The following is a 72,089-nucleotide window of genomic DNA, read 5'->3' as shown; positions in this document are numbered from 1 at the left end:
AATATATATTACAATGTACAGTATACCTATAGTTACAACTCATACAGTAAGCAGTTAATACATACAGTTACATACAGTTACATACAGTTACATGCCATTACATACAGTTTCAGTTACAGGCCAGCGATACAATTACCATTCCCTCCAATGCATCTTATGTCTCTCTCTCTCTCTCTGTAAATAGATACAGGAACAGATCTGCCAGCAAGTCCATCATCGTCTCAGAGACCAAAAAGCAACTAACTTCCTGTGTGGTCAGCAATGTGTTATCTAGTTTCTGGGGGAGGGATTCATGATGAGTCTCTAGTCTCTTTGTATATGCTGATTAGGTTCAGCCTTGAAGACATCCAAAGGGGCTGGCCTGGAGCTTCCTGTCCACTGTCCTAATAAGAGTGATTTTTTAGCTTTCATACATGTAATCATAACTATTTGTTGCAATGTCCCACAACTTCACAACAAGCATCAAATGAATCTACACATTAATCTGGTTGCTTTAATAGTAAACATGACCGGTCTATCTGGTTTTGTTCAAACAATACACATACATGACATTACTTCAATATATATAATTCTAAATCATCATGATGTCTGGCGCTTGATACCACCACAATTATGTACTGCATGAAATAAGTGTCGAATCCATCTCCGTGGCATGTCCGTGTAAATGCGTGTGTTACCATATATGGCTGTGCTCGCTGCATGTATTTGCAAGTATAGCGACTTATATGTGTGTAGTTTGTATGTTCTCTTTATGTAATATTTTTGACTTCGACACATGGCATGCGTGGGGCGGGCCGCAGTGGCTGTATGACATCACACGCAGCCGCTGCGGGCCAGGGAGCAACGAGTAGCTCACGGACAGCACGCTAAAGCTGCGCCGCTGGCCGGGAGCTACTCCTAAAGTGCAAAAGCATTGCCGCTGTGCGATGCTTTTGCACTTCTGCGGGGGGGCCGGCACTGACATGTGGGGCGGGATAGCCCTGTGCTGGGCATCCCCCCGCATGTCTATTGTCATGATCGTAGCCCTGCAAATTTTTTCCATCAACAGTTTTTATTGAAAACAAGTTTTCTTTTTGCAAGGGGAAGGGGTACAGAAAGAAAGAAGGAAGGGGCGGGGGGTACAAAGAACCAAGGGAACGGGATGTAAACATGCAAATATCAAAATTGTCAGAAGTCAAATATAACAATCCAATATAGATACAATAGGAAAAATACAAAGTCAACTTGGAAAAATATACAGATAAAGATAAACATGGGTCAAACATGAAAACATATCAATAAACAGATAATCAATAATAGACACAGGGCTAGTAAGGCACAGCCGATGCACAGAGCGGAAGTATAAGCCGAGTCAGTTAGGGGGAAGGCGAAACACCCCCACCAGCAGTGATGTAGTCATGCCATGCTCTCCATTTCACCATTGGGGAGGAGGCCGCAGAAGAGTAAGGCATGAACTCCGTTTCCATAGAAAAATGGAATTGAATTTTGTTGGTGACTAGTGATAGAGGAGGGGGAGAAGCTTGTTTCCAACTTTGGGCCAATGCAGCCCTGGCAGCTATACAAATATGCCCCACCAGATATCTCTGATGAGGTGGTATCTCAGCAGGAAAAATGTGGAGCAGGGCCATGGCCGGAGAGGGGGTGAGGGACAGGTGTAAGACCGAATTAATCAAAGCAAATATCTCGCTCCAGAAATGTCGAAGGGAAGGACAGGACCAGAAAATATGGAAAATATGGCCTATTTCCCCACAGTTACGCCAGCAGTATTTGGAACAAGACTGCCAGAATGAGTGTAGCCTATCTGGTGTTAAATATAGTCTATTAAGGAGTTTGATATGCATCTCCGTGTGATTCAAGCACTTGGACATTCGGTAAGAAGAAATAAAAATTTGTTCCCATTGGGCTTCAGATAGGGGAAGATCCAAGTCTTGTTCCCATTTCAGCTACGCATTAGACTTAGTAGTAGTAAGCAAGCTGATAAGCGTCCTGTACCAAAATGAGATGTCCCCTCTAGAGTCACACAGAGATACACGTGTTAAGACGACCTGGGATAACGGGTTCGGGGGAGCCACCTGTCTAGGCAAACCTTTGTACCAGTGGTGAATTTGGAAATAATGCAATAATTCTCCACTGGGGAGATTATATCGAGACTGGAGTTGAGAAAACGATAGCATAACATTACCATCCATAAGGTCCCCCAAGACAGTCAAACCACAAACAAACAGGTAGAGAGATTTAAATTAGGGATTAATTTAGCTATGGATCGTAGTGAGATAGTAGAATATGGAAATTGATGTCCAGGCAGGCGAGTCACCAATTTATCCCAGATTTGTAAAGATATACTAGTGGCGGGGAGGAGGGACAATAAGCGGGGTCTAGAGTTTGGGTGTATCTTAAAAAGGTCTTCTAAGTGAAGGTCCAAACTCCCAGTTTGTTCAAGAGATACCCATCCCACTACAGGCGCCCCACTCAACCAGTATTTAAACTGGGCCAGCACACATGCCTCCTGGTAAAGGACCAGGTCGGGCATATCTAGCCCCCCCTTTCTACGAGGGAGAATCATTTTGGATCGAGCCAATCGGGGTGGCAGTGCCTTCCAGACATAGCGTAGCATTATAGCACGACATCTATCAAGGTACGTTTTAGGGAAAAGAAAAGGTATGGTTCGGTATAAGTACATGAGTTTAGGTAAGAGAGTCATTTTGAAGGAGCCCTGCAAATTTTGACAAGTCACACAGATATAAAAAGAAAACCTTGAGCACACAGTAAGCAAAATGCAGGATTGGTGTAGGCATTTTGGGTTACAACTTCCAAGGGTTGTGTATTCCACCCTCACAAGGTACCAGATGAGGCGCACTGCGTAGAATTATCCTGGGTGGAATAGTCTACCCCTAGAAGAGATGACACAAAATCTGGAGATTTTAATGTCTTAATGCTCAGAGTAGGGTCCCAACAAAACCACCATGTATTTTTCATCCCATCCACAAGCGTACCAGATGATGCAGCCAGGTTGGGCGCACTAACAAAGGTTACACTGTAGGAGATGAGCCATACAAGGTCCCAAATGCATACATGGGAAAAGTGACACTTGTGTAGTAGTAGTAGTAGTAGTAGTATAGCATACCGTGTATGGAAAGATCCACATGAAGAACATCCTGCCCTCGTAGGAACCATCTGCGGCCACTATCTAGGGTGCACTGCGTAGTTAACACTGGCAGGGTGTGCAGAAAGTGGAGGTACACATTACAGGAACAGCACACAGTGGGGTGGAAGAGAGAATGAAAAAAAAAACACATGGTAAGAAAACATTTGCAGGTAAAGAATGGAAGGGGAAATATTATGGATAACATTATTTTGATAAAATTATAAATTTTGATAACATTATAAATGTCCAGGTCTCATGGGAGCAGAACGGTGGGTATAAGAATGTGGGTAGTACTGATGGAAATGTTACTGCTGTGCCTGCTCCTGGTGCTCTCCCCCATAGCTCCCTGTTTATGTTGAGGATTAGGCCTGGGGAGAGGTGGTAAGCCTGGTCCTAGAGTTCTCATTACTGAGGTGTGGAGAGGCCACATAATGACTTTGAGCTTTGTGGTTGTGACGCAGTCCTTCTGTAGTAATGTTGGTTTGCCTTCTGTTTTCCTTCGATTTAACGCAGGTATAACGCTGGTATTGATTGTTAGCTGCCCCTTTATAACTAGCCACTTCATATACTAGGCACTGTAACGTCCTAAATACTTGTGTGTGGTAGTTACTTCAGCCATATCAGTATATAAGCGCAGTGATATTTTAACTTTAAACAAAATAATCAGCCATTTCCCAAGTTTCTAAGCAGAGCTACAAAACCACTTGAGATAGGACATTCAGATGTGTGTGACCCAATGGAAGTAAAGCCAGTAAGTGGATTCCGGTGCTGCAAGTATGGCAGTACGGGGCGGTACTGCGTACCGGTAAACAATTGGCAGACGGTATGCAGTACCGCTGGGCCGCCACCCTGTAGCCACTGTGTCGGGGAGAGGAGAGCGCAGCATTTAGCTCTCCTCTCCTGCCCCTTTCCTGCCCAGTCAGTCAGGTATCTCTTCACTTCCTTTGTTGGCAGTGGCATCGTGTATCACAATTAAATGCCGGTTCATGAACCATTCAGAGCTCACGGACCGGCAGCCAATCTGGAGCCGCCACACCACTAGCTCTGATTGGCTCACGAACCGGCGTTTGATTGTGATACACGCCGCTGCAACCGAAGGAAGAGAAGAGAAACCGGACTGACTGGGCAGGAGAGAAGAGCTGCATGCTGCGCTCTCCTCTCCCCGACACAGTAACACTGCAAAACCGGCCCCAGGCAGCAGCAACGGTGAGTTGCACTGCTGGGGAAAAGATGTGTATCTGGCACTATTGGAGGGCATATGTGTATCTGGCACTACACTACTGGGGGCATGTGTGTATCTGGCACCATAGGGGCATATGTGTATCTGGCACTGTGGGGGCATATCTGGCACCGGGAGGGCATATGTGTCTCTCGCACTGTGGGGGCATATCTGGCACTGTGGGGGTATATGTGTATCTGGCATTGCACTACTGGAAGCATATGTGTATCTGGCACTATTGGGGGCATATGTGTATCTGGCACTGCACTATTGGGGGCATATGTGTATCTGGCACTGCAGTATTGGGGTCATATGTGTATCACGCACACACACCCTTCATATGTGTATCATGTCCCCATTTTTTGGTGCACATGAGCCTAAGGCACACAGAACCACTAAGAATTTTTTTTCTACTTGCACCACTGGTGGATACAGATACTTTCTGACATGTATAGAAGATTTACAAGATTGACACACGTGTACTTCATAACAGAGAAATCTGAAGTACAGTAGCAAAGAAAATTGCAGACTGCAAAAGACTTGTAGAAAGCCAAACAGGCTGCAGACTCAAGGTTCTGAGAACTGATAATGGTGGAGAATATCTCAGAGAGGTGGAAGAAAGCTTGACAAAATATGGAACAGAGCATCAGTTCACCATTGCCTACACCCCTGGGCATAGCAGTGTTAGTGAATGAACAAACCATACAGTAATGGAGAAAACAAGGTGTTTGCTGAAGGATGCAAAACTAGAAACAAATTTTAGGGTGGAAAAGACATAACACCTATCAAAACCTGGTCAAAGAGTAAATCAAGTGTGAAACTTCTAAGAACATCTGGAAGTACTTCTAATGTCTATATACCAAAAGAGAGAAGTTGGATTCAAAATCAATAAAGTGCATTATGCTTGGCTATTGTCATCTAAGTAAAGGCTATAGTTTCTAAAATCCAAGTACAAGAAAACTAGTTAAGTCAAAGGTCTTTGTATTTAAAAAAAAAAAAAAACATTTACAGAACAGCTGGACTTTGACATGCAGGGCAAATATGTGTCACTGTACATGCCAGTAGCTGAAGAAAAATCTGAACCAGAGACTACCAGTGTGAAAGTTCAACCACATTCTTTAGAATGTAAGCTCTCACAAGCAGGGCCCTCTTCCCTCATGTGCTTATCCTTTTCTTACTTTAATAATCCTCAACTGCCCAAATCCCACAGCTTTTTGGCCACCTTGAAACTTATCTCTATGTCTTCTACTGGTGTAGTTATGCTTAGTTACCCTGTACTTGTCATATATTGTCTTCAACTGTAAGTCACTGTTTTCCTGTTTTGATAATGTGCATATGTACTCTGTAATTGGACGCTGCAGAACCCTTGTGGCGCCATATAAAGGATAATAATAATAATAATAATAATAATAATCATAATAATAATAATAATAACCAAGATAATCTGCTAGATCAAATATCAGCAATCCAACCAAAAGATATGATGAGAAATTTGCAAACATTCTGTGTACCTCAAAAATCTAAGAGCCAAAGTTAAAGACTAATTTGTGTGAATTGAAGTCTTAAGTAGGAAAAGAGTCTTTGAAAGATTCAGGAGTCAAGACTATAAAAGACATCAAGTTTCATGCATACTTACCTACATTTTATTTCTCCTCTCTGGAGACGCTGCAGGTGTCTTCGGGGGGCGGGGCCGGACTGTGTCATCACTAAGCTCCGCCCCCGCATTGGGAAATGTTACGATTCGCGGGTCCGCAGGAAGGGGGCGGGGCTAAAATGACGCGATTTGCAGCATTTTAACCCCTTCTCCACCCGACGGACCCGCGAATGCGGGAGGTTATCTCTCCATCCTGGTCGCATCATTAGGGTGCGAGCAGGATGCGGGAGACCTGCCCACTCTTCCGGGGGTGCGGGGGGCTACTCCAAAAAACGGGAGCCTCCCGCAGCTTCCGGAAGAGTAGGTAAGTATGGTTTCATGGCCGTCGTGTGTGTGGAGAGAAGCAGGAAGGAGAGCTGCAGAGAGCAGCATGGCAGTGAAGCAGGACCCGGTGTGTGTGTGAAGAGCTGTGTGCGGAAGTCCGGAGGCACGCTGCGCTGGGAGAGACTGGCCACTGAGAGAAGACTGTCACCCTGCAAAGCAGCAGTGAGAAGTGACCGGCACGAGCTGGCAACAGCAGCAGATCATACAGGTACCCTACCTCACCCCAGACAGCCCCCACCTATGGGCACCCAGGCCAACAGTGATCACTCAGCCAACTTTCAACATCACAGTCCCCTTGGGAAAGATTACAGAAGGACTCTATGTACAAGGAGAGGGACACGTGTTATTTATTTGGGCCTGCCAGACACTTTACCAAAGAGCCTTAAGGGATAGGGTTGTGTGAAACCCCCTGCTTCCCTTTACCACTTTAATTGCAAGGAAAACATGGTATGTGCCATTTATCCCTTGCCTGCTCAAACTGCAGCACTATGTGTGTGCCAGGATTGTGTCATTTGCTCTGCATCCCCCTGTATGCTGACATCAGTTCAACTCCACAGCGCCCTCTATTAGAAGCTCATTGCTACACTGTGCCATTACTTACTCCACAGCGCCCTCTATTAGAAGCTCAATGCTACACTGTGCTATTACCGACTCTACAGCACCCTCTGTTGGAAACCTGTGCTATACATTACAAGTAGCTGCTCTACAGCACCACCCATTGGATTACAAATACTGTGCACAGTGCGAACCTACTCTACAGCACCCCCTATAGGACAAGAGTATATGGAACAGTTTATTTCCAGTATGGACTGAACTTAAGCGACACAGCGCCACGCTGTGGACATTTTAAAGATTATGTCAGTTTTATGTTCACATTAACAGTATTTCTCTAACGTCCTAGTGGATGCTGGGGACTCCGTAAGGACCATGGGGAATAGACTGGCTCCGCAGGAGACATGGGCACTTTAAGAAAGAATTTGGATTCTGGTGTGCTCTGGCTCCTCCCTCTATGTCCCTCCTCCAGACCTCAGTTAGAATCTGTGCCCGGACGAGCTGGGTGCTATTTAGTGAGCTCTCCTGAGCTTGCTATAAGAAAGTATTTTGTTAGGTTTTTTATTTTCAGGGAGATCTGCTGGCAACAGGCTCCCTGCATCGTGGGACTGAGGGCAGAGAAGCAGCCCTACTCTCTGAAGATAGGTCCTGCTTCTTAGGCTACTGGACACCATTAGCTCCAGAGGGATCGTACACAGGATCTCACCCTTTGTCGTCCGATCCCGGAACCGCGCCGCCGTCCCCCCTCGCAGAGCCGGAAGACAGAAGCAAGAAGACTTCGAAATCGGCGGCAGAAGACTCCATTCTTCACTGAGGTAGCGCAGAGCACTGCAGCTGTGCGCCATTGCTCCCACACTACACCCACATACTCCGGTCACTGTAGGGTGCAGGGTGCGGGGGGGGGGGGGCGCCCTGGGCAGCAATTAAGGACCTCTTGGCAAAAGTTACACATATATACAGTTGGGCACTGTATATATGTATGAGCCCCCGCCATAATAGTGTACAGTGATAAAGCTAAATATTTATCGTATATAATACCCTTTATGAGGTCTAAGAACACTGTACGCTATTTATGTATGAAGTACCGTAAGGGTACACTAGTTGCGTAACAATCGCTTTGCCGTGATCGAGACGCTCAAGCGTCACGTTCACTCACGGCCAAGAGATCACAGGCAGGCACGTTATTGGCTGTTAACTAAAGTAATGATTCGCTATAGCGTAGCGAACACTCGGGACCACGAGGAGATCACCAGCGGAGCTGACGCTCACTATATTAAACCTTTGTATCTAAACCATAAACAGTGTATTGTGCAGTAAAACCTTAGTGTAATGTTAGAGAGTAAATGCAACACAGTATAACCTTATTACCTTAAAAGCTGTTCGAGCGTCACCGACGCTCTGAGAATACTTAATACTATAAGAAACACACAGATACCGTGCTCAGGGTCCAACGCCTAAAATATATATTTTGAATGCTATACTTGCAAAAGAGTTAAACACAATACAAGTCATACACTACAATATAACATAGACTACCTAACCAGATAACTACACAGGAAATACAATACAATACAATTTAAGGGAAAATGAGTGAGAAAGAGAAGGAGAGAGAGAGAGAGAAATTGAGAGAGATTGGCCCACAATAACAAGAAGATCAATATAGTTGCGGAGAAACACTTACGCACAAGGGGAAACGATCGCATGCGCCTCGATATCCAGCTCCTGATTATCAGCAATGAGAACCGTTGAAGAGAGAGTGAACTGGATATGGTCGGCCTGCCTATTTATGCCCCACACACAATGCAATTCAATGGTCCCTACAATCTTATTGTTCATTGGACACAGGAATTCGGCTTCGCATTATAACAAAAGGTCATAGGTTGATTCATACAGGTGGGCTGTGACTATTTCCAACAGCTCAGGTGGGAGGGAAACTGGGTTTCCCGCCGCATGGGTAATAAAGTGCAAATAAAGTAAATGTTCATAAACTTCTTATGTCCATAACTATTCGCACGAGCGATTGATCTGCTTCAAACCAGCACCGGAATATTTCTAATTAAATATTCTTCCGATGGATACTAAACACCACTGTATTACTCCTGTCTGACCCTTCGTATCAAACAAAGAGGGATTTCTCTGTTCATGAACATTCTATATTAACCAAACTTGCAGAATCTATCAAAGGGACCATGATCTACAAAATACATTATATAGTGAAAATATGTAATGATTGAGTCGCACGCTACGATCGCATAAACTCTACCGTAAATACGCATACCATGCGCCTGCGGGTGCCCGCGACTGTGAGTATGCGCACGTACGGGAGAGCGTACGCATGCGCAGCACGGACCTGTGTGAGGTGCAAATATGGTAGTGTGCATAGAGATATTTTTCTGACTTTGACAGTCCACCCTTTGGCAGTCAACAATAACTGCCACTTCCTGAAAACATTTCAAAAGGAGAAAAATATATGTTAGGGGTTAATACATTTACATGGTTGGGTAAGGGAGGAGAGGAGATGGTAGGAAAAGGGTATGACCTAGTGAGATAGCAGAAGCATGTGTGTATGAATCCGTGCTTGGGGGTCATGTATCATCGTGCCGTACGTGTTTTAAATCAAGCTTCGAGGTATTGCGAAGTATACATGTGAATTCCTTCTTATCCCGTGGTACGGGTCTGTGGATGGGCTGTCAAACTTTACCGAGCTCTTTTTGGCTTTGGTTGTAACAAAATGGGGGAGCACATTTTAGTTGATGATACATGAATGGGGGAGATATGTGATTGCTGATATCTGTGCCTGTATTCCCTATCGACTATGTGTGTCATTACCTGAGGGTTGTAGAAATGAAGAAAAGACATAATTACGGTAAATGCGGTGGTATTCTATGTCAGGTAAATGTACAGTCGTCGATTGAGGTCTTGTTTGGTGTCTGTTGAATGCAGTCTTCTTTGTGCTTTTGCCCATAAGGTGCGAGCAAAAGCTGTCAATGTCCATAGATTTACAAAAGTGTTGGGCTAGCGTAATTTTAAAATTTCTAGGGAAACTGGGGATCCATGGCATAGTTCATCAAAAATCTGTGTATCAGGTTGTCAAACTTCTTCTTTAATCCCTCTGTTGTCTGTATATCGGCTCATCAAATTCCTCGTCCAAGTGGGTCTTGTTACCTTGGAGAAAACGGAAAAACAGGTGACAGAAATGGACCATAGAAATCGCATTTTCATCACATCATTGTTTCTACATTTGGGTCATAAATCAAGTCCAGGTTAATTACAGTTTCCTCACTCCTTAAACTCATTACCCTAGTACGATGATTGCACTTCATTAAAGCCTGACCGCATCTAAATATCAATCCAATCGATATGACAACACCTAAGATACATAGGAGAAACTTCCCAACATCCATTATGACTCCTTGAGCCCAGTCTCCTAAACCAGAAAACCAATTTCGCGGGTTCAACCATGACACCCAACCGGTCAGCTCATTACCTACAGCAGCAAGAGTGAGATTGTGTCTCCTGCGAAATTCCCACTTCAATTGGAGAATATCGTCCATCTTTTGGTCTATGACCTCGACCGGATCCTCGGTGCTATTCGTAATATATGTGCAACATTTCACGCCGTATTGTGTTGCCAGTGTGACACAATATCCGCCTGTCACTGCTGTGAGGTAATTGAGAACCATTCTATGCTGTACCAGTTCTGTTTTGTAAGCCTGAAGTTCTCTTCCAGTATACCTAAATGTGTCATCATACATTTCAGTGATATTATCTAACAAATTGGCGAGCGCAGAAATGTATTTATAATTCAGCACTCCTCTAGCGGTGCGGGTGAAATCTAACGCGATTAAGAATTGAATCCCGGTGGATTCACTTATCAGATCAGAGGCCGGATGCTCTGTCTTCTCTATCAGGTGCCTTTTAACAACGTGCTCGTAATGGGTGTGAGTATAAGGAGCTTGGGCACCACGGTGTATGTCTTTCATTTTGTCATGTGATACAGTCATTACTTCAGGCAGTACTTTTCCAATATAACACAATCCTTCAGAGTTTGGGGCAAGCCACTTGTACGCCTTTCTCCCGCATATGAAATATGCATCATCGGGGAGAACATATGGGACGGAGTAGGACATAACCATATTACACACCTTCCATGTGAAATCTCCTAACCCTAATTCTTCCATCTGCTTAGTACACGTATCAGGTTGTACGATATGTGCCCAGTATCCTGGTGATACCTCTCCAACTCTAGTAATCTTATTTCCTAAGGTATACCTATACCGGAAAGATTTTCCTCTACTGGCTATGTGGCGTACAAGCTCTGTATCTGTAGGCATTCTATCTGCTCTATGCGAAAAGGTCATGGTGTGGTTACTTCATGACACTTCCCAATTTCCCGGCTTTCGGGGATTGGAGATGTTGAAACATAATAGGGACCTATCCACATGGTATTGGTGGAGCTTCAAACTAGGAGGACTGGAGATATTAAACCTCCTGTCCACCGGTCTCCCACCATTTAACTCAAGTACCTCCTCTATCGTTAAAGGAAATGGTACTAGCCCTGATTTGCTATGACCCTGAGGTACTTGAGAGCATACCCAACAATCCGTTTTGTTTAACACATTACCCACTAAGGAGTGATAGTCACTCAATGGATGCCGGTCCATATGGATATTAAAACTGGTTTGGCATTTCTTAATGCACCCATCCTCAATGACATTGTTACAGAGCCTACAGATACAGTTTTCTTCAGCTAACAATCCTTCACAATTCCTTCTATGGTCAATGCTATCGGATCGTTTTCTGATACTCGCCTTTGCTTGTTGATTATGTTGTTCTCGGAAAACTACGCCTCCATCTTTATCATCAGAACCCATTCCAGAACCTCTCTCGACCTCCATGGTACTCTCGCCGGAACAGACTGCTCTGGTCAACATCATGGTCAACAGGAAAATCCGGATCACAGTCTCTTGGGGCAAGTCCATCTTATAGGAGGAGACGAAGAAAAATGAGAGGGGGAAAAAAATAATTGAGGGAGATGGGATGGGAAATTGGAGAAAAACAATAAAAGGGAACAGGGGATCGACAACTGCTTTTGGTCTTGTGATTTTCAATGCTCAGGTGCCGCCTCAGTCCTCCTGGAACAGACACTCTAGTGATACAACCTCTACCGTCTGTTCCTTATCACAGGACTTCTCTGGATCAACGACCTTCTTACAGTGGGACGAATGAACCCAAGTCTCTCTCTCAGCAACCTTCAATGCTGTAGTGCTAGTCAATAAGACCTGGTATGGTCCTTCCCATCTGTCAATAAGGCAACCTGAGCGTAGAAAATTCCGTATCATTACATAATCCCCAGGTTCAATGTCATGACAATTACTATCTGGTAAATCAGGAATCACTAACTTCAGATTATCATTTTGATTCCTCAACTGTTTACTCATGTTAATCAAGTATTTTACAGTTACTTCATTGTTACACTTCAAATCATCCTGAGGGTTAATCATAACATGCGGTTGTCGACCAAACAAGATTTCAAAGGGAGACAGATTAAGAGGGGACCTGGGAGTGGTTCTGATGCTGTACAGTACAATGGGTAAAGCTTCTGGCCATGTCAATCCTGTCTCTGCCATCACTTTACTCAGTTTATTTTTAATAGTACTGTTCACTCTTTCCACTTTCGCACTCGCCTGTGGACGGTATGGAGTGTGCAGCTTGCTATCAATTCCCATCAATTTACACATTCCTTGAAAGACATCACCTGTAAAATGGGTACCCCTATCACTTTCGATAATTCTAGGGATACCATATCTACATACAAATTCCTGCACAATTTTCTTCGCAGTAAACATAGCGGTATTTGTGGCCGCTGGAAATGCTTCGACCCAATTTGAGAAAACATCTATACAAACAAGTACATATTTCAAATTTCGACAAGGGGGTAATTGAATGAAGTCAATCTGTATTACCTGGAAAGGGCCGCCGGCAGGTGGGATATGGGATGGTTCTGTAGGTATTGCCTTTCCAATATTCTTTCTCAAACAGGTAAGGCATGACATGGCTCTTTTACTCGCATGAGAGGAGAATCCTGGGGCGCACCAATATGCTCTTACCAACTTGCACATCCCTTCCTTGCCTAGATGAGTCAGCCTGTGAGCTGCTTCAGCCAAACATGGAAGATATGCTCTGGGGGCCACTGGTTTACCATGTCCATCCGTCCAGAGTCCTGAGGACTCCTGGCCATATCCCTTTGCCTTCCAGACTGCCTTTTCCTGTGTGGAACACAAATTTTGCATCTCACACAACTTCTGTGTGTTGATGGTATTAAATACCATCAGTTGTGTGGTGTCTGTCTGTCTGGGGGTAGCAGCTGCTAACTTAGCTGCTTCGTCTGCTCGGCTGTTACCAAGCGATACTGGGTCTTGGCTATATGTATGTGCTTTACATTTGATAACAGCCACTCTGTCGGGTTCCTGTATCGCTGTTAGAAGCCTTTTTATGTGAGCTGCATGCGCTACCGGTGTACCAGCTGCCGTCATGAAATTTCTGAGGCGCCATAGGGCTCCGAAATCATGGACTACCCCGAATGCGTATCTAGAATCGGTGTAGATATTGGCTGATTTGCCCTTAGCCAATTCACATGCTCTGGTTAGGGCGACCAGTTCAGCAACCTGGGCTGAGTGAGGTGGGCCTAGCGGTTCCGCTTCTATGGTGCCTTGGTCATCTACGACTGCGTATCCAGTACACAAGTCTCCCGAGTCTGACTGTCTATGACAACTACCGTCCGTGTAGAACGTAAGTTCTGCATCTTCCAGTGGGTTGTCACTGATGTCAGGCCTTGCGGTAAAATTTTGGGTCAAATATTCTATACAATCATGAGTGTCTTCCTTTGTATTAAATCCTCCTTCCCCAGTACTCTCATCCTCCACCCTTTGGGTCTGTCCAGACACACTTGGGAGATATGTTGCAGGATTTAATGCACTGCATCTCCTTATGGTGATGTTTACGGGGGCCATTAGTGCCAATTCCCATCTTGTAAACCGCGCTGATGAGACGTGCCTGGTTTGGGCAGAATTTAACAAGGCTGACACTGCATGCGGTGTATGAATTGTGAGGTTGTGACCTAGCACGACGTCTTCGCTTTTCGTTACTAGCAATGCTATCGCAGCAACGCTTCGCAAGCATGTGGGGAGGGATCGCGCTACCGTGTCTAGCTGAGCGCTGTAATATGCTACTGGCCTGCTGGCATCACCGTGCTTTTGGGTTAGTACGCCTGCCGCGCAACCAGCACTTTCTGTTCCGTATAGTTCAAAGGGTTTCCCATAGTCCGGCATACCTAATGCTGGTGCCTGCGTTAGGCACTGTTTAAGTCTCTCAAATGCTGCCTCAGACTCGTCTGTATGCGAAATCCGATCAGGTTTGTTTGAGGAGACCATTTCCTGCAAAGGTAACGCTAAAATGGAAAACCCTGGGATCCAATTACGGCAATACCCACACATTCCTAAAAATGTTCTGATTTGTTGCTGGGTTTGTGGCAGAGTCATGTCTCTAATTGCTTGAATTCTATCGGCGGTCAGGTGTCTCAGTCCTTGTGTTAAACAGTGTCCCAAATATTTTACCTTAGTTTGGCATAATTGCAACTTGTCTTTGGAAACCTTGTGTCCTGTGTCTGAAAGATGAAACAGGAGCTGTTTCGTATCCTTCAGGGATGCCTCCAATGAATCAGAACACAGTAGTAGATCATCCACGTACTGTATTAATACTGATCCACTCACTGGTTGGAAAGACTGTAAACAATCATGCAAAGCCTGAGAAAATATACTTGGGCTATCTATGAATCCTTGTGGTAATCGAGTCCATGTGTATTGGACTCCTCTGTATGTAAATGCGAACAAATATTGACTGTCAGGGTGCAGAGGTACCGAAAAGAAAGCGGAGCAGAGGTCAATAACAGTGAAGAATTTCGCAGTGGGAGGGATTTGCATTAGGATGACAGCTGGATTTGGCACTACGGGGAACTGACTCTCAACTATTTTGTTAATCCCCCTTAGATCCTGCACTAGCCGGTAACCCCTCCCCCCACTCTTTTTCACAGGGAAGATGGGACTATTAGCAGTGCTGGATGTTCTTACCAGAATGCCCTGTTGTAGCAAGCGCTCTATTACTGGGTAAACTCCTAACTCCACCTCTGGCTTCAGAGGGTACTGTGGGATTTTTGGAGCTATCCTACCATCTTTTACTTGTACAACTACCGGAGCTACGTTTGCCATTAATCCAGTGTCCTGTCCATCTTTAGTCCAAAGTGACTCTGGTATCTGAGATGTCATTTCTTCTACTTGGGAGGGAGTCCTATTTGTCATAGTGGTATGTGACATTAATTTTGACGGGGAGTCTAACATGTCTCGTACTTCCTGAGCGTGATTCTCAGGTATGTCCAAGAATACACCTTCAGGAGTACAATAAATGACGCACCCCATTTTACACAGTAAGTCTCTTCCCAGGAGATTGGTCGGTGCCGATGCAGCCAGCAAAAAGGAATGCTTGGTATGTAAAGGCCCTATTGTAATCTCTGCTGGTTTGCTAACAGGGTAATGCTGGACTACTCCTGTTACTCCCACGGCTGGAATTGTCCTACCAGTGGTCCTCATGCCCACTGTCGAATTTATCACTGATTTGGCCGCCCCTGTGTCTACAAGAAAGTTTAATGATTTACCAGCTACATTGATTGCAATTTCTGGTTCACTTCCAAGACTTGCAATCAATTTTACTGGCTGCAGATTACAGGTATGGCCACACCCCTATTGGGTATGGTGACCTCCCTGAATCCCGCTGGCAGCAACTACTTGTGAGGGAGTTAGCTGGGAACTACCAGAGGTTTGCCAATCTCTGTTTGGGGGGTATCTTTTTGTTTCCCCTGCATGTGGCTCATAACTCCGTTTCTGCGGACCTTGCTCCCAATGTCGTGTGTCGTGTCGTTGTCTAGGGGGTTGGTATGAGTTTCGTACATTCTTTACTCTACAATCTCGTGCCATGTGTCCCTGTTTATGACAAGAATAACAAGTAACCACACTTGACTTACCCACAGGGTTTGGTGATACAAACAAAGACTGCCTTGTGGTCAGGGCCTGTATACTTACGGCCATTAACTTATCACTTTGTTGTTCCCTGTGTCTGGTGATGTTCCTATCGTGATCAATAGCAGCCTCTCTCAAAGTAGCCACAGACAGACCTCGCCAACATGGTTGTGTGGTCTGTACCCTAGTCTTCAATGACTCTTTTAAACCATCCATCAGTACCGATACTGCTACTTCTCGATGGTTTATGTTTGTTTTAATGTCCTCTATGCCTGTGTATTTTGCCATTTCTGATAATGCTCTGTGAAAATACTCTGCAGCTGTCTCTGACTCCTTCTGTTTAATGGAGAATATCTTGTTCCATCTGACTACCGCTGGGAAATATTCTTTTAACTGTAAGTTTATTCTTTTTACATTGTCTTTGTTGTACACATCTGTAAGAGGTACATCCTGATCTAATCCGCAATCAGCTAAAAATTGAGTTGCGTCAACATTGGAGAGTAAACATGCTCTCAGCAATATCTGCCAGTCTTTATTGTTGGGCTCTACAGTGTTACCTAAGTCTCTGATGTATTTTTGACTGGCAACTAAATCTTTTCTAGGGTCAGGGAATTCAGACACGATGGTCCTTAATTCCATTCGGGAAAATGGGGTGTACATGGCAATGTTCCTCACAGGGGTGACTCCTGATGTGTCAGTTTTCCCATTTGGAACAGCTATTACCCTAACAGGATTAACTCTAACAACATCACTCTGTGTGGGTTCTACAGCCTGTGGTGAAATGGCTTCAGCATAGTGTATGGTGCCGTACTTACCTGTAGACACGACCTCACCTATCCCTCCGCTAGGGGCCTTTGTTACTAATCTCGTGGGTGGAGCTGTGCCTACTGTGGTCTCTGCTATGGTGGCTGCTAGAGAGAGCGCTGAAATTGTTGCCGATTCGTCTTCTTGATCACACTCCTGAGGAAAGTTCAAAACAGGGTACAACTTGCACGGGTTAATACTTGCGTTGGTTAATTGGTTAACATTATCTTTAACATTTATACAGTTGCTAAGTGTTTGTGTGTTACACCTTAGTGCGTCATTCTCCGCAACCAATTTCTCTCCTGATATGTATGGCGGCGGTGGGGCCGTGGCTATCAGTTTTCTGATTGAGCCAGATCCCGCCGCCTGAGCCAATCCTCTCTGTATGTCACCTTCCTGCTGCCACAACTGCAAACAATCGTAATGTTTGATTCGTCTCTTTGTTGATTTAATGAGACATATCCTTCTCCTTAAATTCGTTAACACTTCTGTGCTGAAGCTACCTACTCTTGGGAATTTCTCCCCGTCATGTACTGTCATTCTCTCCCATTCATCACATAAAGCTTCTGTGTGACTTCCGTATTTCTCACACATTACATACCTTGCCGACCCAATTGGTCGGTTCACTGAATCAACCCGAACCGAGGTTGATCGCCCCCTACCTGAACAAGTGGCCCCCATAGTTCGAAGGTGTTGCTTTATTTAACCAACCCTTACGCAAACCAAATGTCCAAAATAGGCTGACGGTGGCGGTTTACCGAGTACCCCACTCACTCGCCCACGCCGACCAATACGACCTGATCACACCGATATGGTGCTGGCGTACTCGACCTAGGGCCCCTGCGACCTGAACCTCTATTTACTGGAACCTGTGAGGGTGCTCCGAAGAACACTTACTCTTTCCAGTAACTATTGGTTGCTGGATAGTTCCTGAGTGAGCAGCAAACTTCCCTTAAAATAAAAAAAATTACACAAATCACGTTAGAATGTACAAATAGCGTTTATGACCTTCGTACACAAATAGTACCGGTCAGGTTTACTAATGCACACAATTACGTGCGGTACAATCGTTTAGTACACAAGCAACTAATCTTATGTACTGAGCGACCAGTGGAATCGAAAATTTCGGCTGCGAATTCCTTCAGCCAGAGCTTATATGGCCTATATGGGTGTTGCACCAACCCTTTCTTGGTGTTGTGCCTGTGGACTGTATAGCAGACTTCCTTGTCTGCTGTACCTGAACCTGTTGGTCTGCTATGACCTCCTGGTCTGTTACAGTATGACCTCCTGGTCTGCTACACTCTAATGCTCAAATTGTATATTTAACCAGGGATGCCTCCCTAGCCACCATGTACGTCACTTACACGCATGTACCTCACGAGTACTCGACTTTTCTTGTGGTTCAACCTTAAAAATTGTAAAAACAAACACTCACTCACCGCATATACACTTTTGTTTCTATTTCTATTTCTGCGCAGAAATGTCTCTTTAGACCAGATGTGTTACAAATTAGGAGAAGGATCTATTAATTTAAATTTGGAATTAAAAAAAAATTTTGTGCGATTTATCGCCTGGCGTTATTTACCGCGTGGCGCTACTTATCGCGTTGAGAGGAGAGAAAAAAAACTTGTGATTTGAGTTACGTGGGCGTACCCGTACGCTCCGTTGCGTAATATACGCTGCGTGCGTCGGCCCTTGGATTGCGTACGCAAGTCTCAGTCTTTTGTTAGAGACACGTGTACGCAAAGCAAAGATCCACCGTAACACAATTTATACGTTTATCAACTATAGAACTGGCAAACAGGAGAGTGACATACGAAAATACACCAATGAAAAGGAAATGCAGATATATATGTGTGCGTGCGTGTGTACGCAAGACAGAAAAATAAACAGTTTTAAAAAGACACTATTGTTTTGTTCTTACCTCCGGTTCCCGGATTCCTTCAGCACCCTTTACTAAGAGAAGCAGACGCTTATCCAAACAGCACTACGAGGAATATGCTCTCCCGCCCTTTGCTGCTGGATAATGTCTGCTGAAATTACCTAGTGTAGATATGTGAAGGACAGGGCGAGCCGCCAATTGATAAAGCTAAATATTTATCGAATATAATACCCTTTATGAGGTCTAAGAACACTGTACGCTATTTATGTATGAAGTACCGTAAGGGTACGCTAGTTGCGTAACAATCGCTTTGCCGTGATCGAGACGCTCAAGCGTCACGTTCACTCACGGCCAAGAGATCACAGGCAGGCACGTTATTGGCTGTTAACTAAAGTAATGATTCGCTATAGCGTAGCGAACGCTCGGGACCACGAGGAGATCACCAGCGGAGCTGACGCTCACTATATTAAACCTTTGTATCTAAACCATAAACAGTGTATTGTGCAGTAAAACCTTAGTGTAATGTTAGAGAGTAAATGCAACACAGTATAACCTTATTACCTTAAAAGCTGTTCGAGCGTCACCGACGCTCTGAGAATACTTAATACTATAAGAAACACACAGATACCGTGCTCAGGGTCCAACGCCTAAAATATATATTTTGAATGCTATACTTGCAAAAGAGTTAAACACAATACAAGTCATACACTACAATATAACATAGACTACCTAACCAGATAACTACACAGGAAATACAATACAATACAATTTAAGGGAAAATGAGTGAGAAAGAGAAGGAGAGAGAGAGAGAGAAATTGAGAGAGATTGGCCCACAATAACAAGAAGATCAATATAGTTGCGGAGAAACACTTACGCACAAGGGGAAACGATCGCATGCGCCTCAATATCCAGCTCCCGATTATCAGCAATGAGAACCGTTGAAGAGAGAGTGAACTGGATATGGTCGGCCTGCCTATTTATGCCCCACACACAATGCAATTCAATGGTCCCTACAATCTTATTGTTCATTGGACACAGGAATTCGGCTTCGCATTATAACAAAAGGTCATAGGTTGATTCATACAGGTGGGCTGTGACTATTTCCAACAGCTCAGGTGGGAGGGAAACTGGGTTTCCCGCCGCATGGGTAATAAAGTGCAAATAAAGTAAATGTTCATAAACTTCTTATGTCCATAACTATTCGCACGAGCGATTGATCTGCTTCAAACCAGCACCGGAATATTTCTAATTAAATATTCTTCCGATGGATACTAAACACCACTGTATTACTCCTGTCTGACCCTTCGTATCAAACAAAGAGGGATTTCTCTGTTCATGAACATTCTATATTAACCAAACTTGCAGAATCTATCAAAGGGACCATGATCTACAAAATACATTATATAGTGAAAATATGTAATGATTGAGTCGCACGCTACGATCGCATAAACTCTACCGTAAATACGCATACCATGCGCCTGCGGGTGCCCGCGACTGTGAGTATGCGCACGTACGGGAGAGCGTACGCATGCGCAGCACGGACCTGTGTGAGGTGCAAATATGGTAGTGTGCATAGAGATATTTTTCTGACTTTGACAACAGAAACGCGGGACAGAAGTCCGCCATCGAGGGGGTGGGGCTTCTTCCTCAGCACTCACCAGCGCCATTTTCTCTCCACAGCTCCGCTGAGAGGAAGCTCCACAGGCTCTCCCCTGCAGATTCACGGTAGAAGAGGGTAAAAAGAGAGGGGGGGCACATAAATTTGGTGCAAAAACATATTATACAGCAGCTACTGGGTTAACACTAAGTTACTGTGTACTTCCTGGGACATATAGCGCTGGGGTGTGTGCTGGCATACTCTCTCTCTCTCTGTCTCTCCAAAGGGCCTTGTGGGGGAACTGTCTTCAAAAAAGAGCATCCCCTGTGTGTTTGTGGTGTGTCGGTACGCTTGTGTCGACATGTTTGACGAGGAAGGCTATGTGGAAGCAGAGCGGGAGCAAATGAATGTGGGGTCTCCGCCAACGGCGCCGACCCCTGATTGGATGGATATGTGGAAGGTTTTAAATGATAATGTTAATTCCTTGCATAAAAGGTTGGATAAAGCTGAAACCTTAGGACAGTCAGGGTCTCAACCCATGCCTGATCCGATGTCGCAGAGGCCGTCAGGGTCTCAGAAGCGCCCACTATCCCAAATCGTTGACACAGATACCGACATGGATTCTAACTCCAGTGTCGATTACGATGATGCAAAGTTACAGCCAAAATTGGCTAATGCCATCCGTTATATGATTATAGCAATGAAGGATGTGTTGCACATCACAGAGGAAACCCCAGTCCCTGACAAGAGGGTTCATATGTATGGGGAAAAAAGGCAGGAGTTGACCTTTCCCCCTTCACATGAGCTAAATGAGTTATGTGAAAAGGTTTGGGAATCTCCAGATAAAAAACTGCAGATTTCCAAGAGGATGCTTATGGCGTATCCCTTCCCGCCAACGGACAGGTTACGCTGGGAATCCTCCCCTAGGGTGGACAAAGCTCTAACATGCTTATCCAAGAGGGTAGCCCTGCCGCCACAGGATACGGCCACCCTAAAAGATGCTGCGGATAGAAAGCAAGAGGGTACCCTGAAGTCCATTTATACACATTCAGGTACCTTACTAAGGCCGGCAATTGCGTCGGCCTGGGTGTGTAGTGCTGTAGCAGCATGGCCGGATACCTTGTCTGAGGAACTTGATACCTTAGACAAGGATACTATATTAATGACCCTGGGGCATATAAAAGACGCTGTCCTATATATGAGAGATGCTCAAAGAGACATTAGCCTACTGGGCTCTAGAATAAATGCAATGTCGATTTCTGCCAGAAGGGTCCTGTGGACTCGGCAATGGACAGGCGATGCCGACTCAAAAAGGCACATGGAGGTTTTACCTTACAAGGGTGAGGAACTGTTTGGGGAGGGTCTCTCGGACTTGGTCTCCACAGCTACTGCTGGAAAGTCAAATTTTTTGCCATATGTTCCCTCACAACCTAAGAAAGCACCGTATTACCAAATGCAGTCCTTTCGATCACAAAAAGGCAAGAAAGTCCGAGGTGCGTCCTTTCTTGCCAGAGGCAGGTGCAGAGGAAGGAAGCTGCACAACACAGCTAGTTCCCAGGAACAGAAGTCCTCCACGGCTTCCACTAAATCCACCGCATGACGCTGGGGCTCCACAGGCGGAGCTAGGCCCGGTGGGGGTGCGTCTCCGAAATTTCAGCCACAAGTGGGTTCACTCCCAGGTGGATCCCTGGGCAATAGAGATTGTGTCTCAGGGATACAAGCTGGAATTCGAAGAGATGCCCCCTCACCGATACTTTAAATCGGCCCTGCCAGCTTCCCCATTAGAGAGGAAAGTAGTGTTAGCTTCAATTCACAAATTGTATCTTCAGCAGGTGGTGGTCAAGGTTCCCCTCCTTCAACAAGGGAAGGGTTATTATTCGACCATGTTTGTGGTACAGAAACCGGACGGTTCGGTCAGACCCATATTAAATTTAAAATCTCTGAACATATACCTGAAAAGGTTCAAGTTCAAGATGGAATCGCTCAGAGCGGTCATTGCAAGCCTGGAAGAGGGGGATTTTATGGTGTCTCTGGACATAAAGGATGCATACCTTCATGTCCCCATTTATCCACCTCATCAGGCGTACCTCAGATTTGTGGTACAGGATTGTCATTACCAATTTCAGACGTTGCCGTTTGGTCTCTCCACGGCACCGAGAATATTTACCAAGGTGATGGCAGAAATTATGGTACTCCTGCGGAAGCAAGGGGTCACAATTATCCCATACTTGGACGATCTCCTCATAAAAGCGAGGTCAAGAGAGCAGTTACTGATCAGCGTAGCACACTCTCTGGAAGTGTTAGAACAGCACGGCTGGATTCTGAATATTCCAAAGTCGCAGTTGATTCCTACGACTCGTCTGCCCTTCCTGGGCATGATTCTGGACACAGACCAGAAGAGGGTTTATCTCCCGATGGAGAAGGCTCAGGAACTCATGAAAATAGAAAGAGTGCGCTGTCAAGAAGCTGCTGGTGTAGGGGGTGGTAATTCCCCAAGAAAGTATATACAATAAAAATGGTGGTCACCAGTGCTAGGTTGTATGAAGTATGTATATAGTGATGTATGTAGTATGTAATTTTTAATTAGTATATCACTATATACATACTTCATACAACCTAGCGCTGGTGACCACCATTTTTATCAGGAACTCATGACACTGGTCAGAGACCTATTAAAACCAAAAAAGGTGTCGGTGCATCACTGCACACGAGTCCTGGGAAAGATGGTGGCATCATACGAGGCCATTCCCTTCGGCAGGTTCCATGCGAGGACCTTTCAATGGGATCTCCTGGACAAGTGGTCCGGATCACATCTTCAGATGCATCGGTTAATCACCCTATCCCCCAGTGCCAGGGTGTCTCTCCTGTGGTGGCTGCAGAGTGCTCACCTTCTGGAGGGCCGCAGATTCGGCATTCAGGACTGGGTCCTGGTGACCACGGATGCAAGCCTCCGGGGGTGGGGGGCAGTCACGCAGGGAAGAAATTTCCAAGGCCTGTGGTCAAGTCAGGAGACTTGCCTTCACATCAACATCCTGGAACTAAGGGCCATATACAACGCCCTACGTCAAGCGGAGTCCCTACTTCGCGACCAACCGGTTCTGATTAGTCAGACAACATAACCGCAGTGGCTCATGTAAACCGCCAAGGCGGCACAAGGAGCAGAGTGGCGATGGCGGAAGCCACCAGGATTCTTCGCTGGGCGGAGAATCACGTAAGTGCACTGTCAGCAGTGTTCATCCCGGGAGTCGACACCTGGGAATCAAACTTCCTCAGCAGACACGACCTCCACCCGGGAGAGTGGGGCCTTCATCAAGAAGTCTTCACACAGATTACAAATCGGTGGGAACTACCACAGATAGACATGATGGCGTCACGCCTCAACAAAAAACTACAGAGCTATTGCGCCAGGTCAAGGGACCCTCAGGCAGTAGCTGTAGACGCCCTGGTGACACCGTGGGTGTTCCAGTCGGTCTATGTATTTCCTCCTCTTCCTCTCATACCCAAGGTACTGAGGATAATAAGAAAAAGAAGAGTAAGAACAATTCTCATTGTTCCAGATTGGCCACGAAGGACTTGGTATCCAGATCTGCAAGAATTGCTCACAGAGGATCCGTGGCCTCTTCCTGTAAGACAGGACCTGTTGCTACAGGGACCCTGTCTCTTCCAAGACTTACCGCGGCTGCGTTTGACGGCATGGCGGTTGAACGCCGGATCCTAGCAGAAAAGGGTATTACGGAGGAGGTCATTCCTACGCTGATACAGGCTAGGAGGGACTTAACAGCTAAACATTATCACCGGATATGGCGAAAATATGTTTCTTGGTGTGAGGCCAGCAATGCTCCTACTGAGGAGTTTCAGCTGGGCCGTTTCCTTCACTTCCTTCAGTCAGGAGTAGATTTGGGCCTGAAGTTAGGCTCAATTAAGGTACAGATTTCGTCCCTTTCCATTTTCTTTCAAAAGGAGTTGGCTTCTCTGCCAGAAGTTCAGACGTTTGTGAAAGGAGTGCTGCATATTCAGCCTCCTTTTGTGCCTCCAGTGGCACCTTGGGATTTTAACGTGGTGTTGAGTTTCCTGAAATCACACTGGTTTGAACCACTTAATACAGTGGAGTTGAAATATCTCATGTGGAAGGTGGTCATGCTATTAGCCTTGGCTTCGGCTAAGCGCGTTTCAGAATTAGCGGCTTTGTCTCATAAAAGCCCATATCTGATTTTCCATATGGATAGAGCGGAATTGAGGACACGTCCCCAATTTCTGCCAAAAGTGGTCTCATCCTTTCATATGAACCAACCTATCGTGGTGCCTGTGGCTACTCGTGACTTGGAGGATTCCGAGTTACTAGATGTGGTCAGGGCTTTAAAAGTTTATGAAGCCAGAACGGCTAGAGTCAGGAAAATGGAGTCACTGTTTATCCTGTATGCGTCCAACAAGCTTGGTGCTCCTGCTTCAAAGCAGACTATTGCTCACTGGATCTGTAACATGATTCAGCAGGCTCATTCTGTGGCTGGATTGCCGCAGCCAAACTCAGTGAAAGCCCATTCCACTAGGAAGGTGGGCTCTTCTTGGGCAGCTGCCCGAGGGGTCTCGGCATTACAGCTATGCCGAGCTGCTACTTGGTCAGGTGCAAATACGTTTGCAAGGTTCTGCAAGTTTGATACCCTGGCTGAGGAGGACCTATCGTTTGCTCAATCGGTGCTGCAGAGTCATCCGCACTCTCCCGCCCGTTTGGGAGCTTTGGTATAATCCCCATGGTCCTTACAGAGTCCCCAGCATCCACTAGGACGTTAGAGAAAATAAGATTTTACTTACCGGTAAATCTATTTCTCGTAGTCCGTAGTGGATGCTGGGCGCCAGTCCCAAGTGCGGACTTTTTCTGCAATGCTTGTATATAGTTATTGCTTAAATAAGGGTTATATTATAGTTGCATCAGGGTTTATCTGATGCTCTGTTATTGTTCATAATGTTAACTGGGTAAAGTTATCACAAGTTATACGGTGTGATTGGTGTGGTTGGTATGAGTCTTACCCTGGATTCCCAAAATCCTTTCCTTGTACTGTCAGCTCTTCCAGGCACAGTTTCTTTAACTGAGGTCTGGAGGAGGGACATAGAGGGAGGAGCCAGAGCACACCAGAATCCAAATTCTTTCTTAAAGTGCCCATGTCTCCTGCGGAGCCCGTCTATTCCCCATGGTCCTTACGGAGTCCCCAGCATCCACTACGGACTACGAGAAATAGATTTACCGGTAAGTAAAATCTTATTTTGATGGTGATGATTACATTAAATGTTTTGCTGTTGCACGTGACTTATGCAAATAGCTGATGCTAAGGTGTATATGCTCCTTGCATATGTGACTGAAGCTTGCCGTTTATTGAATGCCTTATTATTGAGATTTGTTGTGCTGGTATTTACTGGATGTGTTTCACTTAAATCACAATTGGCCTTTTAGCGGTGACCCACTAAAAGGCGAGAGGGAGGAAGCCAGATTCTGGGCAGGTAGGGGATGGGGGTTACAGATGCTAGGCAGAGATGGAGTGCAGCCAGATTCTGTCCAGAGAGAGGTGGGGGTCAGATGGTGGGCAGAGAGATGGGTGGCAGATGGTGGACGGAGAGAGGGAGCGGGCAGATGGTGGGCAATGAGAGGGGGAGACAGCTGATGGGCAATGAGAGCGGGAGGCGACTGGTGGGCAATGAGAAAGGGGAGACAGCTGGTGGGCAAAGAGAGGGGGAGACAGATGGTGGGCAGCGAGATGGGTAGGCAGATGGTGGGCAGCGAGATGGGAGGCAAATGATGGGCACAGATAGGCAGATAGTGGGCAGAGAGAGAGGGACAGATGGTGGGCAGAGAGAGGGGAGGCAGATGGTGGGCAGAGAGAGGCAGATGGTGGGCAGAGAGAGAGGGGGGACAGATGGTGGACAGAGAGAGGGGAGGCAGATGGTGGGCAGAGAGAGGCAAATGGTGGGCAGAGAGAGGGGTGGCAGATGGTGGGCAAAGAAAGGGGAGATGGCTGGTGAGCAAAGAGAAGGGGAAGATGGCTGGTGGACAATGAGTGAGGGGAGACAGCTGGTGGCAAAGAGAGATGAGGGGCAGAGAGGGGGGGCAGTCATGTGCTGGAGAGATAGAAATAGGAGACAGATTCTGGGCAAATGGTGGGGCAGCCAGATGCTGGGCAGAAAGTGGGAGGGGGCAGATGCTGTGCAGCAAGAGGGAGGAAGCCAGATTCTGGGCAGAGAGAGGGGGACACAGATGCTAGGTAGAGAGGGGAGGGGGGTTACAGATGCTAGGCAGAGATGGAGTCCAGCCAGATTCTGTCCAGTAGAGAGGTGGGGGTCAGATGGTGGGCAGAGAGATGGGTGGCAGATGGTGGACGGAGAGAGGGAGCGGGCAGATGGTGGGCAATGAGAGGGGTAGACAGCTGGTGAGCAATGAGAGAGGGGGAGACAGCTGGTGGGCAGTGAGAGGGGGAGACATCTGGTGGGCAGCGAGAGGGGGAGGCAGATGGTGGGCACAGATAGGCAGATGGTGGGCAGAGAGAGGGGGACAGATGGTGGGCATAGAGAGGGGAGGCAGATGGTGGGCAGAGAGAGGGGAGGCAGATGGTGGGCAGAGAGAGGCAGATGGTGGGCATAGAGAGGGAAGGCAGATGGTGAGCAGAGAGAGGGGAGGCAGATGGTGGGCAGAGAGAGGCAGATGGTGGGCAGAGAGAGGGGAGGACAGATGGTGGGCAGACAGAGGGGAGGCAGATGTTGGGCAAAGAAAGGGGGAGATAGCTGGTGGGCAAAGAGAAGGAGACGGCTGGTGGGCAGTGAGAGATGGGAGACAGCTGGTGACAAAGAGAGGGGAGATAATGGTGGGCAGCGAGAGGGAGAGACAGATGGTGGGCAGCGAGAGGGGGATGCAGATGGTGAGCAGCAAGAGGGGAGGCAGATGGTGGGCAGAGTGGGGAGGCAGATGGGGGGCAGAGAGAAGGGGACAGATGGTGGGCAGAGAGAGGGGAGGCTGATGGTGGGCAGAGAGGCAGATTGTGGGCAAAGAGAGGGGAGGCCGATGGTGGGCAGATGGTGGACGAAGAGAGGGGAGGCAGATGGTGGGCAGAGAGAGGGGAGGCACATGGTGGGCAGAGAGGCAGATGGTGGGCAGAGAGAGGGGTGGCAGATGGTGGGCAAAGAGAGGGGGAGATGGCTGGTGGGCAAAGAGAGGGGGAGACAGCTGGTGGGCCATGAGAGAGTAGATGGCTGGTGGGCAATGAGAGAGGGGAGACAGCTGGTGGGCAAAGAGAGGGGGAGACAGATGGTGGGCAGCAAGAGGAGAAGACAGATGGTGGGCAGTGAGAGGAGGCAGACGGTGGACAGAGAGTGGGGAGGCAGATGGTGGGCAGAGAGAGGGGAGGCAGATGGTGGGTAGAGAGAGAGGGAGGCAGATGGTGGACAGAGGGGGGTAGATGGTGGGTAGAGGGGAGGCAGATGGTGGGCAGAGAGAGAGGGAGGCAGATGGTGGACAGAGGGGGGTAGATGGTGGGTAGAGGGGGGGGTCAGATGGTGGGCAGAGCGAGGGGGAAGCAGATGGTGAGCAGAGAAAGGGGCGACAGATGGTGAGCAGAGAGAGGGGGACAGATGGTGGGCAGAGAGAGGGGAGGCAGATGGTGGGCAGAGAGAGGCAGATGGTGGGCAGAGAGCGGTGGCAGATGGTGGGCAAAGAGAGGGAGAGAAGGCTGGTGGACAAAGAGAGAGGGGAGACGGCTGGTGGGCATAAGAGAGGGGAGACAGATGGTGGACAAAGAGAGGGGGAGACAGATGGTGAGCAATGAGAGAGGGGGAGACAGCTGGTGGGCAGTGAGAGGGGGAGACATCTGGTGGGCAGCGAGAGGGGGAGGCAGATGGTGGGCACAGATAGGCAGATGGTGGGCAGAGAGAGGGGGACAGATGGTGGGCATAGAGAGGGGAGGCAGATGGTGGGCAGAGAGAGGGGAGGCAGATGGTGGGCAGAGAGAGGCAGATGGTGGGCATAGAGAGGGAAGGCAGATGGTGAGCAGAGAGAGGGGAGGCAGATGGTGGGCAGAGAGAGGCAGATGGTGGGCAGAGAGAGGGGAGGACAGATGGTGGGCAGACAGAGGGGAGGCAGATGTTGGGCAAAGAAAGGGGGAGATAGCTGGTGGGCAAAGAGAAGGAGACGGCTGGTGGGCAGTGAGAGATGGGAGACAGCTGGTGACAAAGAGAGGGGAGATAATGGTGGGCAGCGAGAGGGAGAGACAGATGGTGGGCAGCGAGAGGGGGATGCAGATGGTGAGCAGCAAGAGGGGAGGCAGATGGTGGGCAGAGTGGGGAGGCAGATGGGGGGCAGAGAGAAGGGGACAGATGGTGGGCAGAGAGAGGGGAGGCTGATGGTGGGCAGAGAGGCAGATTGTGGGCAAAGAGAGGGGAGGCCGATGGTGGGCAGATGGTGGACGAAGAGAGGGGAGGCAGATGGTGGGCAGAGAGAGGGGAGGCACATGGTGGGCAGAGAGGCAGATGGTGGGCAGAGAGAGGGGTGGCAGATGGTGGGCAAAGAGAGGGGGAGATGGCTGGTGGGCAAAGAGAGGGGGAGACAGCTGGTGGGCCATGAGAGAGTAGATGGCTGGTGGGCAATGAGAGAGGGGAGACAGCTGGTGGGCAAAGAGAGGGGGAGACAGATGGTGGGCAGCAAGAGGAGAAGACAGATGGTGGGCAGTGAGAGGAGGCAGATGGTGGACAGAGAGTGGGGAGGCAGATGGTGGGCAGAGAGAGGGGAGGCAGATGGTGGGTAGAGAGAGAGGGAGGAAGATGGTGGACAGAGGGGGGTAGATGGTGGGTAGAGGGGAGGCAGATGGTGGGCAGAGAGAGAGGGAGGCAGATGGTGGACAGAGGGGGGTAGATGGTGGGTAGAGGGGGGGTCAGATGGTGGGCAGAGCGAGGGGGAAGCAGATGGTGAGCAGAGAAAGGGGCGACAGATGGTGAGCAGAGAGAGGGGGACAGATGGTGGGCAGAGAGAGGGGAGGCAGATGGTGGGCAGAGAGAGGCAGGTGGTGGGCAGAGAGCGGTGGCAGATGGTGGGCAAAGAGAGGGAGAGAAGGCTGGTGGACAAAGAGAGAGGGGAGACGGCTGGTGGGCATAAGAGAGGGGAGACAGATGGTGGACAAAGAGAGGGGGAGACAGATGGTGAGCAGCGAGAGGAGGAGGCAGATAGTGGGCAAAGAGAGGGGGAGGCAGATGGTGGGCAGCGAGAGGGGGAGGCAGATGGTGGGCAGAGGGGGGGCAGATGGTGGGCAGAGAGGGGGAAGCAGATGGGCAGAGAGAGGAGAGGCAGATGGGCAGAGAGAGGGGAGGCAGATGGTGGGCACAGAATATACAATACACAAAGTGGAAAGCTGCTCAATCAGATTGTAATGTCACTCAGGTGCTAAAAGGGGAGGGGTAATTCTGTGTAGGAAAAAAAAACTGTGGCCCTCATTCCGAGTCGTTCGCTCGGTATTTTTCATCGCATCGCAATGAAAATCCGCTTAGTACGCATGCGCAATAATCGCACTGCGACTGCTCCAAGTTATTTTGCTATGAAGATAGTATTTTTACTCACGGCTTTTTCTTCGCTCCGGCGTTCGTAGTGTGATTGACAGGAAATGGGTGTTACTGGGCGGAAACACTGCGTTTTATGGGCGTGTGGATAAAAACGCTACCGTTTCCGGAAAAAACGCGGGAGTGGCTGGAGAAACGAAGGAGTGTCTGGGCGAACGCTGGGTGTGTTTATGACGTCAAACCAGGAACGTCAAGCACTGAACTGATCGCAGATGCCGAGTAAGTCTGAAGCTACTCTGAAACTGCTAAGTAGTTTGTAATCGCAATATTGCGAATACATCGTTCGCAATTTTAAGAAGCTAAGATTCACTCCCAGTAGGCGGCGGCTTAGCGTGTGTAACTCTGCTAAAATCGCCTTGCGAGCGAACAACTCGGAATGAGGGCCTGTGTTCCCTAATGCACACCGAGTGAATAATATTACTACATAATAATAGTCAGATAATACGGAGATCTTAGTTGCGTATATCTGCAGATATAGGGTTAAGCCCCCAGGCCGATCGACAAGGCTTCTCCGTCACTGGGGGTCCCTAATACTAGGTATGGGCCTGGGGTGCAGGACCCCACGATGTCGACACAGGTCGGCCACCCCAGGTCAGCACACAGGTGAGAATTAATAGGGGTTAATAAGAAGCACAGAAGTGCTATGTAAGTGGTGTGATTAAAATAATATATACAAAGTGATAGGAAAAATAATAAGTGTTAATAAAGTGTTAGGGTGTGCTGACCTGAAGCAGCCCAGCCATACCGACACAGGGGCCACTTCTGCTGACTCCAGAAGTGCCATAGGGGAAGCCAGGGGTATCCCCAGGTAAGCTTGCTCTCAGATGCTGTAGGTGCCATTACCATGTGGCCTTACACTGGGAATTTAACCCAGATATATTTGTAATTTTTTATGGGGTGGGTGTGGGGCGCGGTGGCCCCTGTGTCGGTATGGCTGGGCTGCTTCAGGTCGGCACACCCTAACACTTTATTAACACTTATTATTTTTCCTATCACTTTGTATATATTATTTTAATCACACCACTTACATAGCACTTCTGTGCTTCTTATTAACCCCTATTAATTCTCACCTGTGTGCTGACCTGGGGTGGCCGACCTGTGTCGACATCGTGGGGTCCTGCACCCCAGGCCCATACCTAGTATTAGGGACCCCCAGTGACGGAGAAGCCTTGTCGATCGGCCTGGGGGCTTAACCCTATATCTGCAGATATACGCAACTAAGATCTCCGTGTTATCTGACTATTATTATGTAGTAATATTATCACTCGGTGTGCATTAGGGAACACAGTTTTTTTTCCTACACAGAATTACCCCTCCCCTTTTAGCACCTGAGTGACATTACAATCTGATTGAGCAGCTTTCCACTTTGTGTATTGTATATAGAGAGGCATAAATGGGTCAGCATTAGGAGGGATTGCTGACTCCAGAAGTGCCATAGGGGAAGCCAGGGGTATCCCCAGGTAAGCTGGCTCTCAGATGCTGTAGGTGCCATTACCATGTGGCCTTACACTGGGAATTTAACCCAGATATATTTGTAATTTTTTATGGGGTGGGTGTGGGGTGCGGTGGCCCCTGTGTAGGTATGGCTGGGCTGCTTCAGGTCGGCACACCCTAACACTTTATTAACACTTATTATTTTTCCTATCACTTTGTATATATTATTTTAATCACACCACTTACATAGCACTTCTGTGCTTCTTATTAACCCTATGTCGATCGGCCTGGGGGCTTAACCCTATATCTGCAGATATACGCAACTAAGATCTCCGTATTATCCGACTATTATTATGTAGTAATATTATTCACTCGGTGTGCATTAGGGAACACAGTTTTTTTTCGGGCACAGAATATAGAGAGACACAAACATGCAGAGAGACAGAAGCAGTGGGTGGCAGAGATAGGCAGGAGCTATGGGAACAGGAGCATTAACCCTGGAGGTAGGCTGATTATTTAAGATGGAGGTCATGCTGAGTGAGATGCTTAATTTCCCAGTGGTCAGGGAAGCAGGTGTCAGTCTCCTCCAATCAGGTGCTCTTCTAATCAGCATGTGCCGAGCTCCTCCAATCAGAGCTCAGCACATGCTCTTCTGACCCTTGGGCTGAGATAATGGGAGTGATTCGGCACTGGAGTGGGGGGGGGGGGGGGGGGGGAGAGGTGTATTTGCAATGATTACCCTGCTACTGCCTCAGATGGATTTCCCCTCTCCCTCCCCGCACAGGTTACTGCGAGATATAAAGAAAGACAGCTTTGGAAGTAAAAAAAAATAAAAACTGCATGTAGACAGTCCCCTGGATGGTGGCTTATATACGACACTGGTCCCAGCGTGCATTGGCCCTCCCACCGGCTCTGTTCCTCTATGCCCCCTTAACAGCTGGCGCCTGGAGGCAGGTCCTTCATTTTTCTCCGGGAGTTACGCCACTGCATGCTCCTCACTTTCAAATCCCCGTGCAGAGACGTTAACTTCATAAGAGGAGCTGCGCGTTCCCGCCGCCTGCCTCCCACTGTGTTTGTAGGATGGAGGCAGCTGCTGCAGCCGCGCCATAACACTGCCTGAGTTCCGGACTGTATAAAAAAATAATAAAACAATTGGTCAGCTGTGCGATAGATTGGCGGCCAGGGGGGGTTTCTAGGTACTCGGAAACCCCCCCTGCGTGCGCGTATGCGGCATGCTATCTTTTAGATAGCAGCGTTGGCATTTGCCAGTAATAACTGCTGTCTTACATGGGGAGAAGCGGTATCAGCGTACATAATGTTCGCTGATACCTCTTCTCCCCCATAACGCCAGGTTTTACATCTACCCCCATGTCTTTGATGTGGCCAGCAATAACCCCCCACCCACACACCTGACGAAACATACCAGGAGTGGGTAAGCAGTGGTGTTTCTTCCAATCAACCTAGCAGCACTGCAGATTCTGCCAGGTGACCTGTTCCAGCGTGGCTATTGTGGTTAGTGTGCTGAACCTCCAGGTCCTTGTCTGCCATCTCTCAACTGAATACGCCGCATGCATGTGCACAGCATCTATTCACTGCTTGCTCCGCTAAGCTGAGCAGTGAGTGTAAGGAGGCATTACATCTCTCCCCCCCCCCCAGCCTACCAAAGCGCGGACCGTGCCTACAAAGCGTGACTGTCCCCCCAAAATAGGGTCAGTGGGGAAGTAAGCATAAAGCAACAACAGCAACCTATCCATTAGTAGAGAATATCCCAATATCATATTTATATTATTCCAAAATTTGTGTAGGCTTAGGCACTCTGCCCATATGTGAAGTATATCTGCATTGGTTAGATTGAATCTCCAGCAACTATACTTAGTATTTCTTGTGAAATGCTGCATCTTGGCTGGAGTTGTATGCCATCTGAGAATTATTTTAGTTTAGTTTCCAATATTAGAAAACATCTAGAGGAGTCATGCAAGCCTCTGGCTCTCTCACAATTTGCTATTTCAGAGTTTTTTTTCTGTAGGCATTTCATTAGGATGTTATAGAAGGAAGAGATTTTAGGTAAATTAAATGCAAAAGCATCAACTAATTTCTCAAATTTTGTTAGGTTTCTTTCACCTGTCTTGGTTTGTTTAGGAGAATCAATAAAACAATTGCATTTTCAGATGTGTTGTTAAGGTAATTCCATTATAGTAAAGTACTAAAGGGTAAGTAGTGTAAATATCTTTGACCAAGACATAGGCCCTCATTCCGAGTTGATCGGTCGCAAGGCGAATTTAGCAGAGTTACACACGCTAAGCCGCCGCCTACTGGGAGTGTATCTTAGCATCTTAAAATTGCGACCGATGTATTCGCAATATTGCGATCACAAACTACTTAGCAGTTTTAGAGTAGCTCCACACTTACTCTGCCTGTGCGATCATTTCAGTGCTTGTCGTTCCTGGTTTGACGTCACAAACACACCCAGCGTTCGCCCAACCACTCCCCCGTTTCTCCGGCCACTCCTGCGTTTTTTCCGGAAACGGTAGCGTTTTCAGCCACACGCCCATAAAACGCCGTGTTTCCGCCCAGTAACACCCATTTCCTGTCAATCACATTACGATCGCCGGAGCGATGAAAAAGCCGTGAGTAAAAATACTATCTTCATAGCAAAGATACTTGGCGCAGTCGCAGTGCGAATATTGCGCATGCGCACTAAGCGGAATTTCACTGCGATGCGATGAAAAATACCGAGCGAACGACTCGGAATGAGGGCCATAATACGTTCACAATGAGCTACCATTGTTCCAACACGAAAAATTACCTTTTTTCCAAAGGCCTACGTATCATGGGTGCATGTTCCTGAATATCACTGGGAAGATGGCGCTGCGGAGGAGGAGAGATTTGCTAGCCAGCACAAGGTAAGATGCAGAGCTGGAAGGGCAGGCCTGCCGCTCAGAGGAGGGGGCCTCCTCAGGTGGTAATACGCATCTGCTTCTGTTATTCATGGTGAGAACAAGTGGCCTGATTTTGAGGTAGGATTAAAACAAAAAGTAACTGAGCAGTTTGGCAAAATCATATTACACTGAAGATGGGACAGATTTAAAATGTGCAGAGACCTTTAGATTTGATTGATGTGTCCAAACTTTTATCTAACTTGCAGTATAAAATTAAAGCTGTCCATTTGTGGTCTACTGTACATGCATAAGCAGCCAGTATTTACTAGAATAAAAACCAGATCCACACAAACATAGCATTCTGAGCAGGGATCGGGTTTTCCTGTCTGACTCGGATCCCAAAACGGGGTAAAACGTCATCCTCATGCTGTCGGATTCTTGCGGGTTTTAGACTCAATAAAGGTCCCCGGTGAATGTGCCAACTTCAATCTGGCTGTGGAGCTTGTATTGAGCAGACGTGTCCATGCTGTGTCTGTCCAGGGGTGCTGTGTTGTCCATCCAGGGGTGCTACTGTGTTTTCCATCAAGGTGCTGGGGCTACTGTGTCCAACCAGGGATGCTCTGTCCATCCATGAAGGGGCTGCTGTGTTCTCCAGGGGTGCTCTGTCCATCCATCAAGGGGCTGCTGAGTCCTACAGGGGTGCTCTGTCCGTCCAACCAGTGGCCTCTGTGCCGTCCAGGGGCTGCTGTGTCCTCCAGGGGTGCTCTGTCCATCCATCAAGGGGCTGCTGTGTCCGACAAGGGGCGGCTGTGTCCGTCCAGGGGTGCTCTGTTAATCTAGGGTTGCTCTGCCTCAGTGTAAAAAATGTAAAAGCTAAAAATCTAATAATAAAAAATTACTATTATTTTTTTGTGACACTGCTGGTTAAACTGCAGCGTAATAATCATAAAAGTATTGTGACGCTGCAGGCCATACCCCAATTTCATAAAAGCATTGTGACGCTACATGCTAGACCGCTGTGTAATATTCATGGTTGATGATTATTTTACTGACAGCATCCAAATGGGCATGTCAGACAGTTCGTTTCACTACTGGCAGGGAAAAACATTTTTTGGGAGGCCCTAGTACAAACTGGCTTTGCTTACTTAAGTTGCCCACCCTCTAGTGTGTACTCATAAGAGTTTTTAGCGCATTCAGGAAACTTGTCAGTGATCAGCATAGGGGGATACTTCCCCAAAATGTGGAAAAGATGATGTTCATCAAAATAAATTACAGATTCAATGAGGAGTACCTTTACCGGCAATTACGTCCAAAAATGTAATTCCAGTGGTGACAAATTAATGTGTGTGAATAAGTTGATGTACACACTGATGTGTGTGAGGAATCGGATGATGATGACGATGATGATGACATCCTTGCCTATGTAGAGCCACGTAGAGATCATGGCCAGCAATGTTCACTGCCCACTGGCAGCTTGTATTGTGGGGGCCCAAACAAATCAATCATTTCAGCCACAGTGGCAGTTCCTGTCGCTAAAGTGATTAGTTTGTTTAAATGTTCTGTATCATTTATACACCATAAGGGTGGGTGAGAGGGCCCAAGGACAATTCCATCTTGCACCACTTTTCTTTGCATTATGTGCTGTTTGTAGCATTGATGACTGTCTTCTTGTGTAGACAACAAACATTTTCATAGTTTTTTTTTGTAAACATATTTTTATTCAAGAATTTAAAAGTACAGAAAGATATAAAACATTACAAAAAGAAGAATACAAAAAGAAGAAGAATGCAGGATATGCAGGTATTGCAACTATACAGAAAAACATAACGAGATCTAAAATGATGCAGCATCATAAAGGTACAAAAGAGCTTCCCCGAATCAATAACATTTATCACTGACCTCCGGTCCGAGATGAAAAACATAGAGAAAAATATGCAATATACCTCAAAAGGGGGGTGGGGGGGGGGAGGAGGGTCCCGCAACATTCCTGTGCACTAAACGAGTTTAATCAGAGAGCAGAAAGAAAGAAAAAGCTAAAAAGCGAAAAAGGGAAGTAGAGAAGAAAGAGGAAAGGGATGGGGGAGGGAAGGGAGGGGGGGGTATTCGGACGGCGATCCCTCTGAACTACTCTCCAGTGCCCCTACATACAACACCCGGCCACCGGTCAGGGATATATTCGCTTCTAGGAATGGACCTAAGCGTCGTGGGAGGGGAAGGGGGGGGGGGGGGGGATCAGCCTGTTAAAGATTATGAAATATCGTGCTCAAATATCTTCATAATCTGTGAACACGTTTCAGGGGGTCTAGTGAGGATATAGGGTCTCCCCTTTTTGAAGAAAGTGCCCATTCCCGAGGTAAAACTGGGCAGCAAAGAGTGACGCTCAAAATATAACAACTTCATCATAAGTTATGTATCTCCACCAGGGAGGGTGAAGATCTTGAAATCCAGGATTTCAATAATACCTTTTTAGCTACGGTAACCAGTATTGTCAGAAAGGGCACGAGATAAGTCTTATCACAGGTTAAAGACCAACTGTCAAAATTTGCAAATAACAACGGGACAGGATCCAAGGGCACCGCCAGAGAAAAAGTAGAGTTAACAAAGTTCCGCAACTTATACCAAAATTTCTTTACCTTACCACACTCCCAAAAGTTATGGAATAAAGTGGCCGAGGAATGGTGGCATTTCGGGCAGGAGCCAGTTTCCTCTTGGACAAAAAAGCTGCGTTGCTTTTGGGAGATATAAGCCCTATATATCGTTTTTATATGGGTTTCCTGGAGGGAAGAAGTGTGCAGAACTTTTAAGGTTTTATGATAGTACTTGAATAAAATATCTCCCGTTATAACCATACCCAGGTCCTTTTCCCATAGGGCAGCCGTGGACTTCCATGCTGAAGTTTTGCTGGAGGAAATGAGTAAATGATATATATTATATATATGAAGTTTTATAAGTGTTGTTCAAAAATTTTGCCGCCATCAGAGCCACGGGGTTGGGGGAGTCCCCGCAGGACATAGGTGGTCATTCCGAGTTGTTCGCTCGTTGCAGATTTTCGCAACGGAGTGATTAAGGCAAAAAAGCGCATGCGCATGTTACGCAGTGCGCATGCGCTAAGTATTTTAGCACAAAATTTAGTAGATTTACTCACGTCCAAACGATGAATTTCCATCGTTGAAGTGATCGGAGTGTGATTGACAGGAAGTGGGTGTTTCTGGGTGGAAACTGACCGTTTTCTGGGAGTGTGCGGAAAAAAGCAGGCGTGCCAGGATAAAACGCAGGAGTGTCTGGAGAAACGGGGGAGTGGCTGGCCGAACGTAGGGCGTGTTTGTGACGTCAAACCAGGAACGAAATGGGCTGAGCTGATCGCAGTGTAGGAGTAAGTCTCAAGCTACTCAGAAACTGCTAAGAATTATTTATTCGCAATTCTGCTAATCTTTCATTCGCAATTCTGCTAAACTAAGATACACTCCCAGAGGGCGGCGGCCTAGCGTGTGCAATGCTGCTAAAAGTAGCTAGCGAGCGAACAACTCGGAATGACCACCATAGTGAGGGGCAAAGATTTATTGTAGTGAGAAAGTTGTGCATAGGAGAAAGCATACATCTTTGAGACGCCATAAGTCTCTTCCCAACAGGAAGAGGGGAGTAGCCGGCCTCCCTGGTCAAATACCTGGGAGGTGCTGCGTAATCCTCACAGTTTAAGTCTATGGAAATGAGTGCTATGGAGGCCCGGAAGGAACATAGGGTTCCCCCAGAGCGGGATACATTTAAAGTTCATAGGGTTCCTGCCCATCCGTTTGCTAGAGGCCCACCAGGCATCATACGTGCCCTTAAAATATGGGTTAGAATATAGGGGGTAATTCCAAGTTGATCGCAGCAGGATTTTTGATAGCAACTGGGCAAAACCATGTGCACTGCAGGGGAGGCAGATATAACATGTGCAGGGAGAGTTAGATTTGGATGGGTTATTTTATTTCTGTGCAGGGTAAATACTGGCTGCTTTATTTTTACACTGCAAATTAGATTGCAGATTGAACACACCACACCCAAATCTAACTCTCTCTGTACATGTTATATCTGCCTCCCCTGCAGTGCACATGGTTTTGCCCAGTTGCTATCAAAAATCCTGCTGCGATCAACTTGGAATTACCCCCATAGTCCAGAAGGCAATTTCATTTTAGGGGTAAGTAACAGTGCTCCCGGGGCATAAGGTGCAAGTAGTGCACAGTCTAACTCGTAGTCCGTATATAGATTCGTCTCCAACAGCCAGTCCAGCATATATCGGAAAAGCAAAGCACGTGAGTACTGGAGTAAATCTGGAAAACCCCATCTGCCGCTAGTCTTAGGCAATTGGAGTTTTTGTCTAGAAATTCTGGATTTTTTGGATCTCCAAATAAATCTCTGGAAAATGGCATACAACTCCCCCACATCAGTAAGCGAAAGGCGAAGTGGCAGCATCTGCATACAGTATGTAAGTTTAGGTAGCAGTATAGTCTTAATAACTTCTAATCTGCCCAATAGTGACAGGGGAAGGTTACCCCAATTCTCCAGAGACTTGCCAAAATGAGTAAGTAGTGGGGTATAATTCAGTCTGTAAAGGGCAGAGAAGCACTTGGGAATTAAGATACCCAGGTACTTAATATGCAAACGCATAATCTTAATGGAGTTTAAGTCAGCGGAGGCCGGGAAGGTAGGGGGGAGGCCCTTAATCATTAACTGTTCTGATTTATCTACATTAATCTTGTACCCCGAGAAAGTGCTAAAATGATGAATCATAGTAAAAACCTGAGGGATCGAATGGGTCGGGTCAGAAAGGAAAAGCAGCATATCGTCTGCAAAGAGGGATAGGCGCAAGTCAACCCCACCAACTTTAATTCTGGCGTACAGAGGGGAATGTCGAAGGGTTAAAGCCAAGGGCTCCAATGCTAATACAAATAACAAAGGGGAAAGTGGGCAACCCTGACGTGTGCCTCTCAATATCAGGAAAGCCTCCGACAATATTCCATTGCAGATTATTTGGGACGATGCCCCAGAGTACAGGGTCCGTATGAGATCTATAAAGCGAGCTGGAATCCCAAAGCGGGCCAGCGTGTCATAGAGATGGTCCCAGTGCACCATATCGAAGGCCTTTTCCACGTTAAGTGATAGTATGGCTCTCGGCACATCAGAGCTGGCGCACTGGGAAGCACTCACAACGGCCAGGACTCTCCTAATATTTATCACTGGGTTCCTGCCCTTCACAAAGCCCGTCTGGTCAGCGTGGATGACATCAGGAAGTATTAGTTTAAGCCGTTCAGCAAGAATTTTTGTCAGTAGTTTGTAATCGGTATTGAGGAGAGAAATTGGCCTATAGGAGCTCGGGTCAGAGGGATTGCGTCCGGGTTTCGGGATTAGTCTCAGAACCGCAGAATTAAAGTAGGGAGGCATCGATCCCGAGGTCATATATGCATTAAATACCGAGGTAAGAACCGGCGTTATACTGGGGCTGAGTAATCTATAATAGTCTGAGGTTAGACCATCTGGGCCTGGGGCTTTACCGGACTTTAGACCCAAAATTGCCTTCTGAACTTCTACTTCAGTGATAGGTGACAGGAGAGAAGTCCCCTGGGCCACAGAAATCTGCGGGATAGGAAAGTTCTCCCAGAATGAGGAGGAGTCGGCCGCAGGAGCGGGGGGGGGGGGAGAAGTATAAGTCTGTGTAGATGTGTAGAAAGATTGGAGGATGGAGCCTGCCTGCTCATTTGTGGAGGACAGAGAGCCATCCGCCAATTTTAGAAGTTAAATAATGGAAGAGGGACGCTGGCCTTTTAAAAGGTTCGAAAGCGTTTTGCTAGATTTGTTTCCATATTTAAAGAATCTATATTCTTTCCGGAAAGTGTAATTAGCCTCAAGTTTAGAAAGCAGGGCCTCAAAAAGAGTCTCTTGGCCTTAGCATAGTCTATTCTATTATGGGGAGACGGTGTCTGCTTGAAGTTGGTAAATGTACATGTGAGGGAATGTTGTGCCACCATATAATCTTTCAGTAAGGCCTTCTTGGCCTTTAGAGTGTGAGCAATAATGTTGCCTCTAATCGTAGCCTTGGAAGCCTGCCAAAATAAAAGGGGGATAGAAACATAGGTTTCAGAGTTATGAAAAGCAAAGTCATCCCAACTGTCACTGACCCTCTGACGTAGGGGAGTGGATGAAGCGAGAGTGGGGGAACACCTCCATGAAATAAAAATTTTCTGAGAAGGCATTAATTGTAGCTCCACCCATATAGCCGCGTGGTCCGAGACAGAGATGGACTCAATTTCAGAATGAATAACCTTGGGCAGCAAAAACTCAGACAATAACATATAACCAATGCGGGATAGGGTACCCCGTGCCGCTGACAAGCACGTAAAATCCCTGTCAGTCGAATGCATAACCCTCCAAATGTCCAACAGCTGTAACGTCCTAGCCACGGCGGGCACTCCAAATTTCGGCGGATTATTCCCATGTTCAGATGGGAATTGTTTGTCTAAATGTTTAGAGGAAGTCAAATTCCAGTCTCCACATACAAGAAGCGGGGTATCCGCCATCGGTGTAAGCTTGGTAAGAATAGTTTGCAGAAAGCGTTTGCTGTAGACATTTGGAGCGTAAACATTACACAGTGTATACAATTGACTATTATAAGATATCTGGCATATGACCCATCTACCCCCATCATCGGCAAGAGTAAACTTAACCTCTACTGGGACAGATTGTTTAGCAATGATTACAACCCCCCTGGTTTTCTTTGAGAAGGATGCGGAGGCTACGACCTTCCAGCCCAGGGCATTCAGTCTGTGGGTGTCCGGGGATAAGAGGTGGGACTCCTGCAGGAATACCAGGTCTACATGAAGCTTTTGCAAATATATAAGTACTTTTTTCCTTTTCTGTGGGGAGTTTAATCCTCCCACATTCCAACTACAGATTTTAAGAGACGACATAATCCCAGAAGGAAAGGAACAGAAAGAATAGGAGACCAGCAATAACTGTCACCCCTTTATAGGGGATGAAAATACCTAGCCGAGGGACCGCCGTCCTGGGAGAAATAGGGGGGGGGGGGGGGAGGAGAGAACAGGGACAGAGAGAGAGAAAGGACAGTGACTGAAAGAAGAACAAAAACAGCATAAAACGCATATTGACATTCCGACTGAGTAGCCCTAACATAGTCGCTAAACAGAGTGCACACAGCAAAATTTCAAGGACACTAACAATACAATCCCACCGCTGGCCCACCCACCGCGCACCGTGGCGCCCTTTTTGAAAAAGCGTGTGCATAGCATCTCATCACAGTAAGGAGCCCGTTACGTGAACAAAGAACAGCCGAACCACCTACAAAAACTATAAAAACCACAGCAGCGCCGCTGACAGCAGTATAGCAACAGCAGCGGTATCCCAAACCAGGGACCAGGATCCACAGAATAGGAACATACGAAATGGTTCTCATGAACAGCATAGGCAATATCACGGTTGGTAGCAATATAACTTAGCGACAACATCAACAACGGTATCAGAGCAAAAGAAGGTGTAACCAATTGATATCAGGAAACACACGTATTAGAGACGGCCAGTCTCGGAAATATTAAGAACATATTAGTCCTGTGAGCGACAGTCATCATCTGGTGAGTGCAGAAACGCTTCTGCGTCCTGCACAGAGAGGAAGTCTTTAAACGAGCCATCTCTATAGATACGCAGTCTCGCCGGATATAGCAGCGCAAACTTTTGGTGTTCACGGATAAGCCTTGAGCAGAGGGGGAAAAATTCTTATCTGGCCTTCGTTAGCTCAGCCGAATAGTCCTGGAATATTAAAAGAGAGTGCCCTTCCCAAGAAATAGGGCGCTGCTTGCGGGAGGCTTGCCAAATAATTTCCTTATGCAGGTAATTTAAAACCCTGAAGATCACAGCTGGGGGTCTGCTGCCCTCTTGTGACCGGAACGGGCCAAGACGGTGGGCTCTCGCTATAACAATGTCAGCGCACTCATTGCTAACTTGCAGTAAACTTGGCAGGGTATCGCAAACAAAAATAAGCAATTCGGAGCCTTTCACTGTTTCTGGCAGCCCTATGATACGTAGATTCTGTCGTCTGGCCCTGTTTTCCAGTTCATCTGTCTTATTGTGTAAGTGGTAGCAGGCTTTAGTGTTGAGACTCACAGCCTTTTTCAAATTAGCAATATCCGCAAAACATTCCCCCATTCTGTGTTCTGTAGTGGAGAGTCTCTGAGAGAACTGAGCTAATTGTCTGTTTATATCAGCGGTCTGTTCTTTCAGGAGCGGCCCCATCGTTTCTTTTATTGCCTGCACCATAGCAGTATAAGTAATAGGAGAGTCAGCATGTGAATTCAGTACAGGCAGAGGGGGGCTTCTATCCCCCGGTATATCATATAGCAGGAGGGGAGAAGAGGGTGCCACATCAAGGGTAGATATGGGAGAGCTTGGGGAGCCTGGGAGCGGGGGAGCCGCTAACTCAATGCGCGGAGTACCTGCTGCGGCGTCCGCCGCCATTTTAGCTTCCGTGCGGCGCCACTCCCTCTCCTTCTCTTTCTGGGTCTTCGAGCGTGGCATGAGTGGCGTGAAGTAGCGCTCCATGCGATGTAGGGTGGTCACGGGCAGCACGGGGACCCAGCGGGTCGAACGCGTGAGGCTTTGCGGCCGTGAAAGGGCACAAATAGGGAGGGGGCTCCGGGAGCTCAGCTCAGCAGCAGCCTTCCATGCGGCGCCCGGAACCGGAAGTCAACATTTTCATAGTTTATTAAACTGCCACCCTGTCTGCCACTGCAGTGCCATTCTGTATCCTAGATGTGCCATGTTGGAAGTTTGAGTGCCACATGTTTGTGCTGCCCACTGCCGTCGCTTAGCTTAGTCATCCAGCTACCTCGGTGCAACCTTTTGGCCTAAACTGCATGAAAACAATATTGTGAGCTGTGAGGTGGTCAAAATTGACTGGAAATGAGTGAAAATGAATGTTATTGAGGTGAATAATACTGTTGGAACAAAACCAGGCCAAAAAGTCTGTCTTTTTGGCTGTTTTTATGACTTAAAAATACAGATCCAAAACCAAAACCCACAAGAGCGTTTTTGCCAAAACCAAATACAGATCTAAAACACAAAAGAGATACAGATCCAAAGTCAAGACCCATGATGGGGGTCAGCGCACATTTCTAGTCTTTACCCTGCACACAAAAAATATAAATGCATTTGCACCCCTTGCATGGTTTGTCCATGTGCACAGATACTTGCTCCTTATTGCTTCCCTCCTAACTCCTAAATCAGGCCCTATCCAGGCTGGGGTAACTGTCGAGAACACTCAGGGCCGTCTTAAACAGCAGTGTAGGCCCCTGGGCACAGCAATGCACTGGGCCCCCTACCCATCCTACAGGGCAGGCATTCCCAACCACGGTCCTCAAGGCACACTAACAGTGCAGGTTTTAGTGATATCCAGGTTTCAGCACAGGTGACTTAATTAGCAGCTCAGTTATTTTGATTTAACCATCTGTGCTGAAGCCTGGATATCAATAAAACCTGCACTGTTGGTGTGCCTTGAGGACCGCGGTTGGGAATGCCTGCTCCAGGGGTAGGGGGTGCTATCACTTGCAGCTCTGATGTCCTGCGGGCGGTAGGGGGCGTTCTATCTTCCGCTCAGCATGTAGGACCTGGAGCAGTAATTTCTGATAATTACTCCTTTACTGCACAGATGGGGCTAAACTGTAGAAGTGGGCATTGGGCTGAATGAAGGGGCCCTGGTACATGACTTCCAGGGTGTTAGGGGGTATTTAATACGCAGGGGAGGAGTGGATAGTGGAGTGGGCTTAATATTTATAATTTTCCGGTGGGAGGGCAGCTTACTTGACTGCAGATATCTCATGTTCCTAAAAATATATTTCTTAGCTTTGAATGGGATAAATAACTAGAGAGTCTCACCTTTCAGGAGGTGCTGGGGACTTGGGGATGAGAGTTCAGTAGCCAGAGCAATTCACCAACGAACATATAAAACTGCATATTAGGCGTGTGGAGCTGGAGCAGGGACCAGCTGCTGGGAGGCTGATATCTCTGGTTCTGGGCATAGTACAGAGAAGCTGCCAGTGTCCACCAAAAGGGAAGAGTCCCAGCTTTTGGACTATACCCCCAGAGAAACTCTAAGTCAGACAGAACCCGAGATATCTATCTGGGAAGAGCAATTAACAGGCTTGGATGGAGACCCCTGCTTTCAAGTCGGATATCTCCAGTTCCCCAGGGCCGATTTTCAAAAACCTGGTACCCCTGGACAGAGGGGAACCTCAGCTATCAGCCTAGGGCCCTTGCACTCCTGGGGCCCTTGGGAAAGAGCCCATTGAGCCCATACGAAAAGACGGCCCTGAGAACACTTTACCTTGTTTATTTATCAAAGGAATGACTCTCCGAATTCCCATAATGTCACGGAAACCGGCTTGGATTTGGAGCACATACTTTATATATTTGGACACCGACACAATTTTTGTCATTGTCCAAAAGGAAGGATTTAAGAATTACAACTGTTTAATATGTATTCTAAAACTCGGTCCTCAGGACCCCACACTGTTCACGTTTTCCATGTCACCCAGCAGGTACACTGTGTATCACCAACTGTCACATTTAAAAAATCTACAGGTGACCTGCAAAACATGAACCGTGTGGGGTCCTGAGGACCAAGTTTGAGAACCTGTGAGCTAATGAAATGGTTCATGTTTGAGGGTATGCTGGAGTACTAATCAAGTCACCTGTACTCAAACATGGACATCCTTAAAACTTGGACTGTAGTGGTAGAATGTGAAAAACTCGGCATTATAGGTATGATTTGCCTGCGGCAAACAGATACCAGAATGATACACTTTAAACTGATTTGTAGTTACCAATAGACAAGAGAGAAAGACTGAGATTAAACTGTCAGACTAGGCCTAATCCTTGGCAGTCTATTTGACATTTCCTATTGTTTTACTGTTATACATTTCTTCAATCAACAGTTCAGTGCTAGGATGTGATATTTGTGTTACGCAATGATATAGGTTACACATAGACTTTCAATGGCATGTTTGTGCTTTATCTCTCCAGCTGTGAAATACTGTATGTATGAAGTCTGTGTTCAGCCTTAGGTCACAGCTAGGTGCAAGCACTACAATACACATTCAATTAACCTCTTCACTCTCCGGACTCCCTAGTTAACTTAATACACAAACTTTTACAGCGTCTAGAAATAGCACTTTACATTTTAAAATGATTTAAAAAAAATTCCAACATATCTATTTACTGTACATATTTTAGTCACAGCAGGGGTGTCTAAAGAGAGGAGGGGGCCTGTGTGCAGATCCAGGTGGGCCCTCACCTCTCCACGGCACCACAGGCTATGGCACTGTGCCGGGGTCTACTGCGCATGTCACCAGAAACATGGCGCCCGCTATGGTCCAGAGACAAATTTCCTATTGCGCATGCGTGGCGGCCATTTTAGAAGTGATTTTTTTGCTGCGGCTGCAGCGTCCGTTGCGGGACTCTTGAAAGGTAAGTATAAAACAACATGGGTGCAGTGTGTGTGGTGGTGGCCTCCCTGGACCCAGTGACCCGTGTGCACCGCACACATTGCACCCATGAGAGAAATGCCTATGAGTCACAGTAGCATTAACTTTTTATACCTGAAGATCTCAATACATGGGGGCTGCTGTTGAGATCGAAAATGTGCAAATTTTGGCTGGATTTACCAAAAAGCAATGCATTCCGTAGCCTGGCCCTGTTGCTTTCATCTGATGGCATTGGCAATTGTAGCCAGGCTTGGACTGGCCCACAGGGGTACAGGGGAAACCACCGGTAGGCCCCACTGCCTGGGGGGCCCTCCTCCTCTAGGGATCAGGTTCTAGACTGTGCACTTGAATTATGTACTATACATATGTTACCTTATACTGCACAGGATTATGATGTATTCTCTACAGTACATTGCTGTAATTAATCTGGCACATTATCATGCATGCACTAGCATTAATTACTATATAAATTATCAAGGAGTCCAGACGAGGTACTCTATAATTGTTAGCCAAACCTCTGTGGTGGCTGGCCACACCCCCTTTGGAGGCTGGCCACACCTCTAATCATGTGCCCTACCACTGCATACCCCCGCTGGGCCCTTCATGCTCCAGTCCGACACTGATTGTAGCCTATAGGCTACTTTCCGCAAGAGTTACCAGGAGAGTGATCCCTGGTGCACAACACAGGAAGGTCAGAGCAGAAGGGATGTGCTATCCTTAAGATGAGAGTATATCACTGTTTAGCGATGCGCTCGCATTTCAGGATGGGGGGGAGGGACCCGCCATGGGGGTGGCTTTGCCCTCTGCTAGGTGGCAGCCCGCATGCTAGAGAAATCAGTTTCTTACAAAACTACAACTCATGCTGAATTAGGCCCATAGTACTTTGCAGAAAAGAAAATATGGGGTAGGGGCGTGGCCATGCCTCTGTGATTTGAAACCCCTTCCCAGGCCTGATGCTTCTGTCAATGACCCTAGTCAGGGGTGCAAGGGAACCTGTGAAATTTGATGGCTGAATGGGAGGGGGCAGGGTTTGATATGGGAAGTACTACTGTTGGTATGGGTTTCTAAAGGGCAGATGTGGATGTTTTGTGGTGTCTCCTTGTTTCACTATATGTATTGTTTTCAACAATACTGCATGCGCGCAGCAGCTATTTATCAGTGGTGTGACAGAGTGTCCCCCAACCACCCATGGGACACTGCAGCCCGCAGTTGGGACAGCACATGAAAAACAGGACTGTCCCGCTGAAAGCAGGATAGTTGGGAGGTATGGAAGTGCCTGACAATGCCATTCCACCAAGCTAATGTCTCTTTTGAAAATACAAGGAGTTTGGTAAAGAAAAAAGGTGACCTCAACCTTACATTACGCACAGCACAGCCTGTTCACTATAGGGCTCTGCCCACTATGGGGAAGGCTAGGTGAGAGCAGTTCACTGGACTTTTATTGGAAGTCTAATCTTAAAGATCACCAGGTGAGTTTCCCTAACATGTCCTCTACAGAAGCTACTATCACTGGATAGCACAGTTCAGTGTTTAAAGTGGTCTTGGAGAGGTGGCAAATCTCATTTCTCCCACCCCCCTCCCCAGAGCTAGGGCTGGTGCTAGGGTGCAAACTATAAATTTGTGCCTTATCTTTGGCGCGCATTGTTCCCGCAAAAGAAGGGGCGTGGTCTCACAATAGTACCCCTAATTCAAATTACACAGCACAAAGTGCCCCTTACGCATGTAATGCCCACAACAGTAGAAACGCACCTTACGCACATTATGTCCACCACAGTATTGGCGCTGCTTAAACACATAATGCTCACCACAGTAGTAGCACCCCTTACACCAGTGGCATCAGAAGACGGTTGTGTCCCACACCCAGGTGTCACCCTCGGAAGGGGTGAGACCAAAGTGCCGGCTCTTCTGCAGTGACAGGAGCCGAGTGCTGCAGTGTGATAATCCTCTACAGCACTCGGCTCCTGTCACAGAAAAGGAGCTGGCACTGCATGCTGCCAAGTCTTTGGGGGCAGCCAACATCTCAGAGGAAGCTGGATACACCCCCCGGAGTGAAGAAGAGGAGACCCGCGAGTCCACGCCCCCTTTAACTTAGGCCGCACACCCTTTTTGGGTGGCCACGGCTGCGCGCGGGGTGAGTGGGGGTGTGTGTGTGTGTAGTAATGCAGAGTGCGCACCGGGTGTCACCACATCTGGTGATGCCTCTGCCTTACACACATAATGCCCAACACAATAGTAGTGCCACTTACACACATAATGCCCACCACAGTAGTAGTACCCCTTATGCACATAATGGCCAGCACAGTAGTAGCACCCCTTACACACATAATGCCCACCACAGTAGTAGCACCCCTTACACACATAATGCCTACCACAGTAGTAGCACCCCTTACACACATAATGGCCAGCACAGTAGTAGCACCCCTTACACACATAATGCCCACCACAGTAGTAGCACCCCTTACACACATAATGCCCACCACAGTAGTAGCACCCCTTACATACATAATGCCCACCACAGTAGTAGCACCCCTTACATACATAATGCCCACCACAGTAGTAGCACCCCTTACACACATAATGCCCACCACAGTAGTAGCACCCCTTACACACATAATGCCCACCACAGTAGTAGTACCGCTTAAACACATAATGGCCACCACAGTAGTAGCACCCCTTACACACATAATGCCTACCACAGTAGTAGCACCCCTTACACACATAATGCCCACCACAGTAGTAGCACCCCTTACACACATAATGCCCACCACAGTAGTAGCACCCCTTACACACATAATGCCCACCACAGTAGTAGCACCCCTTACACACATAATGCCTACCACAGTAGTAGCACCCCTTACACACATAATGCCCACCACAGTAGTAGTACCGCTTAAACACATAATGCCCACCACAGTAGTAGCACCCCTTACACACATAATGCCTACCACAGTAGTAGTACCGCTTAAACACATAATGCCCACCACAGTAGTAGCACCCCTTACACACATAATGCCCACCACAGTAGTAGCACCCCTTACACACATAATGCCCACCACAGTAGTAGCACCCCTTACACACATAATGCCCACCACAGTAGAAGCACCCCTTACACACATAATGCCCACCACAGTAGTAGCACCCCTTACACACATAATGCCCACCACAGTAGTAGCACCCCTTACACACATAATGCCCACCACAGTAGTAGCACCCCTTACACACATAATGCCCACCACAGTAGTAGCACCCCTTACACACATAATGCCCACCACAGTAGTAGCACCCCTTACACACATAATGCCCACCACAGTAGTAGCACCCCTTACACACATAATGCCTACCACAGTAGTAGCACCCCTTACACACATAATGCCCACCACAGTAGTAGTACCGCTTAAACACATAATGCCCACCACAGTAGTAGCACCCCTTACACACATAATGCCTACCACAGTAGTAGTACCGCTTAAACACATAATGCCCACCACAGTAGTAGCACCCCTTACACACATAATGCCCACCACAGTAGTAGCACCCCTTACACACATAATGCCTACCACAGTAGTAGCACCCCTTACACACATAATGCCCACCACAGCAGTAGTACCGCTTAAACACATAATGCCCACCACAGTAGTAGCACCCCTTACACACATAATGCCTACCACAGTAGTAGTACCGCTTAAACACATAATGCCCACCACAGTAGTAGCACCCCTTACACACATAATGCCCACCACAGTAGTAGCACCCCTTACACACATAATGCCTACTACAGTAGTAGCACCCCTTACACACATAATGCCCACCACAGTAGTAGTACCGCTTAAACACATAATGCCCACCACAGTAGTAGCACCCCTTACACACATAATGGCCAGCACAGTAGTAGCACCCCTTACACACATAATGCCCAGCACAGTAGTAGCACCCCTTACACACATAATGCCCACCACAGTAGTAGCACCCCTTACACACATAATGCCCACCACAGTAGTAGCACCCCTTACACACATAATGCCCACCACAGTAGTAGCACCCCTTACACACATAATGGCCAGCACAGTAGTAGCACCCCTTACACACATAATGCCTACCACAGTAGTAGTACCGCTTACACACATAATGCCCACCACAGTAGTAGCACCCCTTACACACATAATGCCCACCACAGTAGTAGTACCGCTTAAACACATAATGCCCACCACAGTAGTAGCACCCCTTACACACATAATGCCCACCACAGTAGTAGCACCCCTTACACACATAATGCCTACCACAGTAGTAGTACCGCTTAAACACATAATGCCCACCACAGTAGTAGCACCCCTTACACACATAATGCCCACCACAGTAGTAGTACCGCTTAAACACATAACGCCCACCACAGTAGTAGTACCGCTTAAACACATAATGCCCACCACAGTAGGTGGTCTCCCTCCGCCTTGTCAATGGAAGGCACTGCTATCGGTGCCTCCCAACTAATTGAATGTATTATAATGATTAGCATAATCATGTCCCTGCTACCAGTGTGGCAAACAGCACAGGCTACATTATCTTGCCAGGGGATTTATTTTTTATCCCTGACAGGTGAGATTGCTCAAACAGCGTGCAGGTCTTGTCTGGTCTGTGACAGCCACATTCTAATCTGCTGCTTGATAAATGGGCTGGTTGCTTGATGCTATATGATGAGTAGACCACAAGCTACACATAAAAAAAAACTGATGAAACCACACTTCTGTATATCTCCACCAAATACTTTAATTACTATTGTTATTTGAATACTCTAATTGTCCTGGCTAAATGGCCCTGTTTAGACAACCAATCAGTTGTCACTATTTAATAGTTGTTTGGGCACACATGTCATGTCCAAAACAGGCAGGGTTTAAAATGGCTAAACCCGTCTAAAGTCCAGCTTTGGTCATCCAAACTCCCATTCAAATGCTCAAAGTGCTGACTTAGGGGGTCATTCAGACCCGAACGCAGATGCGCATCTGTATGCAGCAGCTGCATTCGGGTGGTCTGCATTGCGCGACCTTACACATTGCGGCCACATCCCAGAAGGATGTGGCTGCAGTGTGATTGACAGTGGAGGGCGTTTGTGGGGTGGTGATGTGGTGTTGCGGGGGAGGTCCAAATGGGGGCAGTTCGGGAGCATTTTCCGGGTGGCTGCGTGACATCACACGCAGCCACTCCGATTAAAAAAAATAGCTGCAGACCACCGGATATCCTTAATTCTATGCATTTACAATGTAATTGCGGACTCATCGGGAGGCAGCCCGTCACACATGCTGAGCGGCGTTGCCCTGTGCTGGGCGGCCCCCAGCATGTGAGGAGATGGATGTATATCTGGCTGCGTATGCAGCGATCTGCGTTCTTCTCTGAATAAGGTCTTTAGCGCACATTTCTTCTCGCACCTCAGGAGGATGTGAGAAGAAATGTCATCCCTGTGGATACCAGGCGTCTAAATGGAGCAACAAATGAATTGCGCCATTTTGTGCCCCCTAGTGGTAGCCACGTGTTAAAACAATTGAATCAGCCCCTTAGAAGTCTTTCATCTTTGTAGCTTACTTACCTACATTGTAAGTCTCCTCTCCGGGAGAAGCCCGGAGAGGAAACGCTGCAGGTGTCTTCGGGGGGCGGGGCCGGACTGTGACCTCACTGACGCGATTTGCGTAATTTTAACCCCTTCTCCACCCGACGGACCCGCGGGAGGTTATCTCTCCATCCTGCTCGCATCACTAGGGTGCGAGCAGGATGCGGGAGCCCTGCCCACTCTTCCGGGGGTGCGGGGGGCTACCCCAAAAAACGGGAGCCTCCCGCAGCTTCCGGGAGAGCAGGTAAGTATGCTTTGTACAGTATATGATCTACAAAAGTCTTTTAAGCTTTTTCATATTTGTAGTATGAAATAACTGAAAAAGAACCGTGATTTATGCAACAGCATTGCTAAACTGGAACTAAGTAAATCTACACAAAGGAAAGGTTATTGTGTAAGAGTTACAAATACCCATTTTAATCTTTTAACAAATAGTGTGTGGCAATGGTGAGGTTAGTCTGTTTCTCAGGAAATTATTTTCACCTTTCTGAGTATATCTGCATCTCATCACCCCCTAGTGGGTAATAACTTCCTGCTCTGCTGCTTGTGTAACACTGTACTAAGAGGCTAATTCAGTAAGGAATGCATAAGTGATGATGGGGAACTGCACATGTGCAGAATGGGTCCAACGTTCGCATCACAGGGATGCGAACGCATCTGCCTGATTGACAGGTAGAGGTGTTTGCAGGAAGGGACGGGGTTGCCGGAAACTGGGGCGTGTCACCCCCTGTTTTCCGAGAGTGGCGAAGCCAAGGACTGCGTCGTTGACACAGTTTCCTTGGCCTCGCTAGGCCACCTGCGATGGCAAGCCTGAATAAGTTCAGGCTTACTCAGCCTGCCGTCGCAGATGAACATCGCGACCGATGGTCCTGATGTTCATCTAGATGCGATTTCAAATGCAGGAAGGAGGTGGTATGTGCCTCCTCCTGCATTTGCATGGCAAAGGGTCCTTACTGAATTAGACCATTAGATTAGTGTTTCCCAGCTCCAGTCCTCAGAGACTCCTAACAGCACTGGTATATTTATGGGCCTAATTCAGACCTGATGGTTCCTCTGCGAGTGTGCAGAGGTTTGCGATCAGATAGTTGCCACCCAGACAGGGTGAATACCCGCCCCATGCAAGTCTGCGTACGCCGTGCAAAAAGCTTTGCAAACGCCAGTCAGCTGCAAATACATTTGCAACTCACTCACCATCGAATGATTTTTCCAGTCTGTGCGCAGCCCAGGACCTACTCCTACAGTGCAATAGAAACAGACTGTTCGGGTCTGCAGCTCACGTCACACACCCTCCCTGAAAACATTGGGAACACCTGCATTTTTCCTGACACTCCTAGAAAACGGGCAGTTACCACCCCCAAACATTCGATTTCTGTCAATCAACTTGCCTACGCCTAGCGATAAAAAAAGACGCTGAATTATTTCGCAGTTTGGCCTCGTGCGTGATCAGTCGATCGATAATTGCCCGCCTTGTGAATTCGCACAACAGTGATCAGGTCTGAATTAGGCCCCATAATGGGGATGTACTCACATCGCACATTTTGCACCCATTTTTATTGTATTTTTGGCAAATTATTTTTTAGTAGTTATCAATCAGTAATACAAAATACATAGGACTTATCGTAAGAGAGAGCGAGGAACACAGAGAAAACAGGATGTAAACTCAACAACACTATATCAAAACATATAATAGATGCTGTGTACAAAACAAACTTCTTAGTATCCTGTTTTATATAAACTGACTGCCTTCCTTTATTCTCAGAGAGAGAAAAATAACACTGTTTCAAAACTCAGCACATAGAATATTATCAAAAACAGATTAAGAGGAGAAAAAAAGAAACCTAGGGGAAAAAAACAACAATAAAGAAAGAAGGGGGAAAAGAAAGTGAAAGAAAAAAAAAAGAGGAAAAAAGAGAAGAAGAAGGACGCCTCACAGCCCAGAATTATAGAAAAATAGAAAGGAAAAAACTCAACCAAGCAGTATCATTAGGAGATGGCTGCACCCATTTTTTAGTACTTACCCCTCACTGAAGGCAGCAGTACTGCAGAAATCGCCAGGAAAATGGCTGCCGTGCCATTTTCCTGGAGATCTGCGTATGCGCTTTAGGGTCTGAGCACTCTAGTGCCAGCGCCCAGCATAGAGAAGGGGTCACGGACGGAGGAGGCTGCACACGGGCCTCCTTCTCTCTTAAAACACCCCTGCCCAACGGCGCAACATTTCTAGATCTCTTAGTAGATGGACAGGTGTATTCAGTACTGGCTGACACATTTTAAAAGATCCACAGGTAGTGCTAGTTATTGCACTTATGATACTGAGAACCAGGGGTTAAAGTTAGCCGGAACGGGGCCGAACTGCGATCCATCAGTTCCACTTGGAGATGGAACGCAGTTCCGCCTCCTCCGGCTCACCTAACCCGATGTTAGCCCGACGCGGCTGGAAGATGCTGGGTGCCTGCTGAGATTGTCTTACCAGCGGGCGCCTGGCTCCCTCTCCACAGCGGGCAGCCGGAGGCAGGAGCTCACTACTGAGCTCCGGCTTCCGGCTCTGTCAATGGGCGCTATTGACGTCTCTCCCATAGTGCTGAGGAGTGGACGCCGGAAGGACTGCAGCGGCCAGATGCGCGAGCGGGGCTCGGTGAGTATGGTGGGGGGGGTTTTCCGTATGTGTAGCAGCGCATCTACTGGGGGGCATTACTACAGGGGGGCTTTGCTACTGGGGGGGCATTACTACTGGGGGGCTTTACTACTGGGGGCAATCTACTGTGGGCAAACTACAGGGGGGCAAGCTACTGGCGGCATTACTAACGGGGGCTAACTACTGTGGGCAAACTACAGGAGGGCATTACTACTGGGGGTATATAACTACAGGGGCATTCCTACTGGGGGCATAACTACAGGTGCATTACTACTTGGGGGCAAACTACAGGGGTTAAACTACTGGGGGCATTACTACTTGGGGGCATTACTACTGGGGGCTAACTACAAGGGGGCAAGCTACATGGGGGCAAACTACATGGGGGCTAACTACTGGGGGCAAACTACAGGAGGGCATTACTAATGGAGGAACTACAGGGGCATTACTACAGGGGGGCTAAACTACTGGGGGGCATAACTACAGGGGTTAAACTACTGGGGGCATTACTACTGGGGACATTACTACTTGGGGACATTACTACTTGGGGGCATTACTACTGGAGGCAAACTACAGGAGGGCATTACTACTGGGGGTATAACTACAGGGGTATTACTACTTGGGGGCAAACTACTGGGGGCTAAACTACTGGGGGCATAACTACAGGGGTTAAACTACTGGGGGCATTATTACTTGGGGGCATTACTACTGGGGGTTAAACTCCAAGGGGGCAAACTAAAAGGGGGCATAACTACAGGGGCTAAACTACTGGGGGCATAACTACAGGGGCTAAACTACTGGGGGCATAACTACAGGGGCTAAACTACTGGGGGCATAACTACAGGGGCTAATCTACAAGGGGGCAAACTACGGGGGGCATTACGACTGGGGGCATTACTACTGGGTGCTAAACTATAAGTGGGCAAATGACTGCGGCTAAACTACTGGGGGCATTACCAACAGGCAAACTACATGGGGCTAAACAACTGGGGTCATAACTGCAGGGGCATTACCACTGGGGGCATAACTATTGGGGCTAAACTACATGGGGCTAAATGACTGGGGGCATTACTACAGGCCACATTACTACTTGGGGCAATACTACACAGGGGCATTACCATTAAGGGCATTACTACTGGGGGCACTACTAATGAGGGCATTGTAAAGGGGGCACTTCATAAGGGGTATCACTCCTGGGAACATAAGGGACACAACTATTGCGGGCATTGTATAAGGGGCACCACTACCATGGGCTCTATATAAGGGGCACTACCACTGTGGGCACTACCAGTACAGTGGACATTGCATAAGGAGCACTACTACTGTGGGTATTGTATAAGGGGCGCTACTGCGGTGGGCATTATGTGTATTACGGGGTGCTACTACTGTGGGCATTATTACTATTGTGTGACCACGCCCCGTTTTTGTGTAGGCGCATGCGCAATAACTTTATTACATGGGTGCCTTGGGGGGGGGGGGGGGGTGAGTTCCACCACCCCTCTAGGACCACTTGATGCACTGACGAGAACATCTGTAAAACATGCAGTTCTAGAGGTTCCTGAGGATTGGCGTTGGGAAACACTGGTTTAGGTCCTATAAAGGAATTAAAAGGACTACAGAACCTAACATGCTTGGCTGCTGTTACAAACAGTTGAAAATGTTACATATGTAGGAATGGAAACTTTTGCATATACTGATGAGCCAAAACATTTTGACCACCTACCTGAAGCTGCCAAAACAGCTCTGTCTGCGAAGGTGTGGACTCTAAAAGACCTCTGAAAGTGTTCTGTGAAATCTGGTGGTAATAGGACATTACCAGCAGACCTTTTTAACTCTTGTAAGCTCTGAGGTGCAATGGAACAGACTTGTTATAACCAGAGATGAGCGCCTGAAATTTTTCGGGTTTTGTGTTTTGGTTTTGGGTTCGGTTCCGCGGCCGTGTTTTGGGTTCGAACGCGTTTTGGCAAAACCTCACCGAATTTTTTTTGTCGGATTCGGGTGTGTTTTGGATTCGGGTGTTTTTTTCCAAAAACACTAAAAAACAGCTTAAATCATAGAATTTGGGGGTCATTTTGATCCCAAAGTATTATTAACCTCAAAAACCATAATTTACACTCATTTTCAGTCTATTCTGAATACCTCACACCTCACAATATTATTTTTAGTCCTAAAATTTGCACCGAGGTCGCTGTGTGAGTAAGATAAGCGACCCTAGTGGCCGACACAAACACCGGGCCCATCTAGGAGTGGCACTGCAGTGTCACGCAGGATGTCCCTTCCAAAAAACCCTCCCCAAACAGCACATGACGCAAAGAAAAAAAGAGGCGCAATGAGGTAGCTGTGTGAGTAAGATTAGCGACCCTAGTGGCCGACACAAACACCGGGCCCATCTAGGAGTGGCACTGCAGTGTCACGCAGGATGGCCCTTCCAAAAAACCCTCCCCAAACAGCACATGACGCAAAGAAAAAAAGAGGCGCAATGAGGTAGCTGTGTGAGTAAGATTAGCGACCCTAGTGGCCGACACAAACACCGGGCCCATCTAGGAGTGGCACTGCAGTGTCACGCAGGATGTCCCTTCCAAAAAACCCTCCCCAAACAGCACATGACGCAAAGAAAAAAAGAGGCGCAATGAGGTAGCTGTGTGAGTAAGATTAGCGACCCTAGTGGCCGACACAAACACCGGGCCCATCTAGGAGTGGCACTGCAGTGTCACGCAGGATGGCCCTTCCAAAAAACCCTCCCCAAACAGCACATGACGCAAAGAAAAAAAGAGGCGCAATGAGGTAGCTGTGTGAGTAAGATTAGCGACCCTAGTGGCCGACACAAACACCGGGCCCATCTAGGAGTGGCACTGCAGTGTCACGCAGGATGTCCCTTCCAAAAAACCCTCCCCAAACAGCACATGACGCAAAGAAAAAAAGAGGCTTTTTACTGATATTTGGTGTTTTGGATTTGACATGCTCTGTACTATGACATTGGGCATCGGCCTTGGCAGACGACGTTGCTGGCATTTCATCGTCTCGGCCATGACTAGTGGCAGCAGCTTCAGCACGAGGTGGAAGTGGATCTTGATCTTTCCCTAATTTTGGAACCTCAACATTTTTGTTCTCCATATTTTAATAGGCACAACTAAAAGGCACCTCAGGTAAACAATGGAGATGGATGGATTGGATACTAGTATACAATTATGGACGGGCTGCCGAGTGCCGACACAGAGGTAGCCACAGCCGTGAACTACCGCACTGTACTGTGTCTGCTGCTAATATATAGACTGGTTGATAAAGAGATAGTATACTCGTAACTAGTATGTATGTATAAAGAAAGAAAAAAAAACCACGGTTAGGTGGTATATACAATTATGGACGGGCTGCCGAGTGCCGACACAGAGGTAGCCACAGCCGTGAACTACCGCACTGTACACTGGTTGATAAAGAGATAGTAGTATACTCGTAACAACTAGTATGACACTATGACGACGGTATAAAGAATGAAAAAAAAACCACGGTTAGGTGGTATATATTATAATAATAATACAATTATGGATGGACGGACTGCCTGCCGACTGCCGACACAGAGGAAGCCACAGCCGTGAACTACCGCACTGTACACTGGTTGATAAAGAGATAGTAGTATACTCGTAACAATTAGGATGACACTATGACGGTATAAAGAATGAAAAAAAAAACACGGTTAGGTGGTAGGTATATAATAATAAATAATACAATTCTGGTCGGACGGACTGCCTGCCGTGTGCCGACACAGAGGTAGCCACAGCCGTGAACTACCGCACTGTACACTGGTTGATAAAGAGATAGTAGTATACTCGTAACAATTAGGATGACACTATGACGGTATAAAGAATGAAAAAAAAACCACGGTTAGGTGGTAGGTATATAATAATAAATAATACAATTCTGGTCGGACGGACTGCCTGCCGTGTGCCGACACAGAGGTAGCCACAGCCGTGAACTACCGCACTGTACACTGGTTGATAAAGAGATAGTAGTATACTCGTAACAATTAGGATGACACTATGACGGTATAAAGAATGAAAAAAAAACCACGGTTAGGTGGTAGGTATATAATAATAAATAATACAATTCTGGTCGGACGGACTGCCTGCCGTGTGCCGACACAGAGGTAGCCACAGCCGTGAACTACCGCACTGTACACTGGTTGATAAAGAGATAGTAGTATACTCGTAACAATTAGGATGACACTATGACGGTATAAAGAATGAAAAAAAAACCACGGTTAGGTGGTAGGTATATAATAATAAATAATACAATTCTGGTCGGACGGACTGCCTGCCGTGTGCCGACACAGAGGTAGCCACAGCCGTGAACTACCGCACTGTACACTGGTTGATAAAGAGATAGTAGTATACTCGTAACAATTAGGATGACACTATGACGGTATAAAGAATGAAAAAAAAACCACGGTTAGGTGGTAGGTATATAATAATAAATAATACAATTCTGGTCGGACGGACTGCCTGCCGTGTGCCGACACAGAGGTAGCCACAGCCGTGAACTACCGCACTGTACACTGGTTGATAAAGAGATAGTAGTATACTCGTAACAATTAGGATGACACTATGACGGTATAAAGAATGAAAAAAAAACCACGGTTAGGTGGTAGGTATATAATAATAAATAATACAATTCTGGTCGGACGGACTGCCTGCCGTGTGCCGACACAGAGGTAGCCACAGCCGTGAACTACCGCACTGTACACTGGTTGATAAAGAGATAGTAGTATACTCGTAATAATTAGGATGACACTATGACGGTATAAAGAATGAAAAAAAAACCACGGTTAGGTGGTAGGTATATAATAATAAATAATACAATTCTGGTCGGACGGACTGCCTGCCGTGTGCCGACACAGAGGTAGCCACAGCCGTGAACTACCGCACTGTACTGTGTCTGCTGCTAATATAGACTGGTTGATATTTAAAGAGATATTAGTAGTATACAACAATACTATACTGGTGGTCAGGCACTGGTCACCACTCCTGCAGCAAAAGTGTGCACTGTTAATTAATATAATTGTACTCCTGGCTCCTGCTAACAACCTGCAGTGCTCCCCAGTCTCCCCCACAATTAATTATAAGCTTTTAATTTATACATTGATGACTGTGCAGCACACTGGGCTGAGCTGAGTGCACACAGACTGAGTCACACTGTGTGACTGACTGTGCTGTGTATCGTTTTTTTTTTCAGGCAGAGAACGGATATAGCAGAGAGAAGTGAACGGATATATTATATTAAATAAAAGTTAACTAGCAACTGCACTGGTCACTGACTGTGGTAAACTAACTCTGTCTGCGACTCTGCACAATCTCTCTCTATCTAATCTATCTATCTCTATTCTAATGGAGAGGACGCCAGACACGTCCTCTCCCTATCAATCTCAATGCACGAGTGAAAATGGCGGCGACGCGCGGCTCCTTATATAGAATCCGAGTCTCGCGATAGAATCCGAGCCTCGCGAGAATCCGACAGCGTCATGATGACGTTCGGGCGCGCTCGGGTTAACCGAGCAAGGCGGGAAGATCCGAGTCGCTCGGACCCGTGGAAAAAAAAGTGAAGTTCGTGCGGGTTCGGATTCAAAGAAACCGAACCCGCTCATCTCTAGTTATAACACGTACCACAAATGTTCAATTGGATTGAGATCTGGTGAATTTAGGAGGCCTGGGCAACACCCTGAACTCTTGATCATGTTCCTCATATAATTCTTTCAGTGTGGTAGAGTATATTATCTTCATAAATGAGGGAAAAAAGGAAGGGTTTCACAGCGCTTGAGTATCCAGTAAAGTCTGCTCGTCAATATGAGGAGCAAAGAGGCTTAGATACAGAGGCGTAACAAGAACTTTGTGGGCCCCATAGTAAATTCTTGATAGCCATCCCCCCTACCATTGTCACTACAATGCCTAACATGTTTCTGTGTGCTGGGCTGCGGAGGGTCCAGGGAGGCTGTCTCTCCATATACTGAAAGTGTTACAGGGGCAGGTCAGGGGCGTAACTCCCAAAGGCAATGGAGACGACTACCTATGGGATCAAAGCCCTACAGGGGCACCTGTGTGGTTATCAGTAGGATCAAGGTGTGACTGCTGCACTTCCAACAGAGCTATGTGGCGCACCTGCTGCTGCAGAGTTAATTGGCTCTGTCCCAGAAACCCTGCTAACACCTGCAATAGGGGACAGGACTGCCCCCGTCTGTTACCTCTCAGCCTTCGCTGAAGCAAGTGATGGTGCTTCTGGACTGTGAGATGGGACCCACCGGTGAATTCTGCATGCTTCAGATGGTTGAATCCTGTGAGTCTGACCCTTGCCCACTGACCGCCATTACACAGCGTAGCTGGAGCCCTGAGAGGCTGAGCAGTTTACTGGGCTATTGGAAATAAAGTCTAAGCCCACTTGCCACTTGCTATATCATTGTATTTGTACTGTGAAACATATGTTTTAAATAGGATGCGGTCATGTCACTGCCGCTTGGAATCCCAATGGTCATCATGCCGATGCTGGGATTCCGAGCGATCAAATGCCCGACAGTCGGCGTGCCAACTAACAGGCACTATTCCCACTCGCGGGTATCCACAACACCCATAAAGTGGGAATAGAACCTGTGACGCGCGCAGCAAGCCCCCGAGCCCGCAGGGGGCTCTGTTGCACTCGCCCCCTCGCCGCCGGCATTCTGCGGTCGGGATCCTGGGGTCGGTATGCTCACCTCCAGGATTTCCACCACCAGTCTCACAGCCCCAACCCGTTCTAAATGCTATGTTTATGCTATTCTTAAAGATCACCAGAAGCTACTATTACTGGATAGCACAGTTCCATTTCACAGGCTGCATCAATAGGAGTTGTACTGATTGCTGACTTGCTTTGCTAGAAGTAAGCCCATAATCCATTCTCCCTAAAAGAATCCGCTACGGGTTAACTTGGGGCAGGGTGCCTCTTTTATGCATCATGTGGTAGCCACTTTGATCTGCCTTAGCTCACTAGGATTGCCCAAGCTGACCATCACAGAGGACCTGCTGGTTTATGCCATACAGGAGGCGGTAAAGTGACTGCTCTCTAATAAGAACTTCCCCAATCCCGCATTGAACTTTTATCTAAAAACCTGATCTGTTTATGTTATCAGCAGACCACGGAGGTCATTCCGACCTGATCGCACGCTGCCGTTTTTCACAGCGGTGCGATCAGGTCGGAAGTGCGCCTATCGCCGGACAGTGACGAGAATACTGAAGAAAGCATTCGAAGTGGCGAACGCAAGAAGATTGACAGGAAGAGGCCGGACGGGGGTGTCAACTGACCGTTTTCTGGAAGTGTCGATGAAAACACAGGCGTGCCCGGCCGTTTTCAGGGAGGGATTCTGACGTCAGCTCCAGGAAGGATCATCGCAGCGGGTGAGTAAGTCTTGAGCTGTGCAGAGACTGCACAAACTTTTTGCTTGTGCAGCTCTCTGCACAGCCGATCGTACCCCTGCACATCAACTACCCCCTCCCCTGTAGGCGGCGATTACCTGGTCGCAGCAGTGCTAAAAATAGCCTGCGTGCGACCAGGTCGGAATGACCCCCCAGGTTTACAAGCACTTTACCTGCATGCATCTACCCTTTGGCTTCAACCCATCCTACAAGAGCAAAATGTGAAATCAGCGACTGGATCATCACTCAAAGGGGTTTCTATATAGCCATTTTGTGGTAGGGAAGCCTAGTAAACGCTTTGTGCCGTGATCGGGTGTGATATGATTTACCAGCGTTCAGGATTCCGGTGGCCAGAAGACCGACTGTGGCATCCCGATGAAGAGAATCCTGACAGTGGGTAGGTAAGTATACTTACCCTCCCACAATACAACCCCCCCCCCCCCCCCCCCCTCCACTCGTAGCCTTACCCTAACCCTCCACAGTGGCGCCTAAACCCAACCCTCCCTGGGGGTGCCTAAATCTAACCTCCCCTCTCTGCAGACTTACCCTAACCATCCCCGGGGTGGCTAAATCTAACCTCCCCACCGCGGGCTAACACTAACAGGCCCTGCATACTTACAATCAGGATGCCGGGTGTCAGGATTCCGGCAATACATTTCGTCCACTGTCGGAGTTCCGGCATCGGCATTGTGGCTGCATGTCGGGATTCCAACTGCCGACATCCCCGACCACCGGCATCCTGACAGCATCCCCCATGAACCACCTGACATTTCTTATCGAGAGTAGTATCTATCCTGTGTGTGCAGATTGAAACATAATTCATAGTAATGATCGCCCATATCCATGTTAACCTTTAATCTGAAAGTTCCACAATAGGTCGGCACGTTACATTTTTTTATTCTTGCAACCTCTAGCTAGGGATACTAGTGCAGTTCATCAATAGGCTGGTGGGGGCACAATTATTATTTATTTTTAACCCTGACAGGTGAGATTGCTGAAACTGCGTGTAGGTCTTGTCTGTGACAGCCACATTCTAATCTGCTGCTTGATAAATAGAGCTGTTTGTATTCCTGCAAGGTCTGGTTGCTTGATTCTATAGAATGAGTAGTCTACAAATGCTGATGAAACACGTTGGGTATGCGCGACCGACGCTGGGATCCAGGCTGCCAGAATGCCAGCAGCGGGCAGGTGCGCTCCGTTCGGGCCCCCTCCTCTCTGCCCGGAGCGCTGTAGAGTCTGAGCACTAGAGGGCTCAGACTCTACTGCGCATGCGCAGATCTCCAGGAAAATGGCGCAGTGACCATTTTCCCTGACATTTTTCTACTACGCAATACGCATGCGCAAAACACCGTGAAAATGGCTGCTGAGCCATTTTCACAGCACTGTGGATGCCGGCGCTGGACTCCAGAGGGCTGAGTATTTTAAAAATGGGTGCAGCGTGTGCAGTGGGGGCCCCTTCTTGACTCAGGGGCCCGTGTGCACCGCACACACTGCACCCATTATAGAAACGCCAGTGGCAGGGGGGCAAGTGCAACAAAGTCCCTTGCGGGCTCACTCAGTGGGAATAGTCCTGGGCACCATGCCGGCATTCTGGTGGCCGGGATCCCGTCGCCGGTATGCTGACCGTCGGGATGGTGACTACATCCCAATGAAACCACATTTCTGTATATCCCCCCAAAAACTTTTAGGAGCTGAATATCTTTTATACTTGCATAAGATCTGCAAAAGTCTTTGAAGTTTTTCATATTTGTAGCATGCAATAACTGAAAAAGAACTGTGATTTAGGCAATAGCATTGCTAAACTGGAACTAAGTACATATACACAAAGGAAAGGTTATTACTTAAGAGTTAAAAATGATTGGCAATACCCATGTTAATCTTTAAACAAATAGTGTGTGGCAATGGAGAAGTTAGGCTGTTACTCAGGAAAGTATTTTCCCCTCTCTGAGAGGTAAATTTACTAAGAATCGTATCTCACCCATGATTTCCTGAGCTCAATCACGGGTGGGATCGATTGTACACGGGAGTATTTTTTATTTTGAAATTCGGGAATTTACTATGCCCCCGTGTTTGCGTGAATAGTGTTTTCAGATTGTGTGCATAATCGTATTTCTGTACCCTGTTTTCTGTATATTTTCATCAAACACTCCTGCGAATGTGTCCATGTTTTGCATAGGCGCTGTAATCCGGAAATTGCGGGAGTGATGGGAAGCTGCTTCAGAACGGGCGTGAGTGGTGGAAAGTGTCCTATGTGGGAGTGTCATGCCACAGCCACATAAATATGCCCCAAACTAAGCGAACCTCGTGGGTTTAGTTAAAGGCAGCGCTAAAAGTATGATGGTATGGACCAGTACTGTGTTCCGGTAAGAAAGTGACAGCCGGTACGCAAAACTGCCGCCTGACCACCTTGCTTGCAGCCGCTGTGTGTCCGTGGGGAACTCAGTCCTGTCTCTGGCAGCGTGCATCTCAAATCAGGTGCCAGTTTGTTAGCCAATCAGAGCTCGTAAACTGGCAGCGGTGATTCCTGATTGGCTGCTGGAATGCAAGCTTTGATTGGCTCACAAACCGGAGCCTGGTTTGAGATACACACCACTGCCTGAGACCAGACCGAGCACTGAGGGGCAGGAGAGGCACACGCTGCGCTCTCCACTTCACAGACACAGCAGCAGCAGCAGAGTCATCCCCATGCAGCAGCGGTGAGTTGCACTGCTAGTGGCATATGTGTATCTGGCACTGCACTACTGGGGGCATGTGTGTATCTGTCACTTCACTACTGGGGGGCACATGTGTATCTGGCACTGCACTACTGGGGTCATATGTGTATCTGGCACTATTGGGGGAATATGTGTATCTGGCACTGCCCTACTCGGGGCATATGTGAATTTGGCACTGCACTCTTGGGGGGCATATGTATATCTGCCACTGCAAGACTTGGGGGTATATGTGTTTCTGGCACTGTTGGAGGGCATATGTGTATCTGGCACTAATGGGGTCATATGTGTATCTGACATTGCACTACTGGGGGACATATGTGTATCTGGCACTGCACTACTGGGGGCATGTGTGTATCTGGCACTGTACTACTGGGGGCATATGTGTATTTTGAACTGCACTACTGGGGGGCACATGTGTAACTGGCACTGCACTACTGGGGGCATATGTGTATCTGGCACTGCACTACTGGGGGCATGTGTGTATCTGTCACTTCACTACTGGGGGGCACATGTGTATCTGGCACTGCACTACTGGGGTCATATGTGTATCTGGCACTATTGGGGGAATATGTGTATCTGGCACTGCCCTACTGGGGGCATATGTGAATTTGGCACTGCACTCTTGGGGGGCATATGTGTATCTGCCACTGCAAGACTTGGGGGTATATGTGTTTCTGGCACTGTTGGAGGGCATATGTGTATCTGGCACTAATGGGGTCATATGTGTATCTGACATTGCACTACTGGGGGACACATGTGTATCTGGCACTGCACTACTGGGGGCATGTGTGTATCTGGCACTGTACTACTGGGGGCATATGTGTATTTTGAACTGCACTACTGGGGGCACATGTGTAACTGGCACTGCACTACTGGGGGCATATGTGTATCTGACACTGCACTACTGGGGGCATATGTGAATTTGGCACTGCACTCCTGGGGGGCATATGTGTATCTGCCACTGCAATACTTGGGGGCATATGTGTTTCTGGCACTATTGGAGGGCATATGTGTATCTGGCACTAATGGGGTCATATGTGTATCTGGCACTGCACTACTGGGGGCATATGTGTATCTGGCACTGCACTACTGGGGGCATATGTGTATCTTGAACTGCACTACTGGAGGCACATGTGTATCTAGCACTGCACCACTGGGGACATGTGTGTATCTGGCACTGCACTATTGGGGTCATATGTGTATCTGTCTCCCCATATGTGTACTCCGCCCCCATTTTCATTGGTCACGCCCCATGTGGCTACACCCATTTTTTGGTGCACGCGCACACAGTACTACTTGCACCATTGGTTAAAGGAGTTGGATGTAGGTGTGAGTAGATTAATTGGAGTGGTTTGGTGTGTTGTATATCAATTTTCTGATTGGATTTTGTCCTTGTAAATTGACTTGTGATTCTTGTTGTGATGTTTCTTATTAGTTTGTCTTCTTTTTCTGTATTTGTGATTATAATGTAAAGTCTTTTGTTTGTATTTCTGTGTGTGTGCTGTGAGTTGTGTGGTGGAAGGAGAGGAGTGTGTTTGTCTTTATTTTTAAGTGCTAAGTCTTTGTATAAATGTCGGTGGCTGAGGAATGTCAGGTGGGGGAGGTGGCAGTTCGGGAGACTCAGTCCTCATCAGAGGACAGTGAGCAACTGCCCCTTCAGCGAACCAGGACCAAGACAGGCCGCAATGTCAAGCTCTCCTTCGTGGAGAACTTGGCCTTGGTGCGCACGGTGATGACATACCACCTTAAGTTGTTCGGGCGTGAAGTGGCCCGTGTTTCCACCCAATACAAAAATGCCATCTGGCTGAAGATTGTGACAGCTGTGAATGCCGGACCGGTGCTCAGGACTGAGGATACCTGCAAAAAGCATTTTAGTGACATCAAGCGCTGGGTCAAGGCTAAGATGGCAAAGCCTCCCTTTTGTGACTTCATATTTGGAGTACGAGGAGCCTATCCAGGTCCTCATCCCGCCTGACGTTGTGCAGCATGCGTACATCAGTGACTCTACATGCACATTTTTTTTCCTAATGATGAAATGCCTATTTATTGTGTGTGCTTTTTATGATGTTATAGATATTATTTGTTGTGTACTCATAATGTAAAGTCGTGTTAGTACAGTTTATTTGCATAGCATGTTTTTCTTGCAGATACCTGTTTATTCGTTCAGAATTTGGAGTAAATTTGTTTTTTTTTTGTTAGAAATATTTTATAGATTGTTAGGCTGAGTATATGATTTTGGTATTGATAATGTATTTGTTTTGGTTTACGTGTGCTAAACAAAAAATGCATGCCAAATCTAGAGTCAGCGATAGCGACGCGCGGGACCGCGCATCGCTATTGCTAAGGGCATACACACGGAGAGATCGGTGCTTAATTTCTAAGCAATCTAGTCAGATTGCTTAGAATTTAAGCATGGATCTCTCCATGTGTACCCCCCTTTAATACTTTTGCCCCCATAGTTCAGCATGACTACACACACTTTTCGGACTGCTAAAATATATTTATTTACATTGCAATGCTGGGACTTGTAGTTTGCCAACATTTTGTAGTTCACGGAATTCTTTGGCCTGGTATGCTAAATGAAGGCACAGACTAGGAGTTCAGGGGGTACAACACACCTCATTACACCAATGACCTCACCCCAAAGACGGTCTGTGACGCACCTGGCAATCTAGTGCAACCACAAGCAGAGGCCACACCAGTTCCAGGTGGCGGAAATGGTTACACGCCATGTGACCACCTAAGTATAGGTCAACACCCAGGGGTCATCTGAGGGGGGCATAAAACCCACAAATGTAAGAAAAAAATTCAGATTTTTTATATTTTTACTTATTATTATTTGACATTTTCATATACTAGCAACTACAAAATTTGGCTTATAATATTATGTTTGGTAACATAAATTGAGAAAAGCACTCGAAAATTACAAAATTGTGTCTTGTTTTTATACTTTACTGAAATGTGTTATATTAGTGGGTTACATGGTATTTAAAGCAAAAATACATACATGTTCCCTATGGGATGTAGTTACTATCCCAGCAATCAGAATACTGATGCCACGATCCCGACCCCCGAGAATGCAGACAGCTGCGCCACGGCTATTCCCACTCATGGGTGTCAACGACACCGACAGAGCGGGAATAGAACCTGAGTAGAAGTAGAAAAATGCACTCACTGGTATCCCTTGTGGTCTTAGGGGAATCCAGAGCTGGGACCCCCAGCCCCCTTCCCAGGCAACCTCCTAAATGAGAGTGCATGGGAAGGCAGAGGAAAAGCTTGCCAGCCCAGCCACTGGAGCGCCTGAAATTTTTCGGGTTTTGTGTTTTGGTTTTGGGTTCGGTTCCGCGGCCGTGTTTTGGGTTCGAACGCGTTTTGGCAAAACCTCACCGAATTTTTTTTGTCGGATTCGGGTGTGTTTTGGATTCGGGTGTTCTTTTCCAAAAACACTAAAAAACAGCTTAAATCATAGAATTTGGGGGTCATTTTGATCCCAAAGTATTATTAACCTCAAAAACCATAATTTACACTCATTTTCAGTCTATTCTGAATACCTCACACCTCACAATATTATTTTTAGTCCTAAAATTTGCACCGAGGTCGCTGTGTGAGTAAGATAAGCGACCCTAGTGGCCGACACAAACACCGGGCCCATCTAGGAGTGGCACTGCAGTGTCACGCAGGATGTCCCTTCCAAAAAACCCTCCCCAAACAGCACATGACGCAAAGAAAAAAAGAGGCGCAATGAGGTAGCTGTGTGAGTAAGATTAGCGACCCTAGTGGCCGACACAAACACCGGGCCCATCTAGGAGTGGCACTGCAGTGTCACGCAGGATGGCCCTTCCAAAAAACCCTCCCCAAACAGCACATGACGCAAAGAAAAAAAGAGGCGCAATGAGGTAGCTGTGTGAGTAAGATTAGCGACCCTAGTGGCCGACACAAACACCGGGCCCATCTAGGAGTGGCACTGCAGTGTCACGCAGGATGTCCCTTCCAAAAAACCCTCCCCAAACAGCACATGACGCAAAGAAAAAAAGAGGCGCAATGAGGTAGCTGTGTGAGTAAGATTAGCGACCCTAGTGGCCGACACAAACACCGGGCCCATCTAGGAGTGGCACTGCAGTGTCACGCAGGATGTCCCTTCCAAAAAACCCTCCCCAAACAGCACATGACGCAAAGAAAAAAAGAGGCTTTTTACTGATATTTGGTGTTTTGGATTTGACATGCTCTGTACTATGACATTGGGCATCGGCCTTGGCAGACGACGTTGCTGGCATTTCATCGTCTCGGCCATGACTAGTGGCAGCAGCTTCAGCACGAGGTGGAAGTGGATCTTGATCTTTCCCTAATTTTGGAACCTCAACATTTTTGTTCTCCATATTTTAATAGGCACAACTAAAAGGCACCTCAGGTAAACAATGGAGATGGATGGATTGGATACTAGTATACAATTATGGACGGGCTGCCGAGTGCCGACACAGAGGTAGCCACAGCCGTGAACTACCGCACTGTACTGTGTCTGCTGCTAATATATAGACTGGTTGATAAAGAGATAGTATACTCGTAACTAGTATGTATGTATAAAGAAAGAAAAAAAAACCACGGTTAGGTGGTATATACAATTATGGACGGGCTGCCGAGTGCCGACACAGAGGTAGCCACAGCCGTGAACTACCGCACTGTACACTGGTTGATAAAGAGATAGTAGTATACTCGTAACAACTAGTATGACACTATGACGACGGTATAAAGAATGAAAAAAAAACCACGGTTAGGTGGTATATATTATAATAATAATACAATTATGGATGGACGGACTGCCTGCCGACTGCCGACACAGAGGTAGCCACAGCCGTGAACTACCGCACTGTACACTGGTTGATAAAGAGATAGTAGTATACTCGTAACAACTAGTATGACACTATGACGACGGTATAAAGAATGAAAAAAAAACCACGGTTAGGTGGTATATATTATAATAATAATACAATTATGGATGGACGGACTGCCTGCCGACTGCCGACACAGAGGTAGCCACAGCCGTGAACTACCGCACTGTACACTGGTTGATAAAGAGATAGTAGTATACTCGTAACAATTAGGATGACACTATGACGGTATAAAGAATGAAAAAAAAACCACGGTTAGGTGGTAGGTATATAATAATAAATAATACAATTCTGGTCGGACGGACTGCCTGCCGTGTGCCGACACAGAGGTAGCCACAGCCGTGAACTACCGCACTGTACACTGGTTGATAAAGAGATAGTAGTATACTCGTAACAACTAGTATGACACTATGACGACGGTATAAAGAATGAAAAAAAAACCACGGTTAGGTGGTATATATTATAATAATAATACAATTATGGATGGACGGACTGCCTGCCGACTGCCGACACAGAGGTAGCCACAGCCGTGAACTACCGCACTGTACACTGGTTGATAAAGAGATAGTAGTATACTCGTAACAATTAGGATGACACTATGACGGTATAAAGAATGAAAAAAAAACCACGGTTAGGTGGTAGGTATATAATAATAAATAATACAATTCTGGTCGGACGGACTGCCTGCCGTGTGCCGACACAGAGGTAGCCACAGCCGTGAACTACCGCACTGTACACTGGTTGATAAAGAGATAGTAGTATACTCGTAACAATTAGGATGACACTATGACGGTATAAAGAATGAAAAAAAAACCACGGTTAGGTGGTAGGTATATAATAATAAATAATACAATTCTGGTCGGACGGACTGCCTGCCGTGTGCCGACACAGAGGTAGCCACAGCCGTGAACTACCGCACTGTACACTGGTTGATAAAGAGATAGTAGTATACTCGTAACAATTAGGATGACACTATGACGGTATAAAGAATGAAAAAAAAACCACGGTTAGGTGGTAGGTATATAATAATAAATAATACAATTCTGGTCGGACGGACTGCCTGCCGTGTGCCGACACAGAGGTAGCCACAGCCGTGAACTACCGCACTGTACACTGGTTGATAAAGAGATAGTAGTATACTCGTAACAATTAGGATGACACTATGACGGTATAAAGAATGAAAAAAAAACCACGGTTAGGTGGTAGGTATATAATAATAAATAATACAATTCTGGTCGGACGGACTGCCTGCCGTGTGCCGACACAGAGGTAGCCACAGCCGTGAACTACCGCACTGTACACTGGTTGATAAAGAGATAGTAGTATACTCGTAACAATTAGGATGACACTATGACGGTATAAAGAATGAAAAAAAAACCACGGTTAGGTGGTAGGTATATAATAATAAATAATACAATTCTGGTCGGACGGACTGCCTGCCGTGTGCCGACACAGAGGTAGCCACAGCCGTGAACTACCGCACTGTACACTGGTTGATAAAGAGATAGTAGTATACTCGTAACAATTAGGATGACACTATGACGGTATAAAGAATGAAAAAAAAACCACGGTTAGGTGGTAGGTATATAATAATAAATAATACAATTCTGGTCGGACGGACTGCCTGCCGTGTGCCGACACAGAGGTAGCCACAGCCGTGAACTACCGCACTGTACTGTGTCTGCTGCTAATATAGACTGGTTGATATTTAAAGAGATATTAGTAGTATACAACAATACTATACTGGTGGTCAGGCACTGGTCACCACTCCTGCAGCAAAAGTGTGCACTGTTAATTAATATAATTGTACTCCTGGCTCCTGCTAACAACCTGCAGTGCTCCCCAGTCTCCCCCACAATTAATTATAAGCTTTTAATTTATACATTGATGACTGTGCAGCACACTGGGCTGAGCTGAGTGCACACAGACTGAGTCACACTGTGTGACTGACTGTGCTGTGTATCGTTTTTTTTTTCAGGCAGAGAACGGATATAGCAGAGAGAAGTGAACGGATATATTATATTAAATAAAAGTTAACTAGCAACTGCACTGGTCACTGACTGTGGTAAACTAACTCTGTCTGCGACTCTGCACAATCTCTCTCTATCTAATCTATCTATCTCTATTCTAATGGAGAGGACGCCAGACACGTCCTCTCCCTATCAATCTCAATGCACGAGTGAAAATGGCGGCGACGCGCGGCTCCTTATATAGAATCCGAGTCTCGCGATAGAATCCGAGCCTCGCGAGAATCCGACAGCGTCATGATGACGTTCGGGCGCGCTCGGGTTAACCGAGCAAGGCGGGAAGATCCGAGTCGCTCGGACCCGTGGAAAAAAAAGTGAAGTTCGTGCGGGTTCGGATTCAAAGAAACCGAACCCGCTCATCTCTACCAGCCAGCTAAGTGTTTTTAGAGATTCCCATGGGACTTTCACTTGGTCTGCATGAGACTCTGCACGGGGATCCCGGTTACTCATGTCTGGAACTTGGATTCAGACTAGAAGTTGCAGGTTTGGTACCTTCGCAGATTCCTGAAAGTCATTTTGGAGGGAACTTTGTTCCCTCCCCAGACAAGTTGGCATCTTGGATGTTCCTAACACCACGGGTGGGCCAAGAGACAGAGAAGTGACCACTCCCTACTGTCCATAGGGGACAATGTAAAAGGTGATCATGCCTTGGGCATGCAAGGCACATGCACTGAACTTGATTGGGTAAAGACAACAGGGCGGGACTACCCCTTGTGGTATTGTGTATAGGAGTAAGATAAAAAGGAGGGTGTGAGCCCTGAGTGTATATACTTTTAAGGTTGAAATGCTGTAACATTGTGTATACTTATCCCCCTTAAGAATAGGGAGGAGTATTTTTTAAGACTATTCAAGCAATAAATATCTTGCCTTCAAGACAACTGCTTTTTCATCTTGCGACAAACAGGAATGTTACACACACAATCCCGTTGTCCGGCTGTTCTGGATTTTACCCAGCGCCTCCAAAATCCACCCTCTGCCAACTACCGAAGCAGGGCTTGGTCAGTGGTCTGTGACAAGTGGGCAATCACCAATGCCAGTCCAGAGGTGTGTCAGCAGTGTGATTATGCATACACAGCAGTAAGCAGTATTCAGGTGCCGGTGGTAGGACAAACACATAAAAAGCTAGGTGCTTAAAA

Source organism: Pseudophryne corroboree, chromosome 1 (genome assembly GCF_028390025.1).
Source record: "Pseudophryne corroboree isolate aPseCor3 chromosome 1, aPseCor3.hap2, whole genome shotgun sequence".
NCBI lineage: Eukaryota > Metazoa > Chordata > Amphibia > Anura > Myobatrachidae > Pseudophryne > Pseudophryne corroboree.
Note: the sequence above shows the minus strand (reverse complement) of the source record.